Below are 72,089 nucleotides of genomic sequence, written 5' to 3'. Positions count from 1 at the left end.
TAAACATCATATCAGGAGCACTATATCAGATAGACATTCAAACAGTGTTGTATTGAAGACATTGTACACTAGATCGGATCAACATATCCAATGACCATATTATGGTTATGTGACCTCATTAAATATGCATAAATTTTATCTCTGGAGCACTAATGCAATTCAACCATTGCTTTATTTTAGACATTGGATACTAGATATAATTAACACACAGGTAGACAATTAGTGACAGAGGTATTACAATCAATGCAACAAGTGAAAGAAAAGCCATAGACCATATCACAATTCTAAATCATAGTGAATTGTTAGATGGTTCAAAAATCCCACAATGCACTATAGTTTACTACCTCACCTACCAGAAAATTTGTGGAAATAATAAATTTCATTTATTACGTGTTAGGCTTAATTACAGCCCCAAACGGAAACTAATAGAGAATATACCCAGGTCCAAAAGAAACACTCTAGGGTAGCATTCTCTTCTAAGAAAAAGGGGTCACCTCCTAGGGCGATCATGCACCCGAGGCCTGTCAGTTTCAATTCCCTTATGTTCCAATGCGATGTAGACAGATTATTTTTTTCCTCTACAAGCTGTACTGGAAAAAGAGGCAGATTACTGATCTTCACTGGGCTTTTCCTAGAAATCTAGTGTTTGTGTGATCGACTCTAACTTTTGCTATTACGGTAAGGCATTTCCATTATTAAGGCTCCAGTTATTGCCTGTTTTTGTTGAATTGCCAGCTCAGTTTGAATTCGCGTTGATTCCTTTTTTGGCGGGATGAATATCTCGCAAGTCCAGGAGCAGTTTCGATTTAGCAGGAGGCAGTACTGAGTCAGTGCACCTACCCTACTCCAGCGGGAGACGAGTCTGATTTCCTGCGGAGAGGGCAGTGGGCGCATGGCCGGCTGTTTAGTGGCCGGCTAGCTGATGCTATGGTTGTTTTGGTAGTTGCTCAGGGTCCAATTGAAGCAATCATTCTTGTTGGCTAGGGCTGTTTGCCCTTTTTCAGCCAACAGTTCAATCCAAAACCGCAAGAGGACTCAGGCAATAAGTTCCCCCGCTTAGAACCAGTACCAGTGAGGATCTAAGTGCTCACAGTCTCTTTCTAAGGAAGAAGACCGGTAGCGGGAAATGTCAGAAAAGGTCCAAGAGCGTGGCTCTTGTGGTAGGACGTTCTGGCACTTCTGGGGACCAGGGAGCCACAAAGTCTCTTTAAAGGCTTTACTGGCTGCCTGGGCATAGATGGTGGTATGACCCCCCCCCCCCCCCCGAGTCTTCGGGCTCAACCACCCTGTCTGTCTTTGTCCTCCTACGCTGGAGGCTGGAGTTCATGGAGCTGTAGTTCTGAACTCCGTCCGCTCCTCCCCGTTGGATCGCGCCTCAAGCAGTACACACCAGCTTGGTGCAGGAGAGTTTCTGATCCCTGGACGCTTGCAGTAGAGTCTTGGGGGTATCAAAGTCCTCTTCGGCCTCCTCCTCCTCTGACTACTAATCCCCCTCTGGTCTTCCACCGAGGGATGAGGTCAAGGCAGAGACGACCTGGCAGGAAGTAACCAGCCTTCTGGAGAAAGGGTGGTATGCCTAGTGGAGAGCCCCATTTAAAGGGTTCTATTCCCACATCTTCGTCATTCCCAAGAGTTGGGGTGGGGGGGGGGTGGCCCCCTGTCCTAGACCTTAGGCAGCTGAACGGGTTTGTGGAGCTCAATCGCTTCCTTATAGAAACACCTATTTCCGTACTTCTGTCAGTGCACTCAGGCGATTGGTTGGTGTCGCTAGAGTTGAGCGATGCACCACTCTTGCAGCCAGTATCTCAGATTCCCTTTAGTGGGCATGTTTACGAGTATACCGCCCTACCTTTTTTGTTTGTGCATGGCACTGTTTGTCTTCACCAGGGTGTGTTTAGACAGGTGACCCAGCTGCTCCACCGGTCGTCGGTTTATCTGAACCCATACCTCAACGACTGGTTAGGGCACAACTGAGACAGGCAGGTGTCAGCAGAGCATGTGCGTTTGATGCAAACGCTCCTCCACGAGTTGGGCATTTTAATAAATATAATTTAACACCATACCGTTTCGCAACCTAGTTTTTTCTGGGTATGCAGTTCGAAACAGAACAAGGGCTTCTCAGGCGCCGTGCGACTTCTTTGTGGAGCTCGACAGCCGACTCCGCTCGATGGGAACGGCTTCTATACACAAACTGATGCGCCTTATTGGCAGTATGACTTCAATTTGCCATCTAGTTTCCTCAGCAGCTCTCCTTCCTCGTCCGATTCAGAGGTGCTTGTTGGGCAGCTAGGCCCACATGCGGAACCTGGCGTTCAGGGTTCACTTGTCGGACCAAATCCTAGCGGCCCTCCCTTAGTGGAAGCATGCTCGGAACTTGGAGAAGAGAGAGCCCCAAGATCCGACAACTCATTACGAATGCGTCGCTCCAAGGCTGGGGCAGCCATCTGATCGACCTTCTAGTTCAAATGACGTGGCCGACCATGTATGCGGGCCGCCACATCTATTGGTTGGAGTTGTAGACTGTCCTACTGTCTCTGAAATATTTTCAGAAGGTTGTACACCACCACAGAGTCCTGCTTCAGACAGACAACACCTCAGTAGTGTCCCACAGCAAAGAGGGTAGACATGTTTCCCCACGTGTTAAAGCTAGCGGAGGCTGTCAATAAACTCGCAGGATTCCGGAGATCTCAAAATGTCTTCATTAACTATTACCTGAGAGACCTCCAATCGTTGGAGAAGGGTCTCTACAGGTTGGGACCAGTGGTGACGGGTTAGACAGTGTACGTGGACCTACATTTTGTAGCCCGCACCACCGTCTTCAGCCGAATCCAGCTTCCTTTTGCTTGACGCTGCTAGCTTTGATCTGTGCTATTGAACACAACCAATACATTGTTTTAATGCTATGTTTGGGCCCGATTTGATCGTTCAGGCAGCCAGCTTCAGTAATCTCCCTAAAGTGGGGGGGTTACTCTCAGGCACCCTGAAGAGTCACCTGTTTAGTTGTATCCCAGGACAAGACTCCTTGTTGGCGAGTAATTTTTGATTTCACCTTCCTGCCTTTTTGTGTCGAAAAATGTACATTTCAGCCGTCATAGCTTTCCCACCTCCGGTGAGCGTGCTACTCTGCCTAACGAGTAATAAATGCAATTTATTATTTCCACGAATTTTCTGGTAGGTATGATTAGGTAAACAAACTGGTTTGTACAATCCTAATAATTTAGAATTGCGGTATGGTCTATGCTGAAACATGTGGCTGTAAGCAAGGTCAAAACATACTTCTCAAAAACACTACCGGTAGATCTAAAAATAAAAATGACAACAAATGTGATGTCAAATAATAATAAATACATTTTTTATTGACATGGTCGTACAAACAGATACAGAATTAAAAATCTCAAAAAATAATCATTCATTCACATTGTTTAATAACTTAAACCCTATCATCTTCGTTTCAGTGTGCTCCTATGGTGCTGCATTACAGACTTAAACCAAGATACCATTAAATGTGTTTATATACTGTACATTGCTTGATAGAAAGAAAGACACCAGCAACTTTTAAATGCAATATTAGCGAACTTTCTAAAGATTGTTTTTTGCCCATTTTGAGTATATAGAAGAGGGGAAAGTATATCCCATGAGTTCCCTAAAGCATTCACTATTCAGTAAGCTTTGAAACAGGATGTAATTTTATAACCTCATAGTTGCTGTCGACATAGGAAGTAAAGTAAGCAAATAACACCGAATAAACGGCAAGGTAAAGACTATGTCTAATTATAGTAAATACGTACTGCGTGCGTGACTCGAACCGGCGCTCGCGTACGGCACCTAATCGCCTAGCTTCACGCCACTACACGTCTTCCCCTCGGCCACCGGGCATCCCCAAAAAAGGATGCTTAATAACCGAGCTTATTACGTGCAGAGAACATGAAACCCGTCCACGCGATACGCGCCACACAGCATGGCCAGAATGCGGCAAAGGCCTTCAGATCTGGCTGTAGTAGGATGGTGAAAGTAATGGTACAGCATTTTAACAGTGAATAAGTACTGAGAAATAATTTTTAAACTCATAGTTGCTGTCGACATAGGAAGTAAAGTAAGCAAATAACACCGAATAAACGGCAAGGTAAAGACTATGTCTAATTATAGTAAATACGTACTGCGTGCGTGACTCGAACCGGCGCTCGCGTACGGCACCTAATCGCCTAGCTTCACGCCACTACACGTCACTACACGGGTTTCATGTTCTCTGCACGTAATAAGCTCGGTTATTAAGCATCCTTTTTTGGGGATGCCCGGTGGCCGAGGGGGAAGACGTGTAGTGGCGTGAAGCTAGGCGATTAGGTGCCGTACGCGAGCGCCGGTTCGAGTCACGCACGCAGTACGTATTTACTATAATTAGACATAGTCTTTACCTTGCCGTTTATTCGGTGTTATTTGCTTACTTTACTTCCTATGTCGACAGCAACTATGAGTTTAAAAATTATTTCTCAGTACTTATTCACTGTTAAAATGCTGTACCATTACTTTCACCATCCTACTACAGCCAGATCTGAAGGCCTTTGCCGCATTCTGGCCATGCTGTGTGGCGCGTATCGCGTGGACGGGTTTCATGTTCTCTGCACGTAATAAGCTCGGTTATTAAGCATCCTTTTTTGGGGATGCCCGGTGGCCGAGGGGAAGACGTGTAGTGGCGTGAAGCTAGGCGATTAGGTGCCGTACGCGAGCGCCGGTTCGAGTCACGCACGCAGTACGTATTTACTATAATTAGACATAGTCTTTACCTTGCCGTTTATTCGGTGTTATTTGCTTACTGTAATTTTATAGTTTGAATTGTAGCTGCAGATGCATGTATTCCCGTGAAATGTTCTCAATTATATGTCAGTTTTTACACTGATAATAAAACACTGATCTGTGATGCTATAGCTATAGTGAGATTGACATAATATCAGCAAAACTCAACTGGGGCACCTCAATCATTGTGTTAGAAGCCATTTATAAAGTGATGTACTCCTTTATATAAAGTTTTTATATTACAATCATTGGTTTATTGCTTTCTCCTCTCCTATAGATAACTTGGAAATATAAATAAGTGAGACATGGATATTTGACACTGTGACGTAGTATAATATATATATATATATATATAATGTTTATTAACTCTTTTAAAAGTGTACAAAATGTTTTATTTTTTCTCAAATATTTTAAAAAGTTTTGTTGCTTATATCATATTACCAATAAGAGATTTTTAGTTCAATAAAATTATTTTTTCAAGTTTTAGCACAGTGAACCAAAAGCTTAAATGAGGCCAGAGTTATGTTTTGTCAAAAATACCTTTGTGATACTTGATGAATAGTGATATGTCATGCAACTTGACCTATATTTATGTTGGTCAGTTGTCCAAGTACTGTCTCATATCATACATTGTATGTTCATTGGGTATCACAAATGTCACATTGTATTATATAGATTAAACAATGTTAAAGAAATGCAGCTTTAGGCCTTCTATTAGAGCTGATAGCAATGTCCATCATGAACTCTCTGAAACTGCTAATTTATTAACTCCAATATATGTATGTGTTATCCTTGGGCGGACATCCGGTCATTTTCATCGCATGGCAACCATCACAGTGAAAACAAGGGCTGAAAACTTTCAGAAATGGTACTTTGGGATGGTTGTAGAGACTCCCCTGAACAGTGTAACAAGATTAATCCTGTGTGCGTAATGCATATTAATTTGATTGTTCAGGATTACTTCAAAGTTGAGTCTCAGATTTTCACCAGCCCGGCGTTCCTCGTTCATCAGCAGCGCGGAGAGCCCATAAAAATACGTGGTACAGTGGTGCGCGTCTTAGCAACGTGGAACGTGATGTGATATAGCTCCGCCCCGAGGATAAAGGGGGAAATAATAAGATTTGTATGAGATGATATGTGCCTGGATTTAGTGAAGTATGAAAGATTAAGGAAATTGTTTAAGAACCTGCCTTGTTTCATATAAGGTAGAAGCCTACTCGTAATTTTTGTCATAAGTCACATGACAATGTTCATTGGTTTATGATATGTACAATGTTGGAGCTATTGTCCTATGACATGATGATATAGCATTATTTTATGTCTTACAGTTACGTATTTTGAGCAACTTGTCCTAATATTTTGCAAAAATAATTAGTTTTAAAAAAAAGTTGAAAAAATGATTCTTGTTAAAGAAAAATTGCATTTTTTGACACTTTTTAAACCCAGATTTTTAGCTCCGTTGTCGACTTTGTCGAGCGGAGCTTATCATATGAGTGATTGTCCGTCCGTCGTTGTCCGTGTCAATGTTTTACTTTTTCGACTTCTTCTTGAAAACTACAAGCCTGAATGCTTTGATACTTGGTGTATATGTACCTTGGGTAGACCTCTCTGAGGTTTGTTCATTTCATGTTGATATCTTCAATTCTCTAATTTTGGTGAATATTTTTGTCATTTTTGGTAAAAAGTGATATTTTCGACTTCTTGTTAAAAACCGCAATTGCTTTGATATTACATATATAGGTACTACATGTGGACCTCTCTCAGATTTGTTCATTTTGTCATGATATCTTTAATTCTCTAATTTTGGTGAATATTTTTGTCATTTTTGGTAAAAAGTGATATTTACGACTTCTTGTTAAAAACCAATAGTGCAATTGCTTTGATATTACATATATAGGTACTACATGTGGACCTCTCTCAGATTTGTTCATTTCGTGATGATATCTTCAATTCTCTAATGTTGGTGAATATTTTTGTCATGTTTGGTAGAAAGTGATATTTTCGACTTCTTATTAAAAACTGTAAGTCCGATTGCTTTGATACTATACATATCGTTCATTTTCTAATGATGTCTTCAGTTCTTTAATTGAAATGTGCATTGCTAACAGCGGAGCTATCTCAGCCGATAGGCTGCTTGTTAAAATACATGTAGTTCATAACAAAAAGTACCCCATCATTAACAATATATTATTTTTTCAGCCATGTCACCAGCCTACAGTTTTAGATATGGCATATCATCTTTGCATAGAAACCAATGGTAAAAGCATTATAAATACTGCCAAAATGGCAACTGAAATACAACCATTATTTTCTCAAAAATAAGGATAGTGATCCCCAACTATTTTTAAGTCAATATCATTATATTGCCTTGGAGTATCATTTATTGCAAAATGAATAAATTCCAAGTATTTTCATTTATGAGTAGGCTTCTATTTGAAACCACTAAAAGTGTTAATTGAATTCATTTGAAATTTTTTGGTCAACAATTGCAGTTTTTTCTTTTTTTGGGGGGGGGGTCAAGTGTGTTTGTATGAAAATATTGCATAATTTTACCACCAATGTTTGCATTCCTAATGTGTTTTTTTGTTCATTTTCAGTGTGCAGCAGGGCTATGTGAATGATTTTATTACTTTCCCTTGTACACATACATTAATAAAATATATAAATAACTTGTTTAAATTACTTGTGTGTATCTCAATATACTTGAATGTGAAGTATTCCCATCTCGGCACTAGTTTATCCACTTTTGTCAAAATTTATCTGTGGTACAGAATTTTGAGTTAATAGCGCGAAGGTGCTTACCGGAGTGTAATTCTCTTGACTCTTGTCTGTAAAGCCACATACACTCATGGTATTTCTAATGCTAATTTATGGACAGACCTGGACAGACCTGTGGTCACCTGTCTCATAATAATAACAAGCCATGCATGGCACAGTCCCTGTTAGTTATCAAATTTAAGATATATATAGTTTTGTTTATAGTAATTTAGCTGGAATATAACCATGTCAGGAATATGATTGACATTTGTATCTGATCGTCAAACAAGTACTTGTCCATATTGAGAGATATTGCTCTGGAACAGCATTCAAAATCAGCCATTTTGAATACCTGTATATATATAACATGATGTATAACGAGTATATAAAATTTAAATACAATAAGTCAAAGCATTTAAGAGATATGGCTCCAGAAGCCCAATCATTAAAACAAAATGGCTGCCAGTCAGCCATTTTGAATCCAATCTGAAAAATAAAATGACGAGCATCAGGAACTCGTAATGTCTAATGTATGTACCAAGTTTGAACGAAATCCACCCATAAATGCTTGATATTTGATGATTTTTTAGCACAAAAATGACCACCATTCGGCCATTTTGAATAGGATAGTCAAACCAATATATCTGTTTATCTATGACATAATGTATAATGAATATTTAAAATTTGAAAATATTATCAGTCAAAACAAGTCGGAGATATGGGTCTAGAAGCCCATTCATTAAAACAATATGGCCGCTAGACAGCCATTTTGAATCCGATCTGAAAAATAAATTATGTGCATCAGGAACCTGTAATGTCTGATATATGTACCAAGTTTGAACGAAATCCATCCAGAAATGCTTGATATTTGATTATTGTTTAGCACAAAAAAGGCCGCCATTTTGAATAGGATCGTCAAACCAATATATATGTCTATCTATAACATGATGTACATAATGAATATTTAAAATCTGAACATAATCAGTGAAAGTCAGAGATATGGCGCTAGAACCACATTCATTAATACAAAATGGCCGCCAGTCGGCCATTTTAAATCTGATCTGAAAAACAAAATTATTTGCATCAAGGTCCCATAATGTCTATTGTATATACCGAGTTTGAACAAAATCCATCTGTAAACAGCCGAGAAATGGTCATCTTGAATCAGATCGTGAAACAAATTGACGTGCATATGTATAATATCATGTATGATGTATGTGTGAAGTTTGATTGTGATTGGTCCAGGCATTCCTAAGATACAGGTCCGGACGCACGCACTCACGCACGGACACACGAAGGTCAAAACATAAGTCCCCGTTTCCGGACTGCGTCCGAACGGGGACTAATTATTTTTATTGCGTTCGTATCCCCAGTAGGATTGTGACTAAAATGCAATACAGACAAACATAAAATAAAAGTGAGAATAAAACAACCCACAGGAAAATAAAAATTGACAAGCAAATTAAAGTTGGGGAGGAAGTGAATTAGATTGTTTTCCATATTTGTGTTGGTAAATGTTTGGATTACTAATACATGTACATGACCTTATCTTGAGATAGCTGACTATAATGTTTTAAGTTTTTCCTCTTTTGTTTAGAAACAGTTCTCTATGTATTTTGCTACTTGTGTTACTGTTTTCTCATCTTTATTATTTAAAATATAGTTTTCTTTATCTTTTGCTAAATGTGGAGGTGATAAAGTTTGTTTCTTTCTCTCGCGTAGAGATCACATATTAAAAGAAAATGTTCTTCGTCCTCTATGTCGTTATTTTCACAACATAGACATTTTCTGTCAGATATATCTGTGTTATATCTCCCAGTATATATTTGTAGTCTGTGAGCAATAATCCTCAATTTTGTCACTGATGACCTGTGATGAGTATTTTTGACTACGTGTAAGTAGTTTTCAAAGCCGAAGTCCGTTTTCAGTTCTCTGTAAGTGCGCAATTTACTTTTGTGATTTTTCCCTTTGTTATCATTGTCTAAATCTGTTTACAATTTTGTTTTTAGTTTTTCTGATATTATTTTATCTATAATTACATTGTTCGCATTTTATTCTTCCTGCTACAAATGGTCTATATTTAGATCTTTAAGTATAAGTTTTAAACCGGAAACCCAGTTGTAGGTGCCAGAGTTGTCTAATTCTAAGCTGACACTATATGCTCCTTAAACCAGAGAATTTTCAGGCATTTTTTGTTATGCGAGACCAGTATTTGATCATCTGTTTTATACCTGTTCACGGTAATTAATGGATACCTTCCTAATTCTAAAAGACATGCCACAATGGTCGATTTGCTGTTAACTTTGAGTAGGTATTTAATATATCTGTATAATCGTGAACAGTCTCCATTGACTGTCTCCATTACCAAACACTGTGTTGTTTAATCAGTTTTGATGAAACACTTTTTGAATGCGATTGTCAACTGTGTGTTTTTCTGTATTAAGATTAGTATGTTTTGCTCGCCAAGGGATCTGTTCGAGCCCGATGCACGGCGGATACGTTTTATTTGTATTTCCATTTGCAAATAAGGTCAACAATTACGATAATGGGGACTGAACATCCCTAAAGAAGCGTATGTGGAAGTATGTATGGGGATCGAAATCGGTGTTTTGCGCCGGCGCGTTTCCCGAAATAAGCAGTGTGTGTCCCTGAGCGCCATCATTCTGCGACATATTCTGTACCCTTCATTCTGCGTCATCGAGAAAATTCATACTGAAAATTCCTGGTTCAAGCTTTTCAAAAATGTTTGGTTTATGTCTGTATCTATATCTGTGACACGTGACACGCTCAAATATAAAATATTACTTTTTCTGAAAAGAAATAAAATACATAACTATGCTTGCCCTGCAAAAGACGAAATATAAGTTATGAACAAGATATTCATACGTCATTCGTTTTGCATTTAATATATTAACATTACATATCGAATATAATTTATACCCGGGCCGGAACGTCCAAACCAGGGCCGAATCGTCTTTTTTTACCTGGGTCACAAGCGACCAGGACCGGGTCGTCTAGAAATCGCGCTAAAAAGCTTATTAAAACTTAGAACAAAACAGAAATTATACTCTGAGAGGTCATTATCAGAGGTATAACTTTGAGTGGCCGAACCATATAGATGAATAATAAAACGAAACGAAAATGACGACTTCGAGAAAAGAATTCAAGTGACGACACGTACCACACATGCCAACTTTCTTGAAAATAGTATATTCTACCAGTATATAGTAGATTCAACTAAATAAATTCTATAATTTGAATGTCAATGTTTTATTTCTTCGAAATTTGGTGAAAAATATGACGTTCGATGGCAAGCCTGCACAATCATGTCCGGCCTCGAGTGATTTGCAGACAGTTTCGTTATAACCTTTTACGGAAAGATATTTTCCAAACTAAAACACGCCAACGTTCTTGAAAATAGCGTGATACTAGTGAAAATTTGGATAATTTGAACAACATATCTTTTATTTTCTTGAAAAAACTATGCTGACCAAAAATCAAGTTGACCAGTCATTTCCCGCCCGGATGTTTTCAGACAAAAAATTAACAACTTTTTTTGAAACGGTGACGTTTTTGTTGTTGAAAATAATACGATTTGATTAACAATTACAAATATGAGCAACATATGTTTCATTTATACAGAAAAATAAGAATAATTCCTGTATATACATTAGTTGTCGTTCAACAAATAGTCAGTACGTGACGGAAAAAAAGTCCTGTTTTAAAAACTTAATTTTGCTTATTTTGTTGGATTGCACCCATCGCGTGACTGCAGATAAGATAATAAAAACAAAATATTTTGTATCGTATGTGTTTTTATTTTCGCTGAAAATTTTGCAATCGTTTGAACAAAATTAAAACAGTTTAAGTGCAAAATACTAGTGCAAAGAAATGTGTCTGCATCGGAACTTCAAGAAATTGCATGTTGACGCAATGAGTACAATCATGGATCATTGAAGTGAAATACTGTTTCAATTAAGTAACGGTTGATCCAGATTGCGTCCTATAATAAAAACAACATTTCATTGCTTTTCGATGGTGCAGAATGATAACCCAACTAGTGGGCAATTTCGATAAAAAAGTCAGTAAAAATAATGGATCAAGAAACGAAACATGGGAAATGGGGCGCGAGTGAAGGGCGAAACTAGGGGCGCACAATACCGATTTCGACCCACACCCATACCTCGTAACTGGAATACATTGTGTACATTGAAACATCCCATAAAACATTATAATGTTGTATCTCCTAAAAAATGCATGTAACTTGGCGTCAACTGTAGTTGAGAAAGTTGACAAATACATCACATTGCAGAAGAGCACGCTTATAAAACATTGTCGTTTATTATATGACGGAATATTCTTTGATAGTATAATGAAACTGAATAAAAGACCATCACCTGCTATAGGATTACACCAATCGAACAAATATTTTAAAGAATAGTAATATTGCAACAAGTTTAAAATTGTCAAGAAATTGGTGAACTCAAATTTACGCTGACACAGAGAATACACCGTGACGGTTAGACACCAATTATATATATGAGTTGTTTATAAAATTCTGAATTGGCTTTTATCACAGCTTACTTCGATAGTGCATATTAGACCTAATACTCACATTTAGACGACTACTTACATAGCAGCCAGTGAATAATGTACCCGTATTCATCGGTGCTATGACTATCCGTTAAATGTCACTGTCACGGTCGCGGTCACTGATAGCTATAACTGCCTTTGGTTGTAATTATTACACGGATATAACGACAAGGACAGGATATACGTCACAAAGCTCGCGGTCAACTAGATGAGTACTCTGTCAGCGTTCTGTGACGTCAGTTGGCCTATTTCAGTTTATCAATAGCCCGCCAGTAAAGAGTATCACATTAAATTGCTGGAAGTAATTGCTTATAATCTCAGTCTTCGACACCGGGTTATGTTTTTGCGTTGTAATTGTTTGCTGTCGTCACAAATTGACACATATCTGAATTGTGATGTTTTAAATTGCAATGGGTGTTTTTTTCCCACGAGAGGGATTATTCATGCATATTCAACCTATTGTTCATAGTGCCCTATTGTATTATCATATCAATTAATGTGATATTAGCAAGAACTAAAACCAGTGATTGTTGTTGATGACTTGTTAACTTTAAATGAACGTCATTTGGCTATTGTCAGTAAGATTGTGTGCATGTACGTTTGTGTGACAAGATGTATAATCAGCAAATGATGCATGTGTCAATTTCAACGTGATCGGTGAAGACATGGCGGAGATATTTTGGAGAAACACTATTCATTTAAACTTCTGATCTGCAAAAGTAACGTGCATCAAGATGTTTGAACAAAATCTATAGACTACCTATCTTGTTCCACAAATACGGCAATGTTTGGTTTTTTTAGCAAATAGCCGCCAGTTATTTGTCCATTGCATGAGATGCATAATATAATCAAATTTCCCGTTAGTGAAACTGAGCCATAATACATTGCAAACAGGAAAATATGTGTATTTGCCAAAACTCGTATACAAGTTTGAAGATAAACATTTTGATCAAACTATTTACAAAGTTTTACCTATCAATAACAACATTATTTATTCAAGAGAAAGTTACTTGCAATACGCGTGAAGCACAACTAAATCTAGTGTAGGTTGATGACTCCGACGTTTTGTGTACGGCCATAGATGTACATCGACCAATTACCAAGTTAGAGGTACACAGAATAAAGCTAAAATTGTCACGACTTTATCATTGTATTGAATGTAATCATTATATTCGCACGGTTTTGGAATGACTAACGAACGTGCTGACAATGTAATGGCCGAAGGTGTTTACCGCCATACATACATGGTAGCAAGTAATAAATCAACTAACCAGAGTTTTGAAGGGGGTAAAACGTGACAACTTCACAAAATAACCGTTGACGACTAGATCATGATTCGAGTCTTTTCATTGTATAAATCTGAAATGAATTCGTAGAGAATATAATGGTATTTCATTTATTGACATGGCACAGATTTTGGAAAGTATAGAAGTATATGGTACATGTATATACAACTACATACTTCTCTGTTTCTGACAGATAATTTGCCATCAACACCAATAGACCATTAACAGTGGACAAATTAACTGTACCAAAAATAATTTGGAAGATGTTTTTTTTTCACGGTATAAAGTGTTATTAAGGTAGATGCCTACTCATAAATGAAAATACCAGGAATGTAATCATTTTTAAATTATTTGTACTCCAAGGCAATATATGAATATTACCGGGTCACAAGCCTTATTTCCGATAAAATGATAGTATGGTTGATGATGAAAATGATTGTATTTTAATGGATAGTTCCATTTTGGCAGTATTATAACGCTTTTAATATAGGTTCATATGGCAGAGATATTATATTATCTTAAACTGATAGACTGGTGACATAGGTTGCTAATAATGGGATACTTTTTGTTGTCATCAAATATTTCAACACGTGTCAAAAATGTATTATTTCTTTAACATTGTATTCTATGGAATTGTAATAAAATAGCTTTTTTGAAAAATATTAGGACAAGTTTCTCAAAAACGTAACTTTATCATACAAAATAATGCTATTTTATTGTGTCATCAGCTTTATAATTTTACATTATAAACCAATGAACATTATCATGCAATTTATGACCAACTTTCTAAAAAAATATATCACAAAACCCAGAATATCAGCACGTGTTCTACCAATAGAAAGACTGAGGCATTTAGGAATATCCCCAGATGCAAGGAATTTTATTCATTGTAAAAATGGAGTAATTGGCAATGAAGTACATGCTTTAATAAAATGTAACCATCAAGGCATATCGGAAGCATGTTCACGGTTCTTTCATACGATTTCACTATATGATGTGAGCATTCTGAAATTATTGGCAAAAACAAGACAAATTTGAAAAAAAAAACTAAGGTCAAGTTTAATTGTGAATAGCCTTGCTAAATTTGTAAATGAAATTGTTATATTTTAATTTGTCTGTGTAATGAACATTGTTCATTTGTTTCGTTTTATGTAAGTGACCATGGATGTTATATGACATATATTTCATTTTGTGCCTCTATTCTATTCTATTCTATTCTATTCTATTCTATTCTACAAAGCCCAGCTAGCATTGGGAAAGAGTGGAGCTAGTCAGAAAGGTGACTGTTTCTTCAAAATCACCACAGAGCTGTATTGCATTCGGTTTGTAGGTACCGACGTTTTCGAAAAAGCATGAGTATGGTAAAATCACAAATGTATTGCACTGAACCATTGGAACGCTCGGATGTCACTAGCACTAGTAAATCAGATTCATTATACTGTGTAATATAAATTCTGGTCTGTAGATTGGAATTGTGTCGTTTACATTAATAAGCATATACAAAACGTTTATATACGATTCTGATACCAACTGGATATCGAAAACTTCGGCGAGAAATGTTGAATGTCTCCGTGTCTGGAAACAATAACAATTTTCATAGCAACCATAGAAGCGTGTTTGTACAAAGTTTTTATATGTCCCATCAGTAAGTGACGAGTACCCATAATGCAATATGAACTAATGTTAATTTGCTTAAAAGTAGTCATCGATGTTTGATCTATTCTTGCGCCAAAAAAAACTGTATCGTTTTGAACAACATCATAACATAAAAGCATTCTGTAAAAGTTAATAAAATGAGTTTATCTGTTTAATAGCAGCCAGCTTGACATATATATCTACGATATCAGTTGCTAGGATTCGTAATATCACATTAACCACCTAAAACATAGCAGTTTATTGGTTGTTTGTCAATTTGATATCCAGTATTGTCGCTTAGCAACCACAAACTACGACCACAGGAATCCAATTAAAACATACAGATACCCGAGGCTCTAAAAAGCTTGCGAGTTTCGGTGAAACATTCTGCATTCCCACTTTGCGATTTGATCACGGATTGTATAAGGGAGTGTACTATTATGTTAATTAGATAGGTATTACAAATACACAACGGAAAGAGATTCTAGTTTGTGGAAACTCTGAAGGCAGACTGCAGATGATCTTAGCACTGATGGTAAGTTTCGTATTTACATTCACTGTTATGTCGATTTAAGCCTGAAAGATTTCGTAATTGTTTTGTTTTTTTATTCACACATTTGTAAACAACAGAGATAGAGAAATTACAATTATTATTATAATAATGTTAAAGTATAAATATTTAATTTATTAAGTTATAACTCCATATAGCTCACATGCTCATGTTTCTATATACTGGATTAACTTACTGAATGTAACTATTTGTTCTCAAAGTCAATTCATCAAGGAATGTTTCCAGTAGGATTGTTTTATTTAAATGTTGTGAAGTATATGAACCGTACCATTTCGTATTCCACATAGCTCACAATTGGTCTACGCACTTTCAATTTATATGAATTGTGACCATTCCCTAAAATATCGTGCAAATTTACGTTCCGTAGCAACCCCTACTGTTATATTGTTGTTACTTACAACTGTTCCATTCATTAACGACCCAGTGTTTATCAAATATGATTTAGTGATCAATAGTTATCTTTAAGTCAGAATCTTATTCGTGGTTTTATTATGACATAGATCAATAATACATAATATTAAGAAGATGTCATACATTCGAATACCATCATCTTCATAGTTACTATAGTTACTGATAATAGTTTTGCGTCTAATTTTGTGGACCTAATAAATATTTTAAGAAAATGTTATCGAAAACCGTTAACGAGACCGCATAGTGCCTATATAATATAATATATATATTTTCGAATGAAAGCATTCTTCACGCCTTTGTGAACATCAATGTACCGATGGATTCAATTGTGTATTTCAGACGTAAAATATCGCCATATGGAGTTGATCAGATTCTTAATTATCCTTACCACAATCCTTAGTTTGTGTACTAAGCCTGGCACTTTGCCAAAATCATGACTTAGTATTATCGGCAACCTTAGATAATCGTAGTTCTTCAGACCAATCACGAGTCTTCATTTAGACTCCGTTTATTCCATTATCGAATCTGTTTTAATTGCTAAAATTTGACTACTAATAGGAAAAACATGGTCGACATTGGACAACTTTGTCGAATGCCGAGTTGCAAATAAAATGGTTGCGATACGTATTCATAATTCAGCAATTTGGCACCACGGTATGAATATAATATTTTGATATAGTTAATAAATTCGTCACGATTGAAATTGATCATTACTTTAAATAAATAAATAATAAAAATATAATCTACAGTGTCGAATCTGTAAAAATGGAATGGCGCCTGCTTTTTTTTTGATTGAATTTAAATGATTACATCGTATACAAATTGATCAATGACAATTTGTCTTCAGATTTGCGGCTTGTGTATTGTTAACCATATTTAACACTGATTGTAACCTCAATGGAGCTGCAAAAACAATAATTTTGTAGAAGACATATGAGTCTCCAATTTGCAAGAAACTCCCGACCCTCTTATTGTGTTTATGAATGAGCACATTGTAAGAATGTCGATTTATCACGTTTTAGTCTATTCGCAATCAATAAAAGAGATGCGTTTATTTAATGCATGCTTTTCATTGTTATTCAAGGAAGATTAATATTATTTAGATATCAATTTCATTGTTGGAACAATTTTCCGATGTGTGTATGAAAATATTTCAAACAAAATTTTAACCCGTTTTAACCGTACTCTAATTTGCACACCATAAGCTTTATCGGCGTAGAGAATGTTTACCTACTTGTAGTCATCAAAGACTTTAGGACCAATGGTCTCATCTATTCTTTTGACGAGAAAATATAGTCTTAATTAAAGACGGGGTAGTAGTTCGCGTTTACTCTGTGTATATGGAACAATCTCGAATACGGGAATTGCATAATACCCAAATCTACGGTTTTTGCATCATATTCATAATTTCGATGATTCCTTCTATATAATTTTGAATTTTCAGTACGTTTATACTAGTATTAAGTTTGCAGACTCTCAAACCGTGAACCGTATCGGAAACATGTACACAGCGTGATGCTTACTGGAATGGCCGCAGGAGTGTATAGACCCAACAGTAGATTTCGGAAGTACAAAATAAACTAAGGCAGATGCATTTAAGAAAAGTGAATTGAAACTGGTTTGCGTTTAAAGTGCGCCACATGATATTCAGGGCCGAACAAAGATATAGCCGAGCTATACAGATATTAGCCAAAAAGTCTCGTATTTGCTTGTACTGTTACGTCATTACGTAAATAGTCCATTTCTGGTACGGTTTGTACTGACGCTTTACCTAGCTTAGACAAGATAAATCAAAGTAAAATTGGTTTTTCTTTACTTCGCGTGACGTAATATACTAATCACTGGTGATTCTGATGGGGTTATTAATTTATTTATTTGAATATCCCACTGGTCCAATTCCATTAATAGGTCCCAGTGAAATACAACTTACATCAAATAAAACAAATATATACCAGTCATTAGGAAACGAATGTAGCTAATTGGTTGAAATTAACACAGAAAATTAACATCTACATGTGTGGAAGCAGACATAGGTACTAGTTTTGTAATAAAGATGCAATAATCACGAGAGCATGTCATATTTAATATTGTTGTCCGAAAGTGTATATTGATAAAAACTTAGGACTATGATCCACATAATCTGAGAACGCTGTTCTTGTAGTATACATCTGAGTATTTGTTTGATGCAACAATAACACTTGTGTACATAGAACGAATACTGTTGTTTTCTCTACATACGCATCTTTTTTAGTTAATGATAAATCATAGTCCTAATTTAGTCTGCGGTACTGACTATCCAACAACAATATATGTTTTCGGTCGTATTACATCTTTAATTGAGTTCGAACATCGGTTGATGTATTTTGCCAAAACAAAATTAACTCTGGTCTACACAGACACTGATATATGGACGAAATATAGACGTAAAACAGGTAAAAGTAACATCCATGCTGATAGCTACATTGTAATCATCCAAGACCTCTTATAAGACTACAGTGGCTCGCATGGCGTGTGCAAACTAATAACCGGTCTCGTGAGACCCCCCCCCCGTTTGTCATTGTATCTGTGGCCGTTTCTTCGTGTGTTTTTTCGCAACTATAAGTCCCTAGTATTACAGTGAGCCACCCCGCGGGAAAGATCTACGAAAACATATTTTTCCTTAATTAGAATAAATCCACATAAATGCCAGAAATTATTTTGTCTGGGCATATAAACAATTCAAAAGGAAAAGCAACACCCAATTATCGGGAGTAGATGTATAGATGCGTTAAAAAAAAGATATTGGTAGAGCTGATGTCTACAGGCGCTGTCAATAATTGATTAAAGAGTTTCAGTGATGCTGTTCTTTTGTAGGTATTGGTTTTACATGTGTCCAAGCTCCACTCACGTCAACAAGACAGCAACATATCTAGAAAAGAAAACAACCCGATCTACGATGTCGAACAATTCAACAGTTGAGAACACTGACTCGATAGTTATAGTATCACTATGGAAACCCATCAACATGTTTCAGATTGCATTTGGATGCATTGGTATCGTAGGAAACATGTTTGTGTGCATCACGGTGGCACGAAAAAAAACTCTTCAAAACCTAACCAACTACTTCATAGCTAGTTTGGCAATCGCGGACTTGATATCATCCACTCTATGGGTGCTATCGGTAGTGTCTCGGCTCATCCCGTTATCTCGGGTCCCAACCATCCGCCACTTTCAGTGCGTGGTGGTCGAAGCTGGTTACCCATTCTGGGTGGCCGTCCTGGCGTCCACATATCACCTGGTAGCAATAACTCTGGAACGCCTATGTGGGATAGTGTATCCAGTGAAACATCGTCTATTCTTTAGTCGACGCCTAGCAGCAGTCTGCGTTGCTTTGTGCTATATACTCCCCTGCATAATCCTAGTCAACTTCCCGTTATTCCACAAAGTTATCAACGGGGTGTGCGTCTACTCTACCTCTCCCAGCTCTGCACTCTCACATGGCATCTTTTTGTTTATGTTTACTTATCTGTTGCCACTCGTAGTCATGACGTGGGCATACATTGCTATCTGGAAACGTCTCAAGAACAGCACATCTCAACATGTAAACCTATCTTTGGCAGGACAGTCGTCTCAGACATCTAGCAATTGTAACCAGGGTTACATAGGAGCAAGAAAGAAAGTCATCCAAATGTTAATTATTGTGTTTCTTTCCTTTGTCATTTGTTGGACCCCAGACCAGATCATGGTAATACTGGTCAATATTGGCGTTGCTAAATTTCATCTATCACAATTCCTACCTGTCCAGATATTGGCACTTTGTAATTCCTGTATCAATCCATTTATTTATGCCTTTAAAAATCGCCACTTTCGAGACGGTTTCCGTGAGATATTTTGTTTCGGTAAAACAGCTTCGAATGTTCGTGTAGGGCCTTCAAACCTTGCTGCAAATATTTCCGAAACACAAACAAGTAAAGTCTAGGTGTTATTAACTCTGGGATTGGAGATGTTGGTTTTGGTCAAGATTTGACATCCACAATTTACCATCGCCAAATGGTCAGCCAAACATGTACCTGAATTATGTAGAAAAGCCACAATCGTATTACTATTTGTTTGACACAAGCGATTTTATCAAACTATGATGTTGAAGACATTCTGTTTCTGATTATATGTTCCCCTGACACAAGAACACTTTCTTCAAAGCTACTCCAATAGCTTTTATCCAACAACAATAATTATATTGAACTTATAATACAACTTCTGTCCAAATACTTTTGAAGATGTAAATAGAACAAGGTAAAAAAGACAGGGTTCATAATTAGGTCCAAACATGCATTTTTCGCAGTGATGGACTCAATCATAAAAAAGACCCAATTTCTGTTATGTTATTTCATCTAGTCGCCATATCTCAACATGTAGCAGCACATTATTATGCTACTAATGTGAGTTTTAGTATTCTGTAACAGCTGCTTCAACCATAATTGAACTTCAGGTAACAGCACAGAAAATTGGGCTTCGCATAAATGCTTGTCTTCAGTCATGTACTTTTTGTAGTGCATTTAGAACTTGCTCCTGCTCATCGTTACCATGTCTCCAGGCTTTGACACGTGTCGACACATATTTGGAACTACAGTAATATAGCATAATCTTTTAGTGGGCAGCCATATATGCCTGAATAACTTCCTTGCTTTGTAAGCAGGAAAGTTCCTTGCAACAGGCAGACTGATGTGCACGAGTTCTGAAGCTAAGTATTGATCACATTAGTTTCAGTTTGTTCTAGCGTCTTCCCAGAGGCAAATGTTTGATGCGCGTTAAAGGACATTGACCTATGTACATTTCCAGCTTAGAATAGCCGAGTATTACTTCTCTCGGCAGCTGTTTTGAGTGCAGCTAGTTTCTGATTTGTTTAGTGCTATCAGTCATTTGTCACTTGTGAGAATATTATTGTATTTTTTTCATGTCAAGAATAAGTCGCTACGTACCTCACCTTCTCATCACGTGTACTAAAACTTATATGGAAAGAATGTAGCCTGCGGTTGAGGGGGTAGTGATGTTTTTAACACATATATATAATATGATCCACTCGAGTTATTGGAACACTCACAGTATGAGCAAGTGGTTTTTGCTCATGGAAATTTCTTTTGACTACTGTAAAATGACTAATTTTCACTGGGTTTAAATTTTGCTGATTTATCATTTCAGGCATATTCAGTGGGTTTTAAATTCACGGTTTTATCATTTAGATAATATGTTCTATGCTAAATTTTACATATTCACTGGGTTTGTTAGTCCCCGTTCGGACGTAGTGCGAAAACGGGGACTTAAGTTTTGCCCTGTGTGCGTCCGTGATCACCTGTATCTCGAACATGCATGGACCGATTAAGTTCAAACTTCACTCATACATCACACATTATATCACCGAATAGCGGCCATTTTAAGGCCGAAAATGCATCAAAATCGCACATTTTCACCATTCCGGACGCGGATCTCAGTTATGCATGGGCGGATTTTGTTCAAATTTGGTACATACATTAAACATAATAGGACCTTGATGCACGTCATTTTTTTTTTGGATCGGGTTTGAAATGGCCGACTGGCGGCCATTTTGTTTTAAAGAATTCAGTTCTGGATCCGTATCCGAGACATGTCTGGATTGATCAAGTTCAAACTTCACATACACAAGGTACATCATGTCATAAATATGTAAATGCATTTGTCTCATGATCTCATTAACGATAGCCAAATGGCGGTCGCTTTAAGGCCGAAAATGCATTGAAATCGCACATTTTCACCATTCCGGACCCGGATCTCAGTTATGCATGGACGAATTTTGTTCAAATTTGGTACATACATTAAACATAATAGGACCTTGATGCACGTCATTTTTTTTTCTGATCAAGTTCGAAATGGCCGACTGGCAGCCATTTTGTTTTAAAGAATTCAGTTCTGGGTCCGTATCCGAGACATGTCTGGATTGATCAAGTTCAAACTTCACACACACATGGTACATCATGTCACAAATAGATATGTGCATTTGTTTCCTGATCCGCTTAACAATAGCTGAATGATGGCCATTTTAAGGCCGAAAATGCATCAAAATCACGTATTTTCGCAATTCCGGAACCGGATCTCAGTCATGCATGGATGGATTTTGTTCAGATTTAGAACAATGTGTTGTACATATGCAGGTGCATTTCGGTCATGATCTGCTTTGAATGTATATGTCACTCAAATATGAACGTAACGGGGACGTGTCATTGACAATGACTTGTTTTAATTTAAGCGCATTCTCCGGTGAGCGAAAATTAAAACCCAGTGAATAATTAACCCTTTTACATTATGTATTTCTACCCAACCCTGGAATGACAGAAATATTTCATTTTCAAATGGTCCTCATTTGGCCATCATTAATCAGATCGTGTATTCTATGATGAATGTATGTTCAAGATAGAGATGGACATGAACGTATAGATGTCAATTCATAAGTCCTCGTTTTGGAATAACATCTGACAGGAGACTAATAAACTATTGCTAATGGTATAACATCATAATTAGTGTTCATATATAACTCAGGGCTCATACTTACATGTAACCTGTTTTGATGTTCGCATCAGACTTGGGATATGTACAGTTGGGCACAGACCCAGTACTGATTCAGTCGTTTCCCAAAAGACTTTAGTGACTGGTCAAAAGTTTAGAAATCTTTCAATTATAATAACCTGCTGAATATTTAGGTGGTTGAATATTCAGAGTATATGAAATTTGTTATTAAGATGCCTAGGTTGGTCACAAAGTAAAAGTTTGATTGTAATCAATGAAGTGTGGATGAATAATGGATGTTGTATAGATAATATATCATTGTAATATTTTTTTCAAAGTTTGAAGTACTTTATTTAAAAGGTCTTTTTCAATATAAAGTTGACCAATGAGCATAAAGACATTCAGAATTTTATCTTCTTTCGTTTCAAAGCATTGAAGTCCCCTTCTTGTGTTCCCAGCATCTGATAAAGTTCTTTTACTTTTCTTTTTCTTTCAACATCTCTGAAATAAAGAATACAATATTTTGTATTTTAATGCATTCAAAGAGTTAATGTAAGCAAGGGCAAAGACAATATCGTAATTTTATCTCTCAGGAGCATGTGATTATGTATAAAGTGACCAAGTTTAAACAAAGCCAATTCATGTGACTTTTCTGTTTAAAAAAACAATTCATGTGACTTTTCTGTTTAAAAAAAACAATTCATGTGACTTTTCTGTTTAAAAAAACAATCCATGTGACTTTCTGTTTAAAAAAAACAATCCATGTGACTTTCTGTTTAAAAAAGGCAAGTCATGTTATACATGGTAACAAATATCTCACCTTTCAAGCTGTTCTTCTATTTTCTGTCTTGCTAAGAACTGTGTATCCTTTCGAATTTCTCTTATTGCTCCTTTCATCTCTCTTCTGTGTTTGCTGATAAGTTTCTGTTTTTCATTTTGTGTTCTGCTTTGTGCTTTTCTTTTTGTGTCTAAATTATAACTATAGAAAAAGATAATTACTTATAGAAATAATATTAAATATCTAACACTTAATTTGCATATCATTAACATATGTATATTATTTTTTTTTATAACACTACACTTCAAGATCACAATATATGTTTAAGGTAGAATAATCTTAAAAATTATAATATTTGCAATAAACATGGCAACCAGACACTTCACAACAATATATTTGAAGTAGACCTTACAAATTTGGAGGGAATAGGGCTGCCATTGATTGTTTTTCCTCTCTTATTCAAAATGACTGCCAGTTTGGTCTTTTATCATTTTGGGATTATTTAAAACTATAATTACTATGGTTAGTACATGAAGATTGGTGACACATTCCTCTTTTGCTCATTGTTTAATGAGCTTGTACTGAAATGTTGATTATAATTGTCAGAAGTAGTTCTTCGGTTATAACATAACCAATGTTATACTACCAAATTTTAATTACTATAGAACATTTTGAAAATGATTTTGTCATTATAGTTTGTATTGTTTGTATTAAATACATTTAAAGTATTATAATATATCTTTATTTTCACCATTTAAGACGTTGAGAAAATGTGTATTTTTGTATTGTTTATTCATATTTAAGTGATAGACCATTACCTGTCCTTGTACACCACATGGAATCGTGACATACATGTATACACATGCACATGCACATAAGAAAGTACACATATCGAGCACTGGATCGGTCATGATTCAGAATACCATTAAAATATTTATGCACCATTTAAATAATTTTACACCTCTCTGAGTTTTAATTCTGTTTGTTTTTAGATGTGTTTTTGCATTATTTAGAAATGTGATCTCCTAATTTTGCCAAGTACTGTTATAATAATGTATCATAAGAAATGCATTTCATTTCCTTAGAATTAAACAATAATTCATTTCATCTTTGGATGTCCTGAACAAATACATCATAAATATGGTATGTAGCAAATATATGCACATCTAGCATTGGTCACATAAGGACTTTCGGCCAACCATCTGTACATTTAAGATATTATATTCTTATACCCTTTATATACCAGATATTTCTATTTCTCAATAGATGTACATATAGAATCTAGACAAAGTAGTTGCCTACCATTAAAATAAAACATATGGTCAGGTTTTTTGATATTATGCTGCTGTTCAGAAAACACACATGTAACTATGGTTACCAAACTACTGTAAAACATTATCTAACTTTGCTCATCAGTAATTTCACAAATTTAAAAGAAAGTATATGATGAGAGTGTTGGCACTTTAACTAAAATAAGATTCTTGTAATTTGTGAATTGATTTAAAATGGTATATAGCTATTCCACAGGTCAAAATAAATAATTATTTGACACATTTCAAACAAATATATATACATGTATTATCTGAAATCTACATTGTGGCATGACATTATTATTATTTCATCTAATTAACATATCTCAATTTCTATAAATAATAACAATCACTTACTCTTCTATAATTTTGGGTTCATATAATTTAATAGACTGTGGTTTTTTCTTTTCTCTTCTTAGAAAATCTCGCGATTTCTTGTCTTGGTTTGATAATAATGACTGTAAATTTGTTACTTTGTTCTGTGAATAAAAATAAAAATAAACATTGTGTTGAATAACTTGTATTTATGTGCTTTTTGCTATTTGGAGAGGGAGTTTGAGAAGATAACACCACACCCGAATCTTTCTATTTATTGGACAATCAACAAATAATAATTTTTAGAGTAGGTCTAATTGTTTTAGATAATTACCCTGGTAATTCGTTTTTGCAAAAGATGTCAGTGGAAGCATAAAATTTCAAACAGAAAGTGAGAAAAGTGGAAACAAAAGTTATAAATATTCAAATGTGTAACTATAGTTTTATTTCTCATTATTAAAACATCTTGGTAGAGTTGTAGCATGTGAATGTGGACAGTTTCTGTCACATAGTTGAATTGCTAGTTCTACCGCTGTCCAGTAGTTTCCAAGGCTAGTGGAATTCAAATTTGAGTTAATGATATGAACTCAGAAGAAACTAAATCATCAACTGCTTAAATTTACTGTTCTTACCTTTATTTGGTCTAAATATTTGTCAACCTCTAATTCACTGAGAATTGATAAAATGAATGTAAATATTTCCTTGTAACATGGCAGGTCTTGATAAAGCTCAGCAAACTCATGTATAAGACTCAGACATGTATTCATAATACTGACACGAAATGAATCAGAGTTACAATTATCTTGACTGTTGTCTGCAAACATATCAGACAAGCTGATTCTGGCAACATCTTTTTGGCTGAAATGTGATAGAAAAAAATTCAAATACTCCAATGAGAACATGAGAAATGTTACAAAAAATGATGATGATGGATGATGATGTGGAAGATGAAGAAAAAGAATTGTTCAATTAAAGTATTTAAGAAATAGCTATTCAGATCAGAAGTTTGCAGAGATGTTCAGAACACCTTTGTTCAATTGATAAAAGTGTTTAAATCACATATTCAGATAATAGACAGAGGTTCAGATGATGAAGGTATTCGATTGAAATTTGTTCAATTGACAACATGCTAATTTATTGCAGAAATGTTCAGTTAACAAATGTGTTTTATTATTTGACTATTATTTGATTTCATATTTTTTTCGTCTTGAGTTAAGATTTACATACAATGTGACTGTAAGAGTTACTGACCTTGTCTTTTCTGTGTCCTCAAGTACAAGTATATGTGAGTATTTACTAAATGGTTTAAATGGAGGTATAACTGGATAGAGTTTACTGTTCGACTTCTGAACTGATAAAAATAGTACGCCATACAGATAGTTGACAACCTCTGGGACATATCTTTTAGATAGTGACACATACTGAAATGAAACAAACCCTTATCAATGAGTACAGCTAGTGCCAGCAAGAATGTGTCAAGGCTGTGAAAATTTCAATTAAATTACACATAATTCTAGCAGCATTACAATGATACAATCAGAAGATTTAATCCTTAGTGCATGTTTTCTGTTTTAACTTCTGGCATGTATTTAGTCAGATATCTTACATTAAGCAGGGAAGTGCAAGGTTTGTAAATTTGTCTTTAAAGTCTTTACTGAATTGGGTGCAAGTTCAAATTTTGAAACCCATATAACTTGGGAACCAAATAAAGTATCTCTCCAATAATAATTTGATGAGTATGTACAGTTTTGTATTGTATTTCCTACAAAATATATAAATTTGACATAAAATAGACACTGCTTTTTTTTGCTATTTGTTTAGGACATGCAGTTTTATGAAAATACAAGATGGCTACTGTGAAGTTTTAATACAATAGGGCAAAAATGCAAAAATAGGGAAAGAAGACACCATCTTTACATTGAGAAGTCAAAGCTGCTAAAAATACAGCATTTCTGAAAAAATTAAACTTACCTGGAAGAACAGATTGCAAACAAACAAACCAACAGCAACGTCATGGCAACATGTCGGCTGACAATGTGTCAATACTTGACTCATAAATAAGACTGTTGGCGTGACAACAGAGTGACGAAAATCAGATGTCGGGAAAAGGATGGAAACCAACTTGAAATACAGTAGCTGAAAAATATAATGTCTGTTAGGAAGTAAAATGGTAAACAAACAAATAAACAAGCCAGTAGTTTCTTGGCTGACATAATGTATACCACTGTAAATGTTTGGTTGGTAAACTTGGTATGATCATGAACATGAATAATTAATTAATTAAGATAATGAGCTGAGAAACAATTTCAGATTATTCAATAATAGATGATGCAAAATATAACAGACCTCAGCACAAATCATCGGTAGTCCATTTATTTATTGAATAGACCACATACTTATATAAGGTGGATATCATATTTATTGCCAAATCAATCAATACGCAAATAAATTACAAATTAAGTAAATTACCGGTAACGAGAATCGCAGCCCATCCGAGATGGTGAAGAATGGCAATGGTTGTGGAATGTAATTTTGTGGTCTATTTAATAGACAAAATAGACTAGCACTTTTATGGTTTATGTTGATAGACTACATACTACTCTTGCAGGCACCGAAGTGGGCTGCATTTCTAGGCAAGTCTCAGGTAGATCTCTGAGTGAGTAAGTGTATAATGAGTGGCAGATAGAGCACACACCAAGAGTCATCAAAGAATACATTACACGTGACCTGATGGTTGAATTAACACTACTGTCCTACAAGAACATTGTGGTAGCCAAGCCGAGCAACGCACACCCATAAAAAGTAATTTTTGGCTGTTGAGAGGATGTCAACTTAACTTCATCAAACAAATTGTTCACAAAAATAATTGGCAGTGTACAAGAAGAATTTGAAAATATCCTTTTTACCGAAAACTACTAAAACAAAAATATTTGCCAAAAACGGAGGATAAATGATATCGGCATGAAATGAACACAAAAGCTGATAAAGGTCCACCCAACATACTTAATATAAACTAAGAGTTAATACCATGTCCAATCCAGGGTATTTTCGCTTGTTTTTCTTTTCACACAGATCATCAAATTCTTCATAGCGTTCCACAATGCTTGCTTGCATAGTCTCAGCAGCTTTTATAGGTGAGTTCTGACACAACTCATACAAATGCCTGTTAGAAAGTAAACTAAACAATAAATTAACCGTAAAATCTGTATTAGAAGCCGCATCCCTAATAGAAGTCGCACCTATTCTTTTTGAATAATTGAGAACCAAAAATTCATCATTTCTCATATGTGTAGATGCTCTAATAGAAGCCGCATTCCCTCTGTTGCATTGTACCATTTTAATAGAAGCCGCGGTTTCTAATACAGATTTTACAGTAGTCAAGTATGCACTCAAACAGTACGCCCTCGCATCAACCTCACTGTGCTGTATTCCTTCAAACACAGTTACCATGACTACAATTATGGAGAATTTCAATAAATAAATATTCATTCACAAAGGTTTTTTGATAAGTAAAATTTAACCAAATGGCTAACAGAAAGAATTTAACATAATGAAAGATTACAATATTTTGAATTCATGCAGCAAATACAAACATGCTTTAGTAACATGGACGTATAAAATAAATTTGTCCTTATGTTTACTATATTGTGGCTGATGTGCATACTTTGTCATATTCGCATCATATCATGACATATTCGCATCATAACCTTATTAGTATACAACACTGGGGTTCTATTCTGTCGCACAATATACAAAATTGTAGTGCCTCTGAGACCAATGTAAAGAAAGGTGTTCAAATATGAAAAATAATGGTGAAACTAATACCAGTAATAGTTAAGCATTAGTCCCAGAACAAGCTGAAAACTTAAATTTTGTAAAAATGACATACAGTTGTTGTTGATACATCTCGCCCTTCCCACATATTTCATTTTGAGAGTACTTGAGGGTCTTATCCCCTAGAGGAAACAAATCTACAGACAAACAAAACCCCCTAACCCAAGCGAGTAACTATTGTTCAGAAATCTAACTTAATTTACGAGTATCAGTATGCAGTTAATTTCCCATTACTCATCCACAATCTCAATATTATATGGTGTATAATATGGTCAGGGGATGGAACCTTAAAATACAATAAAATACTTTGAATTAGTTACATGCTATTATAAATAATAGATTGATGTACTGAAAGATACAAACCTAATAAGCTTATCAATTAGACCCATCTTAGGGGGTCTTTCACAAGCTAAATCCCCAAGATATTCAAGAAGAAGAGCAAAGAGCCTTTCTAGTTTTTCTGAGTTGCCTTCAGCCAGACTTGGGTGATGACATTTGCGGATACGTTCTATGATTAGAAGTTGATTGTTTGTGCTATGTCCTCCAATTATGGCAACCAGTTCATCATAACTGTCTGGAGCTGGAATAACATTATTTATATGAATTATATTGCTTTATTAGAAAAAATGCAAACAATGTTTAATATGAACATATTTGAATCTTAGAAATAATTCTAAACAGAGAAACATACACATAGACAAAATGACAACGCAAACAGTTTATATTGTATTGAATTTATAATAGTGTAATTTTTACCTTCAAATGTATATGGAAGTTCCTTCTTTGCTTCTCTAATCATTTTTAATTTATTCTGAAATAAGATTTGAAATCTATCAGATTGAGAAATTATTTTCTCCACTTTTATCTAAAGTCTAATTACAGATACCCATCTAGGGTTGCTTTGGTTTTAGACTCTGGTTGCCTTGGTAATCTCCAAATAAAATGTTGAACAATAAGAACCAATAAATAAATTGATTGAAGTAAATGTTATGTTATACTCAGTCTAGGATCATTTACAAAATTTGAATATATTTGACAATTTACAAAATTTATGAAGCATGTACTTGAAAAATTTGATACCTGGTTCACACAGGATTAAGATTTCCTTTGCTAATATCACAAACAAAATCATTCAAGTAACTACCTTTTCATCTTCTTCCTTTATAACTTGAGATGTTCCATCATCATCATCATCAATATCACTACTTTCATCAGATTCTATATCAGCACCACTGTCTTCTCCATCACTGTCATCCTCTGCTGCATTCTCCTCCTCCTCCTCATCATCATCATCATCAGCAGCAGAATCATCATTACAAACAAATTTGTCATTCTCTTCTTCCTCATCAACACTTTCGTTTTCTTCGCCACTCACATCCTTGTTATTTTTGGAAACTGTAATATCAGAAAATTATAATCATAAATAATAGACAAACCATAACCACATAGAATGGGTGTCTGCATATTAGCAGCTCACCTAGAGAGCAATCTGCATCTGAAACTACAAAAATGTAATTGTAGATGACATAACCCCCTGATAACTATTTACAAGAGATCCCTGTCAATGCATCTGAATACACTACTAAAATGTTGAATGTTGGATGATATATCCCCTGCTAAGTACATGTAGGTACATTAGTTTATAACAAGTAATCACATTACACAGCCCCTGTGAGATATTAAAAACACAGAAAAGTTTTTCTCTGACCAATTGATTGACCAAGTACAAATAATAAACACACCTCAGCTGATCCCTGTGAATTACAGTATTTGTTTTACCTAGTGTAAGTTGTAAGTGTGGGCAATAGTGATAAAACTGGGATGGATGGTCTGTGGTGATGTTGTTGTGTAACATACAGAATAATTGGTATTTTTCACTTCTTCTGACAGAAAACAAATTATTAGGGGACATGGGGTATATTTTAGAGAACCCAGGTTATTTTTAGGAACATGGAATATTATTAGCGGATTTTGGAGGACATGGGATATTTTTTGTAACAAATATGCTATATTACCATTGGCTAAAGAATACAATGAGTCAACTCCTGCAGGTAGAAGTAGTTTTCCTTCCTTGTAGCTGAGATGGAACTTCTCTTTTCTTGGCAATGCCACACTGAAGGGGGACAAACAACAGGGAAAAGTTATAGTTATTAAGAAAATCTAATGATGCAATAGAAAAGCTAATTTAATTGATTGATGTTAAATTTCTCACTTGTCCTCCAGTGCATCAGCTGATATATGTTCAGGTTTATCAGGTTCTTCTTCTTCAGAAATTCCTTTCATTCTTCTCTGTCTATCTGCTTCAAGTTTCTCTAATCGTTCTCTTTCATCTCTCGCCAATTCGTCAGCAGTTTTTAACCTGTCTGATGCCTGTCAAAAGCCATTAAAAAAAGATAGTACGGTACTCCTACTTTTCAGAAGTGGGGGTGTTGCCCCAGAAATGAACACAAAATAGAGGTGAGCCTTTCAGAAGTGGGGGTGTTGCCCCAGAGGTGAACACAAAATAGAGGTGAGCTTTTCAGAAGTGGGGGTGTTGTCCTAAAGATGAACACAAAATAGAGGTGAGCCTTTCAGAAGCGGGGGGTGTTGCCCCAGAGATGAACACAAAATAGAGGTGAGCCTTTCAGAAGTGGGGGTGTTGCCCCAGAGATGAACACAAAATAGAGGTGAGCTTTTCAGAAGTGGGGGTGTTGCCCCAGAGATGAACACAAAATAGAGGTGAGCTTTTCAGAAGTGGGGGTGTTGCCCCAGAGGTGAACACAAAATAGAGGTGAGCTTTTCAGAAGTGGGGGTGTTGCCCCAGAGGTGAACACAAAATAGAGGTGAGCTTTTCAGAAGTGGGGGTGTTGCCCCAGAGATGAACACAAAATAGAGGTGAGCTTTTCAGAAGTGGGGGTGTTGCCCCAGAGATGAACACAAAATAGAGGTGAGCTTTTCAGAAATGGGGGTGTTGCCCCAGAGATGAACACAAAATAGAGGTGAGCTTTTCAGAAGTGGGGGTGTTGCCCCAGAGGTGAACACAAAATAGAGGTGAGCTTTTCAGAAATGGGGGTGTTGCCCCAGAGGTGAACACAAAATAGAGGTGAGCTTTTCAGAAATGGGGGTGTTGCCCCAGAGATGAACACAAAATAGAGGTGAGCTTTTCAGAAGTGGGGGTGTTGCCCCAGAGATGAACACAAAATAGAGGTGAGCTTTTCAGAAATGGGGGTGTTGCCCCAGAGATGAACACAAAATAGAGGTGAGCTTTTCAGAAGTGGGGGTGTTGCCCCAGAGGTGAACACAAAATAGAGGTGAGCTTTTCAGAAATGGGGGTGTTGCCCCAGAGGTGAACACAAAATAGAGGTGAGCTTTTCAGAAGTGGGGGTGTTGCCCCAGAGGTGAACACAAAATAGAGGTGAGCTTTTCAGAAATGGGGGTGTTGCCCCAGAGATGAACACAAAATAGAGGTGAGCTTTTCAGAAGTGGGGGTGTTGTCCTAAAGATGAACACAAAATAGAGGTGAGCCTTTCAGAAGTGGGGGTGTTGCCCCAGAGGTGAACACAAAATAGAGGTGAGCTTTTCAGAAATGGGGGTGTTGCCCCAGAGGTGAACACAAAATAGAGGTGAGCTTTTCAGAAGTGGGGGTGTTGCCCCAGAGGTGAACACAAAATAGAGGTGAGCTTTTCAGAAATGGGGGTGTTGTCCTAAAGATGAACACAAAATAGAGGTGAGCTTTTCAGAAGTGGGGGTGTTGCCCCAGAGGTGAACACAAAATAGAGGTGAGCTTTTCAGAAGTGGGGGTGTTGCCCCAGAGATGAACACAAAATAGAGGTGAGCTTTTCAGAAATGGGGGTGTTGCCCCAGAGATGAACACAAAATAGAGGTGAGCTTTTCAGAAGTGGGGGTGTTGCCCCAGAGATGAACACAAAATAGAGGTGAGCTTTTCAGAAATGGGGGTGTTGTCCTAAAGATGAACACAAAATAGAGGTGAGCTTTTCAGAAGTGGGGGTGTTGTCCTAAAGATGAACACAAAATAGAGGTGAGCCTTTCAGAAGTGGGGGTGTTGCCCCAGAGGTGAACACAAAATAGAGGTGAGCTTTTCAGAAGTGGGGGTGTTGCCCCAGAGGTGAACACAAAATAGAGGTGAGCTTTTCAGAAATGGGGGTGTTGTCCTAAAGATGAACACAAAATAGAGGTGAGCTTTTCAGAAGTGGGGGTGTTGTCCTAAAGATGAACACAAAATAGAGGTGAGCCTTTCAGAAGTGGGGGTGTTGCCCCAGAGGTGAACACAAAATAGAGGTGAGCTTTTCAGAAATGGGGGTGTTGCCCCAGAGGTGAACACAAAATAGAGGTGAGCTTTTCAGAAGTGGGGGTGTTGCCCCAGAGATGAACACAAAATAGAGGTGAGCTTTTCAGAAATGGGGGTGTTGCCCCAGAGATGAACACAAAATAGAGGTGAGCTTTTCAGAAGTGGGGGTGTTGCCCCAGAGGTGAACACAAAATAGAGGTGAGCTTTTCAGAAATGGGGGTGTTGCCCCAGAGGTGAACACAAAATAGAGGTGAGCTTTTCAGAAGTGGGGGTGTTGCCCCAGAGGTGAACACAAAATAGAGGTGAGCTTTTCAGAAATGGGGGTGTTGCCCCAGAGGTGAACACAAAATAGAGGTGAGCTTTTCAGAAGTGGGGGTGTTGTCCTAAAGATGAACACAAAATAGAGGTGAGCCTTTCAGAAGTGGGGGTGTTGCCCCAGAGGTGAACACAAAATAGAGGTGAGCTTTTCAGAAATGGGGGTGTTGCCCCAGAGGTGAACACAAAATAGAGGTGAGCTTTTCAGAAGTGGGGGTGTTGCCCCAGAGGTGAACACAAAATAGAGGTGAGCCTTTCAGAAGTGGGGGTGTTGCCCCAGAGGTGAACACAAAATAGAGGTGAGCTTTTCAGAAGTGGGGGTGTTGTCCTAAAGATGAACACAAAATAGAGGTGAGCCTTTCAGAAGTGGGGGTGTTGCCCCAGAGGTGAACACAAAATAGAGGTGAGCTTTTCAGAAATGGGGGTGTTGCCCCAGAGGTGAACACAAAATAGAGGTGAGCTTTTCAGAAGTGGGGGTGTTGCCCCAGAGGTGAACACAAAATAGAGGTGAGCCTTTCAGAAGTGGGGGTGTTGCCCCAGAGGTGAACACAAAATAGAGGTGAGCCTTTCAGAAGTGGGGGTGTTGCCCCAGAGATGAACACAAAATAGAGGTGAGCTTTTCAGAAATGGGGGTGTTGCCCCAGAGATGAACACAAAATAGAGGTGAGCTTTTCAGAAGTGGGGGTGTTGCCCCAGAGGTGAACACAAAATAGAGGTGAGCTTTTCAGAAATGGGGGTGTTGCCCCAGAGGTGAACACAAAATAGAGGTGAGCTTTTCAGAAGTGGGGGTGTTGCCCCAGAGGTGAACACAAAATAGAGGTGAGCTTTTCAGAAATGGGGGTGTTGCCCCAGAGGTGAACACAAAATAGAGGTGAGCTTTTCAGAAGTGGGGGTGTTGTCCTAAAGATGAACACAAAATAGAGGTGAGCCTTTCAGAAGTGGGGGTGTTGCCCCAGAGGTGAACACAAAATAGAGGTGAGCTTTTCAGAAGTGGGGGTGTTGCCCCAGAGATGAACACAAAATAGAGGTGAGCTTTTCAGAAGTGGGGGTGTTGCCCCAGAGGTGAACACAAAATAGAGGTGAGCTTTTCAGAAGTGGGGGTGTTGCCCCAGAGGTGAACACAAAATAGAGGTGAGCTTTTCAGAAATGGGGGTGTTGTCCTAAAGATGAACACAAAATAGAGGTGAGGAGAAGGATCAGATAAAATCTGCACCATATCATATTGTAATCAAATCAGAGTGAAATAGACACTATCTGTTGAACACCATTCTGTCATATTTGCTGCAACATTTTGAACATTTTAATAATAATACTTTTTGGAATAAATGGACATAATTTGCCATTGACAAGTGGTCTGGACACTGACATTGACACTGAAAGGATATATGATATCAATTGTGACCTTGAAGCTTGATTACTTGTGACAGTATAAATTTATAATAATAAAAACTTACCTTGGCTTTCCTTTCATACTTCAGTTCTCGTACAGCCATATCATATTCGTCTACTTCAGATTTTCGTATTAGGGCTTCCTCTTTTCGATTCCTCTAAAGTTAGATTTGAGTAATTTGTTGATTAATCAATATTGATAATAATTTAGTTTTTTGGAAAAATATAATTAAATTTAATTAAAAATAAAAATGCATACATTTAACAAAGTGAATATGGCTTTGAGTTTTGTCTTAAAATAACTAAATGCTAATTTAACTAAATCAAGTGATAAAAGAAAAAGTTATTATATCACCATACTCATATCATAAAATTGAAATTATATACCACAATAAATTTGGCAGCAAAAATATTAAATGTTTGACAATATTTTTTTGAATTGAGATAATACAGTATCTACTGCAATTTGACACAAATCAGACATATAAAATATCTTTCATCTGACCGATTATCTCATATTCAAATCCTACTTATATCTTGTATGATCACCAATCAAAACTTGTGTTACAGGTTGATTTCCAGTAAGACACACTCTAATTGGTTGACAAATCCTGTTAGAAAAGCACTGTCTAAATTGAATTTACAGTCACTTGGTCAGATGTATGGTGTCCAAAATTGATGAAGTACATTAAGATTAACATGTAACATACAAATAACCAATATCAGAATTCATTCATTTAGTTCTAATAAAAATGAAGGAAATACTGTGGGTATACAATGCAGTGCCTACCTTGGAACCAGCTAACAGTCCACTGATTTCCTTCCAATCGCTGTCTAACTTCTCACGGAGTTCAATTGTTTCTTCTTTTTCAGTTTTTCGTTCATACTGCAATAATTAGACTAAGTAAGTGAATGTTTTCACTGATACTTACTTGGGAAGAGCACTGAATATCTGCTGAAATCAAAGTGTCAATCCACAATGTACATATACATATGATTAACACTATACATAGTGAATGATGGACTGGCCATTCAAAGAACATTTCTCATGATGCACTGATGTAATTCTGGGGATAGCACATGATATTCAGTGATTCTTGGAGCTAAGATGGTAAAAGGTAAAAGTCTAAAAATTCACCATTATTCATTTTTTTAAAAACATAAGCTTCTTTAACCACTTTTTATAAAATTACCTTTTCTTTTTTAGATATTGCTATTCTTTCTTCTAATAACTCCTTCCTACTTTTCATTGAATTGTCCTAGAAAGAAGAGAGATAACAGATTAATGCAGAATAATTAGTTATGACACAAATACAATCAATGAAGTTATACTGTAGAATACTTTATTTTCACTTGAAATTTATTTTCGCTATTTTCGCTGAAGGGATGATTCCGTGAAAATAAAATCCAGCGAATATACATTTTTCCCTACATTTCACATTAAGCTCATCAAAAATTAGTGAAAATAAATTCCATACAAAATGCCCAAAAAGCCTTTTCAGCGAAAATTAATTCCAGCGAAAATAAAGTATTCCACAGTAGTTTGCAAGAAGGCAGTACAATGACATTAGAGTTACAAGTACTGGGTATTCTAGTTTTCACAAAATATATATAATGACAGTTTGTTAATTAAATGCATGATTTAGATAGAGAAATTAAAAATTATGCTACTGAGAGCTTTGTCAATTTGGCAGAAATGTACTGACAAAGGAACAAGCAGTTATCCAATCAAAGACGTGAATTCATACATCAGGTCACTCTAGCATCCATCAATCTTTCAACAACATGGTGCCAAAGTTATTCAATCTGTCAGAGTTATGCTTTCTAATTCTATCCGTGTTGACATCGTCTGCTCTATATTGTCAGGACTAAAAACAAATATTTTTGGGGACTTTAATTCAAGTGTACAATTACATGTACATATGCAGAAACAAGATGATTGTTCAAAAATCCTGCAATGCCAAGATAACTACCTCAGATATTCCAGAGCTTACTACTGAACATAAAGTAGATACCTTAGTAACTCACCTTGTTGTCATCTTTCTTTCTGGTAAGAAATCCACCAAAATGTTCCTCAGCAACGTATGTAGCTATGGAATTGACAATACAAAAAAAATTATGCTACATGCACATCAGTAAAGTTCTATTTAAGTGTTTTATGTTTTACTCAGATAAAAGGCAAAAGCTGGAAGCCCAGCTCTCATGAGTACTGTCAAGAAACATCCATTCTTCTTGCAGTGGGAATACATGACATCTGTACCAAGAACAGGAACAGTATCAAAAGTATTTATCCAATATGATTCCCTTCAAATTCATACTAGGGCTCATACCACTAATTGAATTTCCATAGACGACAATGCTAACATATGACGAGATTGCTATATGAAAATGACGAAGAAAGTTGAAAACAAAAATAGGAAATCAACATGCCAGTAATCAACCATATGAAAGAAAAAAACATGTTGGCCAGCTCAAACTCTTGCAAATCTCAGGTAAACAAGACACACCTACTGTATTTGGATTACAACAAGAGAAATCACTGGAAAAACACCAAGATTAGAACATCTAAATACACACTGACACAGAATAATCCCACAGGTACACAGTCGTAGTAAACAAAAGACCACATGTTGGTCTCACCTCTAACCCAGGTGATTACGCCCTCAAACCTTGAGACCTTAAGAGAAATAAGAAGGTTTAATAAAGTTCTTGTTGATCTTATATATGATGGAATATCATTAGACGAGTAATTTCCCATGCAAAAAAAATCCCCAAAATTTAAACCCTGGGAGTTATTTATCAAAATCTACCACTTGGTGGCGCCCTATACCCAGACAGTTAGTTTTAGAAAGTGGCAACATACACACTCAGCAAAACACCAAATTAGATGGTAGGCAATGAATATAAGCCTGATTATTAGATGCAGTACTGTAAGGTATAATGTTCTCATTCACCACAAACAAGAACAGACCAACGTTTGGCATGATTAGTAATTTTAATTAATTTCTAGAAATAATACATAGAATTATGACAATTAAAGGTAGTTTATCACTATAATTTAAAAAAAAAAAATTCTACTGAATCAAAAGTCTCAACAAAAACAAAAAAAACAATTCCACGGTATCTGCATTTAGGCCGGAGACCTGTGGGGGGCAACCTTGGATATACCAAAACACAACAGTGGTTTGATTTACCATGGCCACAGATGGAATTTGCTCTACATAAAAAGCTTAATCAAATCTTATGTGAAAAAAAAGTAGTTCAACGAAACAATTTTATGATTTAAAAATAAATAAAAATAAAAATATACAAACCAGAAAAGTGTCTAAATATAAAATACTCGTATTACACATCCCTGATCAAATTAAATTCAAATCAACAGGATTTCTGATTAATTGGGAGGGGGGGTTTCCATGCACTGTTCAATAATAAACTCAAGATGGGATTAATTAGCTAACTATTCACAAAAATTCTGAGAAAAGAGCAATAATTGTGAAATTGAAAGAGTTGTAATACTTGGCTAATATACTGACAGTATGCAAATCTCTTGTCAGTGACAAGATACACAACACAAATTTGAGAATTTATTTGAATATTTGGAATTTTGACCTCATCATACTTTGAATAGGGTACATTAGAAATGACTGCACTACAAATCGTTAAGTTTGTCTGCCATAATGTGAAAATAAGACAAAAAACCTATAAAATGGGGTTAAGCATTTTTCTCAGAATTCCTAGAGCCATTGAAATTAGTGGTGACATGAATAATTCATTGATGAATGAATAAAATTTTTGGACCAGTTTAATAAAAACATTTATATTTACAGACCACAGCCCAACCACAGCCAATTAATAAGATTAGGGCAAAAAATATACCGAATTATAAATTTTCAAAATCTTCAACCAAGATATAAGAGATTGACAGAAATTGGTGAAACGCATAGCAAAATATGACATTTCTGAATAAAAAATTACTCCATTGTGTCTAAATAGTTGAATACAAAACAAGAAAAGTGGTAAAATAAAAATAAAAAAGATTCCCAGTTACTTTGCACTATACCTGCCAAATAAATGGAGCTGATCTCATGAAATGTGTGCTTGAACACACAACCTCATAATTATCAGATCTATGCAAGGTCAGGAGAGGTCAAAACTTATAATAATTAGGTCAAAGTAAACTTTGGTTATGTAAGATGAGATCTGCCAAAAATGACTAAATTCCAGTAAATAGAGCCATAGAGGCAAACTGTTACTTCAGGGCTCATACCACTAATTGAATTTCCATAGACGACAATGCTAACATATGATGAGATTGCTATATGAAAATGACGAAGAAAGTTGAAAACATGGCTCAAAAATGGGAAATCAACATGCCAGTAATCAACCATATGAAAAAAACAAACATGTTGTTCAGCTCCAATTCTTGCAAATCTCAGGTAAACAAGACATACCTACTGTATTTGGATTGCACCAAGAGAAATCACTGGAAAAACACCAAGATTAGAACATCCAAATACACACAGAATAAACCCACAGGTACACAGTCGCTAAGTAGTAAACAAAAGACCACATGTTGGTCTCACCTCTGACCCAGGTGATTATGCCCTCAACAAACAGTGAGCACATGAGAAAAAAAATATTTAAAAAATTTCATTTGTTCTTGCAAGCAGCCATTGGTCAATTAGTGGCATGAGACCACTACTGAGTTAACCACTAGAACAGCATGTCACTGCACAACAACTGAAGTATTTTACTTCAAATCTTACCATCAAGTCTGCCCATTTCTTCATCATCTTCATCATCACTTTCAAGAGGATTCTCAAATTTCTCAATATGTGCTAAGGACTGGCCATAATGAGTCAGTTCTTCATCGTCATTGAGGTTGTAAACTGATGCTTTCTCATGGTGTTTCTAAGGAGGTAAATAGGATTGTACACAGATGCATTTTCATGGTGCGTCACGGATGAATATACCCACATGGGATAAATTAATAAAATTTTTTGAATGTTTTGAGTTGTATGAAGCAATTAAACTCACAACTGCTGTGATGAGAGGCGAACACAACTGACTAAGCCATGCCAAGAAGGTTTACAGTGCAATAAAATAGGCGAAGTAAAAAAAGATATATGATATACCTTTGTTGTTTACACCTACCTGCTTTTCAAATGCAAATCTCTGCATTATTTTTTCCTCTGGAGTTAGGAGTACATCCCCTTCACCAAGTCTTCTGTCTACTAATTTATTTGATTTATGTCTTTGCTTATATTCATTTAGTAGAGTGTCTTTCCTCTGAAATGAATAGAAATAATATTACTGACCTTTGGTTATGACCATCTTATACTTTGACCTTTGACTGACTTAGTCAAATTCTCTTACCTCTCACCTAATAAATATGCATAATTTGTTTTTTTTTCAAAAGATTTGATCACAATAAGTAGCCAATATAAAATTATGTTTGGTCTAAAATTAATAAAGGAATTATCATTGTTAATACAGAAAAATGTGCAAATGCTGGTTGTAAAACATTCAGATGTATCATCTTCTTTGGAGTGACCAAGGCAATTCATTATAAATAGGTAATGAAGAGATATCAAAGCTCACTGCTGTCTTAATGAAAATGCAGTATAAAATATCGCCTCTCTGAAACTGTTGCCCAACTTTTTGTAATGTGATAATATTATAAATACTAATTTGACCATTACTTTTGATGTGGCCAATTCATGTTTTCTCATTAGTTTGTACCTTACCTTAGCCAAAGCTTTTGATCTGGCTAATCCTGGTAATCCTTTATCATGTTTAGTTTTACGACCTAAGACAACATGCTTTTGTTTATTTATCCTTATTTCAAAAGGATTAGTTTTCTTCCCACTGTTTGACTTTGTATTCCGGACTTTGTCTGCCATTCCATTCCTGTTCTTCTTGGATTTGGCCATTTCTAGAATTGAACAAAGGAGTGTAGTGGATGCAGTTGCTGATAATAAATTGTACATTTTATTTATTGTTACCAGTTACCTAATATTCATGTTTCCATTCACTGTAGTTAAACATTCAGGTTTGTGGTTCAAGAAGAAATTGTTAAAAACAAAAGTTGACAAATGAGGGATGCACAATGAAGAAAGATAACCTCATATATGACAATTGCTCTGCTCAGTCATCTTTGATGACAGCGGAGCTACATGTATATGTAAAGTCGTTTGCATGTTGAGGTTGGTTTTACCATAGACCTTAGAAAACACTAAGGTCTATGGTTTTACCCAACTTGTTCTATTCATGTATCATTCTCCAGGCGTGCATAGTAAACAAGTCAGAGAATGAATGTTTTGCTGTTTTGGTGTTTGCAACAATATGGCAGTGACAGTAATCTTTAGAAATCACAAATTAGAAAGAATGACAGCAAACTTAGGTTAAGTTTACTGTTATGAAGCATACATGTACTTATCTATTACACCAATCATGAACAGAATTTTGTAGCGAGTATGCATGATTTTTAGTTGCATTTGCCATGAGTTTCACCAGTGCACTCAGCACGTGCTTTGAAACATTTGATCTGTGATTACACAGTATTTCTGACTTAAATAATCTGAGAGTCAAGGACTTTACCGTGTGACGGCACCGCTTTGTTTGATTTTGTGTGTTTTGACAGTACCGGTATATTGACATACTGTAAAATACTTTTTAGGTGTTTTGTGGGGAATTTATTTTCACTGATTTCTGACGAGTTGAATGTAAAATATAGAAAAAAAAGGTATATTCGCTGGATTTTATTTTCACTAAAACATTCCTTCAGTGAAAATAGCGAAAACAAATTCCAAGCTAAAAATAACGGTAAAGTATTTTACAGTATTATGTACAGTGTATTTGTTGAAAGAGAATGGTGTTGACATAAACCAGTGTGGTATATAGCTGCGCACATGGTGGCGCCAGGTGTGTTTGTAAAGAATAATTCTTCGTCAGGCTGAAGCTGCTGAAATTAGGTTTATCAACACAACCATGGAAGAAAAAAGGCGTCCATGTTAAAACTTAATAGAATTCAATCACTGCTCTTGAACTCTTTCAACTTGTATAATTTGTTTTCATACATGTACAAATGTACATGCATTCAACTATATGAGTGTGACCTGCAAGATTGCCATAACTGATTGCCAAAATGTGCTCACCCCAACAGCGATGGACAGTTTTAGTGACCCTCAGAGCTGAATATTAACCTCGGCTTCACCTCAGTTGACAATAAGTTCTTTAGGTCACTAAAACTGTATGTCCATCGCTGTTGGGTTGAATAATTGTATAATATATCACTGCCATAGACTAATTTATCAAAAAAGGACATCCTGATTTTTAGACTTAGGTTAGATTTGTATCCTTTGTATTCTTGGTTACAGTGCTTTTTGCCTTTCAGTTTAAGAATACTTATGGCCGCTTCAAATTTCCCATTAGTAACACTCGTAGATAGATAAATTGACTACGTTGACTTTTTCAATCAAATGGTTGCTTTTGTTGAAAATCATAACTTTTGTCTTCTAAACGTTGACTGTTATCTTCTACATTTCTTGTCTGTATGAAGCCAAATTCTGGCTCTATTCTCCACCAGGAGATAAGGAAATGATGATGAAGCCAGATTATCTAAACTGTTTTGTAAACCAGTTTTACTTCCAGATAGAATGTCTTAAATTCAGCATACATTAGGCAGCTTAGTTTATTATTCATTCATGTTGGATTACAACCGGATCGAAAATGTTTGGTAAATCATTTATAAATATGCACACACTATATTTGCACTGCTATCCATGAACAAAATATGTAAACTTATCTTTATTTATTTTCATTTCCTATTTATATACTTGTTTTATTTATAAAATGCTTTTGCGACATACTTATAGAAACTTGTAAAAGATGTAATAAACTATATTAATATACATCTGTCACCATACACCATAGGTTACAGGGTGCCGTAATTCTGTGGTATTTTACGGGGTATTTTAATTCTACCATATTAGGAAATGCGAATTCCAAATATGGAATGATTATGCGCATAAACGTTCTCTAAAAATATAAACAAACATGGCTGCCACCAGAGTTTGACCGGACCCCACACAAAGAAGTTTGCTGATTCTGTTCTAAACTTTTTGGATTCCGGCATTCCTATGGTGTATCATTGGGAGAAAAAAAAAGTATGATAATAATTGCAGACACCACAGCGGAAGTATCGACCAACGCGCAGTGGCGGTCGATGCAACGGCTGTCGTGCATCCTTTTCGGTATCCTCGTAATAACCTCATATTATTTGTTATCTTCTTCTGTAGTAATATAATTATTACATTATTATCAATTTCATTTCTTTTATAAATTTGTGGATTGAATGTAAATGGAGTCAATGAACAGATCAGTCATACCATTATCAAAATCAGCTACAAAAAGTCTCCCTGACAATGGCAATGTGTACAGTTCACATGGTGTTGCAACGGAAATCGAATCTCCTATGTTGGCGACAAGCGACCACAAATAACTTATGTTATATGCAATATTTTTGAGTAGTTTTTTGTATAGTTACATGTGACAACATTGAAAATATATATCACCTGTTTAGAAGCTGTCGTCCTGTTCTATTTCGGATAAAACACCAGCGTGACAACATTCGTATACAACACGTGTGACCTTTAAACCGGATGTACAAAGGGCTTTTGGGAAATTACGCAACTTCAGACTCAGCTGACAGTCAGCAGACCTTCGTGTGAGAATGACTTGTTGACGCCGCTGAGTTAGGCGCTTGTGGTGTAGGTTAAAAATAAAACTGGTCAATGTTGTTGTATAGTTTGGCAGGCAACTGGTAAACATATAGGCTATCGGCCGTAAAGTTTAACGTGAAGTGTACCTGTCCAGCTGCCGTTGATGTGACCCTGACCGGGGAATGTTGTGATATCCGTCGACGATACAATTTATACAAACCTATAAACTTTTCAAGATGGGTGACGTCTCGGCAGTGCAAACACAAATGTGAGCATATTTTTATATTTTGCTTTAACGTTTCGTGAGTCATGAGAAGGAACTGGGATAATAACTTATTTCATAAAGCATTAAATTATAATATTTATCTGTTTCTAAAGTCAGTGATATTCATATTCAAGGTTTAATTGGTAGTTATGTGATCTGTTTACAGCGATCGACTTTATGAAAACTGAAATATCAAACAAATAAACCATATTCCGCCCACTGCGTTGGACGTCGAGCTGCGCATGTGCGACATTTGTGTTGATAAACATTGATTTTCCCACAATCCAATGCGCTCTTCTAAATGAAATCGCAAGTATGAGGTTTGACCTGGGCGTGACTTGCAATAATTAGCCACAATAGCTGTAATTTTGAACATTTTGTTTGTTTAAATATAGCCACATTAAGATAACATAATCTTACCACATCTGAACCACATCTGAACCACTGTCTGAAAATTGAAACAGGCCGGCATACAGGATTGGATTTTAAAGACAGAGTCTGCAATATGTGCGACAATGACCATGTTGAAGATGAACAACATTTTGTCACAAATTGTCCTCATTACAATGAAATAAGATCAAAACTTTACATTGTAGCTAATAAACGTATACCAAATTTTGACAAATTTAGTAATGAAAATAAATTCATATCATTACTAAGTGACGAGAAAATGTCAATTCCTTTAGCGCAATATTTAAAAAACTGTTTTAATACAAGACAGCAGCACCTACATAAACTAAGCCAGTAATACATTCCTTGTATTCAACTTATTATCTTTTTTTTTTTTTTTATGCCTTTTTGTTCCCTTACTCTTTATGTGGTTATTTTTCTTTTACTAATATCTGATTTGTAACCCTTTTCATCCCCTCCGAGGGATGTTGTGTGTTAATAAATAAATAAATAAATAAATAAATAAACATGTATTGTTTTAGACACAATTGCATAAGAAAAGTTATCCTACGTATGTCTAATGAATGTCACATGAAATGCAACATTGTTGAAGTATATGAAAATTGTGATTATGGGAAATACCACATAAAATAATCAGCAAGAGGCCGGCAGAAGCATTTAGTTCTTGTCTTGTACCATAAACCCTGAGGTTCGCTCGATATAACTAGATTTCAACAGATGAGCACCTTGACGTAACACTGTGCACAGTCCCTCAACTATTGTTGCTTTAAGCAATAACAAGATATTATTGCACAATTCACTACATACATGTATATGCATGAGCCAACATTGGCAGACTTTATTGCTATTACTGGTACATTGTATAGTAGTTTTTAGTGATTAAAACAACAACAAAAAGCGATTAAAATTGGGGAAACAAAATAAAATAGCTCATTCTATAATGGGCCTGGAACTAGCATTTTACCATTTGATACACTGCACCGAGTGACAGAAAAAATTCTAACTTACGTTGTAGTTGAAATTAAGTTTATTTTCAAATTGACTTTGCAAAGACTTTGATAGATTTGATATTATTATATTAAACCTATTTTTTTTAAATATTGCCAAACAGCATCATATGCACTTTTTTCAGTAAAATAAATTTCACCTTTATCAAAATTTTCTGTCATTTTACTTAATTTTCCATGCATAAAATATAATTATATCTATTTTTTGGATGGTGAGTTAGCATCAATATTTGGTCATATGCTAGGCTACATTGTATGGATGATGATGCATTTCTGTAAAATGACTAATTTTCACTGGGTTTATATTTCACTGATTTACCATTTCAGGCATATTCACGGTTTTATTATTTAGATAATGTGTTCTATGCTAAATTTTACATATTCACTGGGTTTAATTTAGTGCATTTTCCAGTTATCGAAATAAGCAAAATTAAAACACAGTGAATAATTAACCCTTTTACAGTATTACATATGTACTGCAGGATTCATACTTACTCAATATTATTGTTATTGACTGCAAAAATATGTAAATGTGATAAACGAGTACCAGTAGATAATTTTCTTGGTAATTAATGCACAACTTAATTAACATGCCTCGGTGCATTCAACACTTTGTTTATATTTTTTATGTTATTGTTATGCATATTTGAATAATAAAACCTCCAGAATTTTTTTTTTCACAACCAGAATATGAAGAGCTCAAAATAACTATTAAAATTAGTCGCATTTTGATTTAATGAAGGTTCTATACTTTCATGGTAAATTATGCAAATGAGCCTTCATAGACCATTGCAAACTGCTTCTAAATCCACTAAAAACAACATCAATGTCAGTATTGTGCTACTGTCATTTTGACTGTCATTTCTATACTGATCAGGAAACAAATCTTGTAGCTTTTAACGCACTGAAATCCTGGATCGAAAATGAATCAAAACATATCCCCCGCCAATGACAGATACTCTCTTGATCATTTAACAGATTTTAAATTAGGTAATATTGAAAATATTGAATGAATTGGTTATGATTTTCCTTGTGATGCGGTGTATCCATGCTGTATTTTCACTTACTTCACCCATGGAAATACGGCTGCAGGATACACCTAATCACTCATGTAAATAAACCTACAAACTTAAGGACGAGGCCATGGCATTCTGTCATACATTGTATTATGTTCTATTTAACCATGGCTTGGTATAATGCGATTGTTCTACTTGTTGTTTTTAGCCACAAACCTGGAATACTACAAAATAGCCACGACTTTGCCAACATATTCAAAGCATTTATTGGTGCTAACTATCTTGCTGTACCCTTCGACTTTCTTCAAAGTGGACTTGTTGTAAGTGTAGACCTTAATTTGTTCATGTGATTTGTTGTTATAAATATTGGTTGGTTTAACACAGTCCCTCTAGAGACTATAGATTTATTTTCCAGACCAGATTATAAATGGATTTTGTTTTAACAAATGCTGTTCCAGAACCATATCGATATTTCTGACATGCCCTGCAAGATCGTGTTCAAAAATTAATGATACAACATGCTTTAGTCGCAACACACAAACACACACATGTATTTGTTTGACGATTCATTTCAACATGGCTGAATAGTGGCCATTTCTTCCATTCTGGGACCAGATCTCAGTCACATTGTTTTCAAACTCAGTACATAGTAACAATGTAACTATAAGCTCAATTATCTATTTTTGGTAAAATTCTGCGCTAGTTTCTCGGCAAGACGAGTCCCACTTACAAAATTTTAAGAAATAGAAATTTGACCCTAGATAACTTTATTAGAGATTGGACTCCAGTTTGCCTGAAAACTGGGTCCCTCTTCAATAATTGGAGTGCGGAAAGCAAAATTTGGGGTTAACGCAATCCCTGATTTTATTCAGTTTGTGTCAAAAAATAAATTATATTTTAACTTTTTGTGGAAAACTAATGATATATTTATGTCTATACCATCTTATTTTTTTCAGCTAGGAGTGATTGGCTTAGCTATAATTGCTGGCTTAACAGATCATTGCTGCCATTTGATTATTAAATGCAAGCAGGAAGCAGTCAGCCGACTCCATACCATTCACCATACCCCATCCAAAATTGACCTTGAGGCGGAAAATGGTGCACTATCAAAAAGTGGAGAAGAATTGCTTGAGCATTTTGAGAGTACCCTGACTTATGGTGATATTGGTCAGCTGTGCATGGGAAAAGTTGGAGTCATCTTAGTGAACATTGGACTGTGTATCACTCAGTTAGGCTTCTGTTCTACATATGTCATTTATCTAGCAACAACATTTGGATCATTCTTTCCTAATAAGGCAGTGTCCACACCAAATATGTCACTCAATGATTTACCGGCACAGCAGCACGAAACTCAACAATTGTATGATTTAAATGACTTCAGTAAATCAACAGAACTGTTGTCTTTTGAAGCTTTCCAATCTTCTATAACATCTGCTATGAATAATATATCTGAAATCATTTCTAATCTGAGCTCGACTGAATTATATGCAGAGAATTCCACCACTTCTACTGTATACAAATCAACAGCACCACCATTTTTTGTACTCATCTTATTTCCACTGCCTGTGTTTATTATATTTGCATTCATAAGAAACATCAGAAAGCTTGGACCAGTTAGTATGCTAGCCAATGTGTCACTGTGTCTGGGATTTGTTCTAATGTTTCTCTATCTTTTAATTGGTGAGTAGACATAAAGATCTTACTACAAACGAGTCAAAGGTTCCATCAAACAAACGAGTCAAAGGTTCCATCAAACAAACGAGTCAAAGGTTCCATCAAACAAACGAGTCAAAGGTTCCATCAAACAAACGAGTCAAAGGTTCCATCAAACAAACGAGTCAAAGGTTCCATCAAACAAACGAGTCAAAGGTTCCATCAAACAAACAAGTCAAAGGTTCCATCAAACAAACGAGTCAAAGGTTCCATCAAACAAACGAGTCAAAGGTTCCATCAAACAAATGAGAAAGAGCAAATAAAATGAAAGTCAATCATAGTTTTAAGGATGTAGTAGACTTTTTTTGGAACATGTTAATCAAAATGATCTTATAAAATCTATTTAACTATATCTAATTGTTCTATGACAAATTCAAAATTAATAACCGGCATTGTGATGACTATATTTACATGTATTTTAATAATTAATTAAAATAAAGTATTCTGCAGTATATGAAAATTTGTCAGTTTTTGTTAAATTCATGCATTCTACAGATTTCACTATCTGAATGTAAAAATGAACATATTGCTAATATAAATTTGAAAGAAAAAACAATTATGCTAAATCGCTGTGACTGTTATGTTTTATTCTACATGTTTCAATAAAACCAATAGTGTTATCCCTTTCAATTTCCTCACAGTACTCATTTGATTCTTCAATAAAGGATTTTTTTAGCAGTCACATGACCACATCAAGGTTGTATTTAATGTAACATTGATTTTTTAATCATAAAATATATAGTTTGATATGGTTTAAAACAATTCTATAAAAATAGTTAGTGTGAATTTAACTTCCTGAAAACCTTCACTGCATCCTTAAGCCCAAATTCGATGGTTATTTTAAACTTCAAAATATATACAATAGATTCAAACTTTATGAAGTGATTTTTCATTTATTTAGCTATTGTCTTTTACAGATATTGAAATCTATGATAATATCAAGCTTATTAATTTTGCCACGTTTGCTGTATTTTGGGGTCATATGACTGCAGCATATGAAGGTATTGGAGTGGTAAGGTGAATTTATTAAATTTAATATTTGATCATTTGGAATATTTGATAATTGGAAAGCAATTGCAAGGATGAAGTTTTGCGAAAATCTCGTACTTCCTGTATTTTTTTCATTGCAATTCTGCAAAATTTTGGAAATTTTTCTCTGAATTGATTTTTGCAGACAGTTGTCTTGATGAAATTTAATACTGTTGAGACTCAAATAGTTATATCTACTAATTTGATGATAAATAATTGTTTTGATTTTCAGGTAGTACCAATAGAGTCTAGTATGAAAGGAAATCGTCACAACTTCTCTGCATTTCTCCATGGTGGAATTATTCTTCTTACTTTTATCCTCGGTGCATTTGGTATAATAGGTTACCTTCACTATGGCGATAGTGTGAGCCAGATGATAACAGAGAACTTTCCTGATGATGATTCTGTGGTAATTATTGTCAAGGTTACTGTGTGTATTGGTATATTGTTCACCTATCCATTACAAATGTTTCCTGTGATTGAAATATTTGAAGGTATATTGTTTACACCAGGTGAGATACATGTACATGTGTTTAACTATTAGTTTTATGTTATAGTATTGTTGCTAAAATGCAGAAAAAATCCTACTGCTCACTGCAACTGTATACTACTGTAACAGTATATTTTACCATGTAAACCATTTCATGTTTGGGTCTACATGAGAGGGCTGTGTAACCAAATGAATTTATGGCAGTTTGATATGCTATCCAGAAATCAGTTTGGCCTGATTGTACCCTGACATCTGCAGACCTTAACCACAGTAAATCAACCAGGCCTAATTGAACCCTGACACCCGCAGACCTTAACCACAGTAAATCAACCAGGCCTGATTGTACCCTGACATTCGCAGACCTTAACCAGGCCTAATTGAACCCTGACATCTGCAGACCTTAACCACAGCAATAGTCAACCAGGTCTAATTGAACCCTGACACCCGCAGACCTTAACCACAATAAATCAACCTGGCCTAATTCAACCCTGACATCTGCATACCTTAACCACAGTAAATCAACCAGGCCTAATTGAACCCTGACATCTGCAGACCTTAACCACAGTAAATCAACCAGGCCTAATTGAACCCTGACATCTGCAGACCTTAACCACAATAAATCAACCAGGCCTAATTGAACCCTGACACCCGCAGACCTTAACCACAATAAATCAACCAGGCCTAATTGAACCCTGACATCTGCAGACCTAAACCACAGTAAATCAACCAGGCCTAATTGAACCCTGACATCTGCAGACCTTAACCACAATAAATCAACCAGGCCTAATTGAACCCTGACATCTGCAGACCTTAACCACAGTAAATCAACCAGGCCTAATTGAACCCTGACATCTGCAGACCTTAACCACAGTAAATCAACCAGGCCTAATTGAACCCTGACATCTGCAGACCTTAACCACAGTAAATCAACCAGGCCTAATTGAACCCTGACATCTGCAGACCTTAACCACAGTAAATCAACCAGGCCTAATTGAACCCTGACATCTGCAGACCTTAACCACAGTAAATCAACCAGGCCTAATTGAACAGTGACATCTGCAGACCTTAACCACAGTAAATCAACCAGGCCTAATTGAACCCTGACATCTGCAGACCTTAACCACAGTAAATCAACCAGGCCTAATTGAACCCTGACATCTGCAGACCTTAACCACAGTAAATCAACCAGGCCTAATTGAACAGTGACATCTGCAGACCTTAACCACAGTAAATCAACCAGGCCTAATTGAACCCTGACATCTGCAGACCTTAACCACAATAAATCAACCAGGCGTAATTGAACCCTGACATCTGCAGACCTTGACCACAATAAATCAACCAGGCCTAATTGAACCCTGACATCTGCAGACCTAAACCACAATAAATCAACCAGGCCTAATTGAACCCTGGCATCTGCAGACCTTAACCACAGTAAATCAACCAGGCCTAATTGAACCCTGACATCTGCAGACCTTAACCACAATAAATCAACCAGGCCTAATTGAACCCTGACATCTGCAGACCTTAACCACAATAAATCAACCAGGCCTAATTGAACCCTGACATCTGCAGACCTTAACCACAATAAATCAACCAGGCCTAATTGAACCCTGACACCCGCAGACCTTAACCACAATAAATCAACCAGGCCTAATTGAACCCTGACATCTGCAGACCTAAACCACAATAAATCAACCAGGCCTAATTGAACCCTGACATCTGCAGACCTTAACCACAATAAATCAACCAGGCCTAATTGAACCCTGACATCTGCAGACCTTAACCACAGTAAATCAACCAGGCCTAATTGAACCCTGACATCTGCAGACCTTAACCACAATAAATCAACCAGGCCTAATTGAACCCTGACATCTGCAGACCTTAACCACAATAAATCAACCAGGCCTAATTGAACCCTGACACCCGCAGACCTTAACCACAATAAATCAACCAGGCCTAATTGAACCCTGACATCTGCAGACCTAAACCACAGTAAATCAACCAGGCCTAATTGAACCCTGACATCTGCAGACCTTAACCACAATAAATCAACCAGGCCTAATTGAACCCTGACATCTGCAGACCTTAACCACAGTAAATCAACCAGGCCTAATTGAACCCTGACATCTGCAGACCTTGACCACAATAAATCAACCAGACCTAATTGAACCCTGACATCTGCAGACCTTAACCACAGTAAATCAACCAGGCCTAATTGAACCCTGACATCTGCAGACCTTAACCACAATAAATCAACCAGGCCTAATTGAACCCTGACATCTGCAGACCTTAACCACAGTAAATCAACCAGGCCTAATTGAACCCTGACATCTGCAGACCTTAACTACAGTAAATCAACCAGGCCTAATTGAACCCTGACATCGGCAGACCTGAACCACAGTAAATCAACCAGGCCTAATTGAACCTTGACATCTGCAACACCTTAACCGCAGTTGCCCCAAAGTTGCTTTCTTTAGTGAATCACTCTTGGCCAGTGACTATGGCCCTTCCCATTGAGTCTGCAGCACACTCACCCGGGGGTCAACAACTTTTGGTGTTTTACCCAGGTAGGATTTAAGCTTGGGTTTACCAACCAGGAGTCAAATGCAACGACCAATTATATATACATTATATTTCTGGTGGCCGGTCTAAGTCCATTTTTACCGGTATTTTCAGGCTCTGTTTGTGGTCCATCTAAAGAAAATGAGGAGTCTGCTGCCCTCATTGGTGAGAAACCTGTTGTAGAGACGCCAGCAGGTGACAAACCGAGTATTAGTAATCTGACAGTTGCCATAGCAATACCACAATCAGTAAGTCTAATTTCACAGTATACATGTATGTTGTTCGTTTATATAGTGTTTAGTAAAGAGGAAATGGATTTATTATAATTTTTAGTTAGGGATGAAGTATTTCAAATGATTTGTTCTGCAAATGTTTTGGTCTGATTTTATATCAGTTTGAAAATTAAATGAGTGAGTTTCATGGAAATAAACAAAACAAACACATTTTTTTAAATATCACAGAACTCGAAACAAATCTCTCTTTGGTTGTGACTGTGACAAGCATGTGAATTATTAAAACATTAACATCGAAAATTTTGTGGAAAACTTGAAACAATGCTGACATAATATTTTATATTTTCTTCCAGGTATCGGCATGGAAACGTAATACTCTACGGACACTCCTTGTTCTGTTAACTCTATTAATAGCATTTTTATTTTTCGACTCATTTGCATATGTTTCGGCTTTTGTGGGTAAGTTTTTTTATTCTTATAAATTGTTGTTTGACCACAATAGCCCTAAATAATGTCTGATGTAAATTAGAGGTCAGGATGTACGACTTTTAGGGGTCATGCATAATGCCAGGATGTACGACTTTTAGGGGTCATGCATAATGGCAGGATGTACGTCTTTTAGGGGTCATGCATAATGCCAGGATGTATGACCTTTAGGGGTCATGCATAATGCCAGGATGTATGACCTTTAAGGGTCATGCATAATGCCAGGATGTATGACTTTTAGGGGGTCATGCATAATGCCAGGATGTATGACTTTTAGGGGTCATCCATAATGCCAGGATGTATGACATTTAGGGGTCATGCATAATGCCAGGATGTATGACTTTTAGGGGTCATGCATAATGCCAGGATGTATGACCTTTAGGGGTCATGCATAATGCCAGGATGTATGACCTTTAGGGGTCATGCATAATGCCAGGATGTACGACTTTTAGGGGTCATGCATAATGCCAGGATGTTTGACCTTTAGGGGTCATGCATAATGCCAGGATGTTTGACTTTTAGGGGTCATGCATAATGTCAGGATGTACGACTTTTAGGGGTCATGCATAATGTCAGGATGTACGACTTCTAGGGGTCATGCATAATGCCAGGATGTACGACTTTTAGGGGTCATGCATAATGCCAGGATGTACGACTTTTAGGGGTCATAATATTTATTGACATATCATCTATGATTGAATGTTATATTTTGAAACATGAAATTATAAATATTTTTTTTTTGTATCTGTTTTCTTGGTAGGTGCTGTTGGTAGTTCTTTATTGGCATATATACTACCATGTGTTTTTCATTTAAAACTTCAATGGAATCAACTCAGTAAAGGAATTATTGTGAAGGATCTTATCATCATTGTTGTTGGCACTGTTGGTGGCATTATTAGTCTCATTGTTGTGATTCAACAGTTTGTACTCATGAGACAATCAGAATTTTAATGTAATGACATTTTATATTGCATTTAAGCTTTGCAAATCTGTCATGCACATCTACCTGTATGTGTTACTGTACTGCCTGAGTGCAGTATTCTTGTGATAACTTTATTATTATACATCTTTTCTTTGCCTGTAGTAATAATTTAATGAGATAACAACCCTGTACTGCCTGAGTGCATACTTTGCTGTATTCTTGTGATAACTTTATTATTATACATCTTTTCTTTGCCTGTAGTAATAATTTAATGAGAGATAACAACCCTGTACTACCTGAGTGCATACTTTGCTGTATTCTTGTGATAACTTTATTATTATTATACATCTTTTCTTTGCCTGTAGTAATAATTTAATGAGAGATAACAACCCTGTACTACCTGAGTGCATACTTTGCTGTATTCTTGTGATAACTTTATTTATTATACATCTTTTCTTTGCCTGTAGTAATAATTTAATGAGAGATAACAACCCTGTACTGCCTGAGGGCATACTTTGCTGTATTCTTGTGATAACTTTATTATTATACATTGTCTACCTGCTTGTAGTAATAATTTAATGAAAGCTAATATCTCAACATGGCAACGAAAAGCATTTTATGCTGTGTCAATTCAGTGACAGGATTTATTACAATCACACATTATGGCACTGCTGTGTCTGAAGTAAACAAAGGAAAGTTTTTGAATGTGACATAAACACAATAAATGAAGACATTCAAACTCATCTGTAAAACTTTTGAGCCAATCTGTATGGCGTTTTATGGACAGGTGAATTCTATTGTTTTCAAAGTCAGATGTATAGTTATATGAGATTGTAAATGGGTAATGAAAAACTGCTGCTGAATTTGATTTTAAGTGATCCCTTTATATTACCATTCACTTAGCTAGGAGGTTTGTTCTTGAAGATAATGGACAAGACTCTCCAGTAAATGAAATGTGTAGAAATGTGAGGACAGCATATCTACTATTTTTATATTTCGTATATATTTTTTTAGTAACATGATTTTACACATTTTATATTTTTAATTCTTTCTGAAAATGATGTTACACATAAGTGGTAATGCATTTATTTTTAAAGAGGCTATTTGTAACAATTCCCCCAGTACATTCTATGTATGATATGGTATATTCATGCTAAGCAGTTCTTTACTCCATTGAGTACATTCTATGTATGATATGGTACATACATGCTAAGCAGTTCTTTACTCCATTGAGTACATTCTATGTATGATATGGTACATACATGTTAAGCAGTTCTTTACTCCATTGAGTACATTCTATGTATGATATGGTACATACATGCTAAGCAGTTCTCTACTCCATTGAGTACATTCTATGTATGATATGGTATATTCATGCTAAGCAGTTCTCTACTCCATTGAGTACATTCTATGTATGATATGGTACATACATGTTAAGCAGTTCTTTACTCCATTGAGTACATTCTATGTATGATATGGTACATACATGCTAAGCAGTTCTCTACTCCATTGAGTACATTCTATGTATGATATGGTATATTCATGCTAAGCAGTTCTCTACTCCATTGAGTACATTCTATGTATGATATGGTACATACATGTTAAGCAGTTCTTTACTCCATTGAGTACATTCTATGTATGATATGGTACATACATGCTAAGCAGTTCTCTACTCCATTGAGTACATTCTATGTATGATATGGTATATTCATGCTAAGCAGTTCTCTACTCCATTGAGTACATTCTATGTATGATATGGTACATACATGTTAAGCAGTTCTTTACTCCATTGAGTACATTCTATGTATGATATGGTACATACATGCTAAGCAGTTCTCTACTCCATTGAGTACATTCTATGTATGATATGGTACATAGAATGTACTCAATGGAGTAGAGAACTGCTTAACATGTATGTATGATATGGTACATACATGTTAAGCAGTTCTTTACTCCAGTGAGTACATTCTATGTATGATATGGTACATAGAATGTACTCAATGGAGTAGAGAACTGCTTAACATGTATGTATGATATGGTACATACATGTTAAGCAGTTCTTTACTCCATTGAGTACATTCTATGTATGATATGGTACATACATGTTAAGCAGTTCTTTACTCCATTGAGTACATTCTATGTATGATATGGTACATACATGCTAAGCAGTTCTTTACTCCATTGAGTACATTTTATGTATGATATGGTACATACATGTTAAGCAGTTCTTTACTCCATTGAGTACATTCTATGTATGATATGGTACATACATGTTAAGCAGATTTTTTACTCCAGTGAGTACATTCTATGTATGATATGGTACATACATGTTAAGCAGTTCTTTACTTCATTGAGTACATTCTATGTATGATATGGTACATACATGTTAAGCAGATTTTTTACTCCAGTGAGTACATTCTATGTATGATACGGTACAATAATGCCAAGCAGATTTTTTACTCGAGTGAGTACATTCTATGTACTAATTCGACCTACTAGATGTTGACAGTTGTGTCTCACTGCTATTAAATATTACAAAAATCCGCTATCTCATGTATGCTGACAACATAGTCATTCTATCAAAATCAAAAATAGATTTACAAACCTGCTTAGATAAATTAGCCATGTACACGTCAAAATGGCATTTAACAGTAAATACTGCAAAAAACTAAAATCATGATTTTTAATAAATCAATTTAACTATCTTGGCCTCAATATAACTCTAAATGGAAAATTCAAAGAAGGTCTAAAATCACTGAGGAAAGAAGGCAATGTTCTCGTTAAAAGATTAAAAAAATAGGCTCAAATAAAAAATTGAGTATTCAGCTACAATTGTCACTTTTTGACAAACTTATTCAAATTATTTTGTAAAAAATAGTGCAATATAAAATAAAATTTTCCTTAATTTATGAAAACTGATATTTAGGACAGGTCATTGTAAACTGGAATGTTTATTAATGTTGGAGGAAAATTTGTAAAAAAAAAATTTTTTTTTAATTTTGTTGTATAGTTTCTTTATTATTAGGGATATATTATATGTTTTTAAGCAGAATTTCACTATCCAAGTAAAAAATACAATCTCAAGCACAGTCAAATGTCTGATAAACTTTAGTATCCATGTGGAATAGACAATTCTATTTTAATCAAATATATGATGGGAGTATTTGTTTTTAATATTTGAGAGACTTTGGGTGTATATTTGCATAACGTGACCAAATCATATGACAAACTGCAAGCATTCAAAACAGAAATTCCAAGACAACAATGATCAGTTCACCTATGTATATTTAATATGCTGCCAGGCTGTTTAAGGTGATGATAAAAACTTGCACAGACCTGGCTAGTTTTACTAAAATCTGTGCATATTAAATTACCTAATTTGCATAATTAGTCTTTTCACTCAATAACACGAGTACTAATCATCTTATTTCATTGAATCTTGATCTAAATATTATTTCTGATATTTCAAAAATCTGATTTAAATTGAACTTGTGGTAGAGTTGTTCTGGTGTAAATCAGGCTAAAAACCACAGATATACAATCAAATTTATTTCTGTGTGTATTATAGCTTCAATAATGTGGATCACATACATTGTAGTTGCCAAGGTTGTTTGAAAGGCTAAAATTTTGAAATTATTAATATGTCTCTAATACTGTCATCACAGAGGAGTTTTGAGTTCAGCTGTTGAATGGCACTTAATAATACATTGAGTAATTTGCACATAGGGTATAAATAAATAAATAAATAAATAAATGGGTTGTTGTATACAAATACATGTAAACAAATGTACTTATTTGGTGTTAATGATATTAATGTTATAAACTTTTCTTGATTTAGGCCAGACTTTTATTATCCCTTGTTTCGTGAACCCGCCAAGTGAACAGGAGCCAAAAATGAAATAAAAATAAAATTTTGTTTCAGCGTAATTTCTCACGCCTGCCGACTTGTGCAAAAAATTACTAAAAAAAACTTATTTTTATCTTCTTTTTTTTTTTCGCCCGCTGCATAACAAGTTGCATTTTCGTGGGAATATCATGATCAAAGTATCAAAGTCTTGCGCAGATAAGAAACAAGTTTATACACGGAATAAAATTGTATTTCATTTCTTCTCTCCCATCAATGATCTCACAAATCTAATGGAAAAAAAGAATTAATTTTAGTTTTTTCCCACCCTCCTCAAAAAAATTGCCTTATAAAAACTCAAGAAACAAGGGAAAAAAAGTCTGGCCTTATTACGAAAACATTTTTTTTACTAGAAGAGACATCAAAGCACAATTAATTTCTGTTTCATCACTTAAATATGCCTAGGTCTGTATTTCATCTGGTTGGTCAGTGTTTCATCACTCAAATATGCCTAGGTCTGTATGGCATCTGGTTGGTCAGGGCCCTTTTTTTAAAGCGCATTGGTACATTGTTGCAAACTAACACTTATACTGACATATCAGATTTTTTACCTTGCTGAGTTTAGAATAACTTAGAACCAGATGTAAAAATTGATGCTGTTGTATACGTAGTGTGTTGATGCATTATGATCTCAGGTCCAATTTTCATTTACATATTGTAAGATTATCTATTGAACAAAGATGGTGGGCTGTATTACTTGAATCTGTTGCTAGTGTTCAATCTGACCCATCCAATCCTTAAACTTTGGGTAGGACTGTATAGCCAGGTTTTATTAGTCTCCTGTTCAGGCGCAGCCTGAAAACGTGACTACTGGTTCTAATTTGTTTCTGGTTTCAATCTCCAAAATTTTTTCAGAAATTCTGCAGCTAATATCAATGAAACTTGGCAGGTTGATGATGGACAATTATCTGAAAAATGGGTCTTTTTAATGATTTTCATTATAAATTACCTATCCCAACAACACTGACAGAACAATTGCGGATGCTCAGAATAAATTGATTTGGTTAGATTCAGATTCATGAATTTATTAAATTCAGATTCATAAGTTTCACCTGATGTATTCGTTCCTAAATAAATTGATAACAGAAACACAATTCGTACTATACATAGAAAATACAAAGCTATCATTAACAAACCAAACTTACGACAACTGAGACTAAATATTTATGAAGATACAACATAAATTATATTTATGAGTGAACAAAAAATGTCAGAAAATTATTATTGTGTATCACCTTTATATTACATGTGTACTGCTTAAGATAATAAAAACTTGGTTTATTTCGAAAATAAGTATCTTTTTTATGTATGCAGTTTTTAAATAATGAAATCCTGGGTTTGCTGAACAACATCTTCAAACAACAAAAATGATGGAGTTATAAATAAATGTGTATTACAGAAGTACCGTACTCGCAAAGTATAATGAAGAAAAGTTTTCCTAATCTTGGATTCTTTACCAACAAAAACTTGTCAGAAAAATATTTATATTCTATATAATAATATTGTTGATATATAAAAATTGTCAGTGTTCTTCACCGCACAAGATATTAACAAATCAGTTGTCATAAATTTTACAATAATAAATAAATGTTTAAGATTCTCAGGGTTAAATCATGATAATTGCATACTGTGCGAATTGAGCCTCTTTTTCAAATGTTGCATGAATACTGCTGTATTATCACACCACATGTGATCTCTGTTCAGCAGAGTGTTTGAATGTGTGCATAGCGATGTGAATTGTAATGTTGAACGCCATCTTTATATTCATTATGAATATATATTATGGATAACCAGAATATTAAAATATAAATGCTTATCAATTTATGAATCTAGTTTGTAAAGAGCCTCACATATTTTTAAATTATTGTATTAATTACAATTATTTCTTGAGATCGTAGTTTTCAAGTAAATCGCTATTCGCTACGTTCAATTACCCACCATAGACTCAGGTCAGTCAAAATGACTATTTTGAACTGTAGGCATTAGTCTGTGATTCAACCAATGACGGAGAGAGAAATCCAGCTTCCCCTGACATCAAGATTTTCTTCCATGTCCACTTCACGTGACCAAGGTCAAGAGGTCAGTGCCATCTTGCCGTATGCATCGTTTTCTCTGCACTGAGTGTGCAACACAGCAAAACAGTTCGGTTCAGTCAGCAGTTTTTTTGGCTGAGGTACTCCTCCTGTGACCGTTGCTAACAGTAAGACGTGGTGTCTGGTAGGATAACATTTTCCTTATTAGGGGCCCTGTATCCTTTTTGTACCGCACACATATGACCACTTTTGTTAGGCTTCATTCCACTCATGGGTGCCTTGTTCATTTCTTAGTGTACCCAAAATGGCTGACAAGAAGAAAGGAAAGCACTATAAGAAGAGCTCCTCACCTCATGTGTTGTCACCCCAAGAGTCGACTTGGTCTTGTGGGAATTGCACCAGCTTGGGCTAGTCGCTTCTGGTTTCCCAGACGGCGGGATCCAAGGCAACACCGACTGCGTGGCTCCCGGCTCTGGCAGATTGCTCAACATGGCAGAGGGCGCACAGACAGTGTTGATGGTTTGGTGTTGGTCCCCTGTGGATGAGTATAGTCCTTAGACCCCAGGGTGGGTGTAATCTTATGACTAACTCCCCTGACCAAACAATATTCAATTGGTGTGGTGTCTGGTACTGAGTCTGACGCCAAACCTCAGGTCCAACCGGATACCTTGGTTCCTTCCCCAACCCAGGTACCACAAACTTGCGTTTGGCAGGACAGGTTAAGGGGGATGGCCACATTCCAAGGTGTTTCTCGGCATCTCAATCAGAAACAGTCCACCACGTCCTGAGAGCAAAGTTTTGACCCATTAACTTTTTGTGGCCAGCACACTGGAACATATTATGGTGCGTCTCCAGGACTCTGGAATCTCAGAGGCAGAACGCACCAGCCTCCTGGACCAGCAGACACAATTGTTGGTGGGACATCGCACAGCTATGTGTGATATCATGCAGTGTCATCTGGCTGTCTTGGCATGGGCTATCTCTGTAGTTCCCCAAGCTGCACTGTGCAGCTGCCCGGTGTAACGCACTTTGCAACACTGTTGCAACACCGGTCTCACCTACTGGAAATGGAGAGGCAAGTAACTCTTTTGGACCAAGCAAGGGATGCCTTGCCCTGGTGGATGGCAATTGCCAATCTCAGGCAGTGGGTCTTCTTGGACCCACTCACCACGGCTATGACTCTGATAACGGATGCCTCCCTCACAGGTTGGGGAGCGCATCTAATGGATTAATAAGTCCAAAGAATATGGCCCCTGCATTGGATTCAGTGTTGCCATATCAATTGGCTTGAACTGAAAGCAGTACGAGTAGCACTGATACACTTTCTACCAATAGTTCGGGGCACACAGAGTCTTGCTCCGCACTGACAACACAGTGGTGGTCTCCTACATCAACAAGGAGGGGGACCAAATCGCTGTAAGCTATGGCAGAGCAAATTCTCCATTGGTGCCTAGAATGCAATGTGGATTTATCTGCACACCACCTTCCAGAGGTGCAGAACAGTCAAGCGAACGCCCTCTCACAGCGACTGTTTCCAGAACATGGAATGGGAGGTACCTCAGACTGTTTCAGCTATCAGTCCCAAGATAGACCTATTCGTCACACCCCGGAATGCCAAGCCATTGATGTATGTGACACTCCTGCCGACTCCAGGAGCATGGGCCAATTGACACATTATCGATCCTGTTGGCCGACATAGACATGTATGCTTTTCCTCCTTTCCTGCTGATTCACTGGCTACTGGAAGAACTTCAACAGGAGCACACCTGCATCTTGACTCTGGTGGCGCCCAACTGGCCAACGAAAGCCTGGTTTCCACTACTGTTAAAAATGTTATTTGAGAAATCGGTATTGCTTCCAGACATCTTGGATCTGCTAACCCAACCGGATGGTACACTGCCAATGAGCATAGCAGTGTACCACTTACCCACATGGAGGCTCTCAGTAGACTTGCACAGACGGAAGGTTTATCAGAGCAGGCTGCCAACGTCCTGGCAAGGGCGAATAGGTATTCCACCAACACAGCCTACGATTCTAAGTGGTGGGCATCCATTGATTGGTGTAGTTGAAGGGAGGTTGATCCATGCCATCTCACTGTTGACCAGGTAGCTGATATAGGTCAGCCTTGTCACCCACCATTCAGTTACCCCCAAAATTGGGTTTGGCTTCAGCATCCTCGGGCAATGCCTATCACCCTATCAGCAGTATGCTTTTAATATGGGGACGACACTGGTAAGGTAAGACACCGTTTTTCACTGGTCTTCGCTAGGTGGTAGTCATAAGTAAAATTTTGTCCCCGGATGGGACACCCTTTATTCCAAGTACTACTTTATTTTCTGTTTTGCTTGGATTCCCACCACCACTCTTCGTCTGAATGTAATGTATTTAGGCAGAGGGTTTTCAACCTGCCTATTCACTTAGTTCATACTCTACATAGACTCCAGGGCCCTCCCAACCACCCCACTTCCATAGCATTTGGCTTTAAGTACCTGTATACAGAGAAAACAGTGGAGTGAACATAAGGCAAGATGGCGCTAACCTATTGACCTTGGTCACGTGACAGGGAAGAAAATCTTGAAGTTATGGGGCTTCCCCTGACCTAGATTTCTCTCTCCATCATTGGCTAAATCGCAGATTACACCCTACAGTTCAAAATAGTCATTAGGCGGTGGGTTAAAAACCCTCTGCCTAATTCTGGTCTGTTGGATGTGTCACGGTTTCCGAAGTACTACAACTTGGGGATGGGAAGAATGTCCACGTGTCGATCATTGTTTTCATTAGAAAATAACATGTTGCCTATGATTATATTTGTATTTTTGATATTGTGGACATTACTTTAAGATAAACCGTTTGCATCAGAACCGGGGTTGGTGCGAAATTTCAGAATCTCATACAACGTTGTTAGCCCTACATATGGTGTTTGCTGAATGTTCCCCGAAGGTAATTTTAATATCAGTTTTGTCAGACATATTTTGAGACTTTGCTCGACGAACGTACCCAAAACGAGAACTTTAGGAATTTGTCAGTTACTTCGGCGGGGGGGGGAGTCGTCAGATTCCATTTTGCCACCTCTTAATCTCTGTTGACACCCCCCTATCAAATAAAAAAAGTGAGTGACCCACCCCATCATTATGTTTTAAAACATGCTGGACCCCCCCCCCCCGAAAAAAACAAAACAAAGAAACATTAACAGTTTTGGCTCTGACATGATTACAAATTGTATTATATGTGCAGTGAAAATATCATGGTTTGCCATATTTTTGAAAGAATTTTTAGTGTTTGCATTTAATAGACCTTAGGAGGGGAGGGGAAGCATAAAGCCAAAAAACTACTACAGAAAAGGTTGCAGGAAGGAGGGAAATCTATGCTGCTAAAGATAGTAAATAAAAGCAAAGCTGTGGAGTACTCACTTGATAAACGCCCTTATAAGATAGGAAAAGAGGATTTGAATCTAGGCGGTTTGAACTCTTTGAAAACTAATTTGGATTTAAAATATCTTTCATACCTTATAGACCAGGAATGCTTTACACCCGAAGCACAGTCTTTGCTTAAGAAAACAAAGGAAACCTTGATTTTTGCTTATTAAAATTTGTGGTGGAGTTATTTCATCATTTATTTTAATTTATATATCAGCATTTTCACAAATTTAACTTTTTTGATTTGCTGAACAAAAACTGTCACAGCTCTTTGTACTAATTGCTGTGTTGTCTTTCCGTCTCCTGTTATAATTAGATAAATCCAGTAAATATCTTATACAATGGTTACTTCAGACTTTAAATAAAATATCTGATATCAGCAGCACATGGACTTGGAATGTGTTTAAAACTTAACAGTATAATTGGGGTTCAAGCCGCATTGCATAACATGTTAGTTATTTGGCAACTTTAACCCCAAAATATTTAGCCTTTTTTTCATCAAAAAATGTATAAGAAATATAATATAGGTAATAGTTATTATTGAGAACAATACGATTAACTTTTGTTCTGAAATATTTTTTTTAAAAATATATGCATAAACGCGTGTGTGAATTCTGGAAAACATGGTGAACCCCCTATTCATGATATCAAAAACAGGGTGACCCCGCCCCCCATATTCGCAAAACCAAAAACAGGGTTACCCCCTCCCCCTACTGATCCACTGACCCATCCCAGGCCGAAGTAACTGTCCGAACCCTTACTTGCAATGAACCCGAAAACACTGGTCTTGTTCAATTCACAGAATTCAACAAAGCGGATTTACAGTGACAACACAAGATGGACATGACGTGATCTTGTCTTCTATTTGTTTAGTAGACTGGACATTTAAGTATATTCTATCGATTGATCGCAATTTAATAAGGTGTAGACATGGAAATCGTGTTTTGTATGTACCATTCGTTTTTGTTGCGCTGAGCCCGGTAATCACCTAGAGCTAAGATGCTATCGCTTATACACAGCGTGAAGCCACAGTGTATGGCCGGTCGGTTGATTACAGTCTACAAAGGATATTCCGGCACCAGTCCTCACTGTATTTTATTTTCCAGGCCCGTAGTTTTTTTTTGTTTTTTTTTGTTTTTTTGGGGGGGGGGGGGTCGGAGGGTTCGGTCATTGTGCCAGCTATTTCTCATGGTAGTGATATATGGGTACGAAAATTCGAAAATCGAGAGGGTACAGACAACATTTTGCAGATATCTACTTAGCATTAATACAATGTAGCGATGTTGGACGAATGTGGAAGGCTGCCATTATGCTGTGGTTATTTCAAGTGTTGTATCTCGTATTGGTTAAAATTACTTGAAGTGAAAATAGCTGGAACCCCAAAACATTTTATATCATGCCACAGGGAGTTGGACAAACTTGTGTATTTTAATAAATTATTAAATAATAAATTGTTATAAAACTTTTCTTTTACCCCCCCCCCCCCGGTATCGATTTCAAGTAATCACTGATCCTTGTTTATACCACTCAAATGGTATAAACAAGGGGGAGACCAGGAGGGGGTAAAAGAAAAGTGCACTTTTCTACCCATTACATTTTGTATGATGGGCTGAGACCCTGTACAGAAATAAAATTACATAATACAAAATTTACTAATACTAAAATGAACAATTGTAGACAGATTTCGACATGAAATCGTGTCACTTTTATGTGCGCTAACATCTGCGAAGAGCGAAAAAACTCGTAGCATTCTACCTTAAAACGCTTAGACAATAATGCTAAGATACGTACAGTCTTGTCTTTTTTGTGTACAACATTTTGCCTTAGTGGATTCGATCAAAGGTGTGAGTGTGTTTGTCTGTGGGTGGGGAATGGCTCAGGACCCCTTCTCTAAAATGGTAAAATAGTTCAAAGAAATAACTTACCAACGTAACACAAAGTAAACCAATTGAATTTAAAAACGAGAATATAAAAATGTCTGTATCAGAGCTCAATAACACTTTTTGAATAGTATAAAGTTCACACGTCTCACATCAAATATATTATTGTTGTTTTCGACCCCCCCCCCATTCAAATGTGCTGGCTACGGGCACGTTTTCATAGTATATATTTATCTAAACGGGGTGTAATGTATCCTCATAAGAAACACAAGATCAAGGCAGTAACATGTCTGTTTGGAATACGGAGCTTCCAACAAAGCAGCCATCTTAAAACGCAGAAGACACAATTTAGGGGCGTCTTATATTCCTGTACTGATTTTCTGTGCAGTATCACTACCGTGGCTATGCCGCATATATGCCGCACAGCTTCCAGACTAGGCATTGGGATCAATATGGACTTTCTCTGTCACTTTCTTGACAGTACGTAACCTGAAATACATTTGAATACTGCTTTATCCGTTATTTATACTTAAACATGACAAAATTCTGTCCATCTTAACCTAAAGACTTTCAACCAATCATGAACTACCTAATCAGGACCACTACCTTCTACAATTACAATAGGTACATTTGCTTTCTTATTATCATATTTAACATCTACATTAAGAGTTCCTACAACTTTTATCTGTACACCAGTGTATGTACGTAATACTGCGTGTGCATTCTGAACAATTGGAATATTAGGCAATATAGTGTCTCTTTACTCATCAATGAAATATATGCACCAGTGTCTATTTGCATATTAACACACTGAATATTAATCACAAAATCAGCCTCTATGTCCTGAACTAACATTAAACACGATTTTGATTTAAAATTAGTGTACAATCGAAACAAATAACAGTCAGCATAATAACAGATGAGCTAAGCTTAGTATAATGAAAAAAACGATTCTTGCTATTGTTTCTCACAACATTTTTATTTCAACAGATACTAATCTCTAGAACCACTAAGATTGGTACATATCTGTAAGTGCTGTGGAATTATTTACGAAGATCTGCAGTTTGGTGTTGAAACCTGTGCTTAATAACTGCACAATGTCAATACTACTAATACTAAAGTGACATTTTTACTCTTTCACTTGTCCAATTTTTTTTCCCTTGTGTTACATGTACAGTTTGTTAGTATCCTCGAATTAATTAGTCCCCGTTCGGACGCAGTCCGAAAACGGGGACTTATGTTTTGACCCTTGTGCGTCAGTGCGTGCTTGCTTCCGTTCGTTCGTCCGTGCGTGCGTCCGACCCTGTATCTTAGAAATGCCTGGACGAATCATAATCAAACTTCATATATACATCATACATAATATTATACATACGCACGTCAATTTGTTTCATGATCTGATTCAAGATGGCCGAATGGCGGCCATTTTTGTGCTAAAATATCATCATAAATCATCAAGCATTTCTCGGCTGTTTACAGATGGATTGTGTTCAAACTTGGTATATACATTAGACATTATGGGATCTTGATGCAAATAATTTTGTTTTTCAGATAAGATTCAAAATGGCCGAAGGGCGGTTATTTTGTTTTAATGAATGGGCTTCTAGAGCCATATCTCTGACATGCTTTGACTGATTATGTTCAAATTTTATAAATTCGTTATACATCACGTTATAGATATATACATGCATTCAAAATGGATGATTTTGTTTTAATTAATGCTGTTCCAGAGCAATATCTCCCAATATGGACAAGTACTTGTTTGACGATCAGATACAAATGTCAATCATTTTTAAAATACGATTATGATTGTTTAACATTAAATTAATGTTAAACAATCATAATCATATTCCTGACTAGGTTATATTCCAGCTATATTACTATAAACAAAAATTTGATAATCTTAAATTTGATAACTAACGAGGACTGTGCCATGCATGGCTTGCTTTAAATATTTTCTATATCATGTCTATATTTGATTATACTTATTTTTTACTATAATTTTTTACAGTGGTTCTGTAAAGTGCTTCAATTTCGCGAGACAAATTTCCGCAAAATACATACGTCTGAGTAAATTGCAGAATTTTGTAGCAGTGAGCGTCAGTGACTTTATTGCAATGTTTTGTACACAAATGCCATAAAATCCTGAACATTTCTAGCAGTGAAAATAAAATGGTTTACAGTATTTTATAATATTGATTGAAATTACAGAATTTTAAAATATTGATTGAAATTTAGTGATATCACAGCACTATGAAGACTTCAAACAATTCTCCATTATCGATACTGGCTTGCTTAATTAATTATAACAGGTCCTGTTAATATACAATAATCTGAATTAACAGAGAAGTGATTTTACTAAAGGTACATCAAGGTTCACTCATATTCATGAATGTTGTTAATTGAGAAATTATACATGTATGGCACACAGTTTTGTTGCACTTGTGTACTGCGACATACATGTAGGTCAACGGAAGTTTTCAGTTATCAGCACAATACTAGACTATGGAAGCTTTTGAGTGTTATATCGTTGGAAATAGCGTTATAGATGGTGATCAGAAGAAAGCTATGTTGCTACACTGTGCTTGCATGGACGTACATGACCTTTTTGAGACACTTGTTGATCTAGGACCAGGGAATTTGAGTCGCTGAGAACAAACTCAGGTGATAGGTCAAAACGAAACCTGTTGTTTTAGTGATTGGTGTCACATTGGTTGGTCTTGTACCGCTTCTATGATTACGAGGAATATGCGAACCAAGCATGGTATCTGTCCTACGACAGAAAAAGTATAATAAATTATAAAAGCCTGTGAACCTGAGAGAAATAAAAACTACCAAATGGTGAATACGTACATTATTACAACAGATACAAAATACATTGGGGGAGAACATATGAATGCTCGCTTAACTACACATGGATATCCATTTATTCCAAAAGTTAACAATGGTTCAGTTTATTTCAAAGGAGTTTGAAAAACTACCCGGAAGAGTGCGGCATACTCGGTAAGTATGATCGAGTGTAGGGGATTTGACTGTTTATCAGCAATTTAGTTTGATCTTGTGTGTTTTCTACTGTACCAGTAGAATCACTGAACAAAACATCACTCAAGCAAGTAATGTATTCATGTCTTTTGTTAACCTGAATGACTAATTTATTAAAAACCTGTTGTTCAGGATTATGCAATACCCAATTTACATGTATCATCTCCTGATTGCTTTGTTTAACTATGCCTAAGTGTGAAGATTGTGCTGCAACCAGAGAAGTTAACACGACGTGACTTATTTATGCAGGAAGTATCCTCAACAAGGCCTCAATATGGATTCAATGATGGAAAAGCTAAATAAGATCAGCACAGATATAACTGAGCTCAAAGCATCACAAACTGAGGTGACAAAATCCATACAATGTATGAACAAGCTATTTGAAGACATGAAAAGCTAGCTAAAATTTTTACAAGATTCAATTATCAGTCTTAGGAAAAAGAATGACGAGCTAAGGGAGAGAGTTGGTGGTCTGGAGCAAGAGGTAATTGACTTAAATCAATACCACCACCAGAGTTTTTGGATATGACCAAAATAACATTATATACATAATGAAGCTCTTCGCAGAAAATAAATGGCGAACTCCTTTTTAAGAATTATAACAAGTAAACGTGCAATAATTACACCTATTTATAGCCCAGATATAATGAAATGTAGTACAATTTCGGGTACTTGGCTGAGCCACGTTTTTTAATAAATTTATTATGTACATTTTCTTGGTATTTATTTTTATATTTCTGTAATTTTGTTGATGTTAATATGAGCTAGTACTCGAAATAAAGTACAATAATAATAACAATAAAAATAATAATAATAAGCTGGGCGACCTCTATTAGGCAAGACCAAAGCAGCAAAGAAACGGACAGGGTATAAATTTATGTGAATATACAATGGCCGGATATATGTGAAGAAATCACCTGATCACAAAACAATAATTATAAATACAGAAGCCAACATCAGTAAGATCATATAATGTCATTGATTTCTGTTACTTCTTTAGTATTGGTTGAGCAATTTGTACACTCTTTTCAAATATGACTGCCAACGAAGAGGTGAGAACACCACATAAATTCCATTGCAAATTATATCCCGTTAATGACCTCAATACAGAATTTACAGACCTTCACGAGGTTCTCTCTCCATTATACATTTAAATATCAGATCTTCGAAAAAATATTTTTGACCAATTAAAATTTGTGTGAGAGAAATACTTTTAAGTATTGGTGTTTTAAAAACACCAATATTATCAACAGTTAACATACATGAATCAGGATCTTTGTGGCTTGAAATGCAATTATCAACTATTATTTTCGCTTTAGGCATTATCTACAGGCGCCCTGGTTCAAGCACGGTACATTTTGGTGATGACCTTGGGAATTACCTTATTAACTCACAATTACCTAAATCCAACTATATCCTCATTGGCGATTTCAATATTGATTATACTCAAGAAAACATCCTGAGTCAAAGTTATTTTGACACAATTAATTTCAAATTAACACCCCCACACGTATCACTTCTTCCTCTTCAACTACAACTGATCATGTATATTCAAATATCTTTGATTATTTTTTTCACTGTGCGAGTATATAGGTAGATATCGCAGATCTTCTTCCAATCTTTGTATTCATTGAAAAAAGTGATAAAATGTTTAAAAAAATAAAAAACCTACATACGCGACTTTTCTAGATATTAATGACTTCCATCATCAACTCAACAACACAAATTGGGCAAACGTTTGTAACACGGCTGATGTAGATACAGCTTATGATAATTTCACTGAAGTTTTTAACAAAGTTTGTGATAAAGTTGCCCCCTTCATGAAATGGAAACTCAAATCAATGAAACCCAGGAAACCGTGGTTACCAGAGAAATTATAAAGTCAATCGTCTATAACAGCTTCAAAAATATGTTAACGTATATCGAAAAGCCAAAAAGTTGCATTTCTCAAAGAAAATCAATGACAACGAAAATTGAAGTGGTTGACAATACTGCAGTGTATGTGCCGCGAAATATTAAACAGAAATGGTAAACAAAACAAGTTTCAAAATTATTCGACAATTAATTAAATTCGAACGATTATCACTAGAACAAGTGAAGCTAATTGACATTAACTAGTCTAATGATCATTATAGACTTTTTTCAGGATAAGTCAATGTCCTCTAAATATATTGGTAGTCTGATTACACACCTTAGTCATTCTTCAGTTAAATTGACATAAGCTCAGAAGCTGGTGTATGCGTAGAAAAGACTTAACACATCTTCTTGCACACTCTCTGGAGATAAGAGCAAATGGAGTAGATCCATAATGTTGTAGTATTGCCTGATAGGATTTCGTAAATGTCTACCCTCTGATAGGTTTGTTTTTAGACCATATTGATTAGACCTTATTGCAAGACTTGATTCAGTCTCCACACAGCACAGTTACTTTGTAGTTTGTATTGAGTTGTGTTTGATGACAAGGTATCTTTCAAACTCATTTTTATATCCTGGCCTTATTATGTATACAGCGCCCTCAATAGACTAGTCTACAAATATACCCATGATGCATTGTTCTTCTCATCATGGCTGCCTACATGAAATGAACACTATTCAGATTAGTTAATCACAATCCAGCCATCCTGTTCTATATAATATTGGTCAACATATAACATGGTGGCAGCGGTAAACTGATATGTTAAGACTCTCAACAATATATTATTAACGATTTTGAAGTCAAACAACTGTCAATTTGGAAGCCATAAAGATGACGCTACAAGCTCCATTGTCAGCACCTCAGATGGACTGGGAAGCACCCGATATAGTGATAGCCTTTGCTCGATTCCGACAAAAATGCGAATAAACATTCAAAAGTGCACTGAAGGGTGCCACTGATGAAGAAAAGGCTAGCTATTTATTGTTATGGGCAGGAGAGAAAGGCCTTGATATGTACAACAGCTGGAATTGTGATGATGCAGATGACAGGAAGAAGCCTGACAAAATTTTTGAAAAATTTGTGCAGCACCTTGAACCCAAGTCTAACCACCGCATACATAGGTACCAGTTTCAGGACATGAGACAAGAACTAGAAGAAACAGTGGACAACTTCATGTCAAAATTAAAGAATGTTGCAGCCAAATACAAATTCGAATCTGATAAAGAAATGGAAGAAAGGTTAGTAGATCAACTAATATGGGGTTCATGTCATCCAGATGTTCAAAAGAAATTGATTGGGCGAGATGAGAAGCTTACACTCAAAGATGCGATAGATGTAGCCCGCAGTTTTGAGGCAACAAACAAACAAATGCGATTGCTTGCAAGTAACCAGGACTATTCCTCACCAAATAAATCTGTGAATACAATCAAAAAGTATAGCAAGCCACAAAGCTACAAGCCACAACAACACACAAAAATATGTAACAATTGTGGGAAAACGCATGACATTTCTGCACGGAAAAATTGTCCTGCGTATGGATCTCAGTGTCACAAGTGTGGAAAAAATAACCACTGGCAATTAGTATGCAAAATACAAAATCGTCCACCAACACAACGCCGTAATAGACAGCATATACGTGATATGAGGTACAACACAGATGAAATGACAGAAAAAGAAACCCTGACAATAGGAACTATCACTGTAGATGACAACCGAAAGGATGTGTACACAATACTGCAAATTGAACGTGCTGAACTGACACAGAAAATAAACCTGAAATGCAAAGTTGACACAGGCGCCTAGAGCAATGTACTCCCATTGCGTCTATTTCGTATTATCTTTCCAGATAAAAGCTTCTCACAGACTATTGTAAATGATATTAGTAGTATGGAAAGTTTAGATGATTACAAACACATTATTAATCAAGATTTCACTAATAAGGAAGTATTGCAGCATATTAAACTTTTAAAGTCAGGCAAAGCTTCAGGCTCTGATATGATTTCAAATGAAATGTTGAAGCATGGGGCTCCTTTTATTATTAATTCTCTTACTAAAATGTTCACACAAGTTTTAAATTCAGGCATTATGCCATTACATTGGAACAGTAGTCTCATTATTCCTATTTTTAAGTCAGGTAACCCAAAGGACGCTAATAACTATAGAGGCATTGCCATTTCTAGTTGTGTATCTAAATTATATACTATGATGCTAAATACTAGATTAACTAAGTACTTACAAGAAACTAATCAAATA

The 72,089-nt window shown here is 36.0% G+C and overlaps 4 protein-coding genes across 4 annotated transcripts in view; 3 read left to right on the top strand and 1 right to left on the bottom strand.

Annotated features, from left to right (window-relative positions):
- Positions 1-3,712, top strand: part of LOC102804814 (polycomb group RING finger protein 1-like) — a 16,841-nt gene extending 13,129 nt beyond the window's left edge. The window contains 1 exon segment of the mRNA XM_006825997.2: positions 3,456-3,712. Coding sequence (XP_006826060.2) covers positions 3,456-3,503 — 48 coding nt within the window. The 3' untranslated portion in view covers positions 3,504-3,712.
- A 15,267-nt stretch (positions 3,713-18,979) lies between these two features.
- On the top strand, positions 18,980-20,002 carry LOC102805271 (allatostatin-A receptor-like). Its single transcript, XM_006826000.1, has one exon. The coding sequence runs from the start codon at positions 18,980-18,982 to the stop codon at positions 20,000-20,002; it is 1,023 nt and encodes a 340-aa protein (XP_006826063.1).
- A 2,884-nt stretch (positions 20,003-22,886) lies between these two features.
- On the bottom strand, positions 22,887-43,466 carry LOC100368659 (nucleolar protein 14-like). The gene is made up of 20 exons (XM_002742384.4): positions 43,366-43,466; positions 40,537-40,724; positions 39,944-40,078; positions 39,556-39,700; positions 36,818-36,879; positions 35,983-36,048; positions 35,580-35,675; positions 34,855-34,947; positions 31,010-31,167; positions 30,813-30,910; positions 29,942-30,192; positions 29,554-29,608; positions 29,161-29,377; positions 27,991-28,126; positions 26,935-27,099; positions 26,215-26,384; positions 25,596-25,821; positions 25,006-25,127; positions 23,381-23,539; positions 22,887-23,061 (listed from the first exon to the last, which is right to left on the bottom strand). Exons 2-20 carry the CDS (start codon positions 40,720-40,722, stop codon positions 22,962-22,964), a joined length of 2,640 nt encoding a protein of 879 aa, XP_002742430.1. The 5' UTR covers positions 40,723-40,724; positions 43,366-43,466; the 3' UTR covers positions 22,887-22,961.
- LOC102805043 (uncharacterized) lies at positions 43,463-54,389 on the top strand. Its single transcript, XM_085504558.1, has 8 exons — positions 43,463-43,780; positions 46,420-46,531; positions 47,168-47,891; positions 48,842-48,936; positions 49,186-49,465; positions 52,120-52,253; positions 52,592-52,697; positions 53,485-54,389. The coding sequence occupies exons 1-8, from the start codon at positions 43,749-43,751 to the stop codon at positions 53,673-53,675; spliced, it is 1,674 nt and encodes a 557-aa protein (XP_085360684.1). The 5' UTR covers positions 43,463-43,748; the 3' UTR covers positions 53,676-54,389.
- The last annotated feature ends 17,700 nt before the right edge of the window (positions 54,390-72,089 follow it).

The sequence above is a fragment of the Saccoglossus kowalevskii genome, chromosome 10 (genome assembly GCF_978046115.1).
Source record: "Saccoglossus kowalevskii chromosome 10, keSacKowa6.1, whole genome shotgun sequence".
Taxonomy (NCBI): domain Eukaryota; kingdom Metazoa; phylum Hemichordata; class Enteropneusta; family Harrimaniidae; genus Saccoglossus; species Saccoglossus kowalevskii.
This window is presented reverse-complemented; position numbering and strand designations above follow the sequence as displayed.

Bases quoted from the DNA above. Each gene is read 5' to 3' on its own strand.
- LOC102805271 (XM_006826000.1), top strand. From the start codon at position 18,980: ATGTCGAACAATTCAACAGTTGAGAACACTGACTCGATAGTTATAGTA.
- LOC100368659 (XM_002742384.4), bottom strand. From the start codon at position 40,722: ATGGCCAAATCCAAGAAGAACAGGAATGGAATGGCAGACAAAGTCCGG. The intron at 29,378-29,553 runs GTAAAAATTACA...ATGTTATTCCAG, and splicing joins ACTTCCATATACATTTGAAG to CTCCAGACAGTTATGATGAA. The intron at 26,385-26,934 runs GTAAGTTTAATT...GTTTCATTTCAG, and splicing joins TTTGCAATCTGTTCTTCCAG to TATGTGTCACTATCTAAAAG.
- LOC102805043 (XM_085504558.1), top strand. From the start codon at position 43,749: ATGGGTGACGTCTCGGCAGTGCAAACACAAAT. The intron at 46,532-47,167 runs GTAAGTGTAGAC...TATTTTTTTCAG, and splicing joins TTCTTCAAAGTGGACTTGTT to CTAGGAGTGATTGGCTTAGC. The intron at 48,937-49,185 runs GTAAGGTGAATT...TTTGATTTTCAG, and splicing joins CATATGAAGGTATTGGAGTG to GTAGTACCAATAGAGTCTAG.